This window comes from Mustela erminea, chromosome 20 (assembly GCF_009829155.1).
Source record: "Mustela erminea isolate mMusErm1 chromosome 20, mMusErm1.Pri, whole genome shotgun sequence".
Taxonomy (NCBI): Eukaryota; Metazoa; Chordata; class Mammalia; order Carnivora; family Mustelidae; genus Mustela; species Mustela erminea.
In genome coordinates, this window is record NC_045633.1 from 891,070 (window position 1) to 952,017 (window position 60,948).

General features: G+C 55.7%; 5 protein-coding genes across 14 annotated transcripts in view; 3 read left to right on the top strand and 2 right to left on the bottom strand.

Moving 5' to 3' along the window:
- LOC116581427 (zinc finger protein 688-like) overlaps positions 1 to 9,960 on the top strand; it is a 15,306-nt gene extending 5,346 nt beyond the window's left edge. The window contains exons 2-4 of one of the 7 annotated variants that reach the window (XM_032328603.1): positions 7,431 to 7,512; positions 7,668 to 7,781; positions 8,566 to 9,960. In XM_032328603.1, coding sequence (XP_032184494.1) covers positions 7,431 to 7,512; positions 7,668 to 7,781; positions 8,566 to 9,485 — 1,116 coding nt within the window. In that variant the 3' untranslated portion in view covers positions 9,486 to 9,960. Of the gene's footprint in view, positions 1 to 6,802; positions 6,887 to 7,326; positions 7,513 to 7,667 lie in introns of those variants that run through there. The other 6 variants (XM_032328604.1, XM_032328608.1, XM_032328609.1 and 3 more) reach the window with 6 other exon arrangements.
- Positions 3,785 to 7,364, bottom strand: LOC116581430 (collagen alpha-1(I) chain-like). 2 transcript variants are annotated; one of them, XM_032328613.1, is made up of 3 exons: positions 6,760 to 7,364; positions 5,952 to 6,018; positions 3,785 to 4,324 (listed from the first exon to the last, which is right to left on the bottom strand). In XM_032328613.1, exons 1-3 carry the CDS (start codon positions 7,343 to 7,345, stop codon positions 4,240 to 4,242), a joined length of 738 nt encoding a protein of 245 aa, XP_032184504.1. In that variant the 5' UTR covers positions 7,346 to 7,364; the 3' UTR covers positions 3,785 to 4,239. The 2 variants fall into 2 exon arrangements, 1 of the variants encoding a protein (XP_032184504.1); XR_004282060.1 differs by lacking the exons at positions 3,785 to 4,324; positions 6,760 to 7,364 and adding an exon at positions 6,231 to 6,264 and having other exon boundaries at positions 4,775 to 6,018.
- A 3,034-nt stretch (positions 9,961 to 12,994) lies between the features above and the next one.
- Positions 12,995 to 15,524, top strand: LOC116581433 (translation initiation factor IF-2-like). The gene is made up of 3 exons (XM_032328616.1): positions 12,995 to 13,051; positions 14,356 to 14,819; positions 15,147 to 15,524. The coding sequence occupies exons 1-3, from the start codon at positions 12,995 to 12,997 to the stop codon at positions 15,499 to 15,501; spliced, it is 876 nt and encodes a 291-aa protein (XP_032184507.1). The 3' UTR covers positions 15,502 to 15,524.
- ZNF768 (zinc finger protein 768) lies at positions 15,401 to 17,819 on the top strand. The gene is made up of 2 exons (XM_032328600.1): positions 15,401 to 15,869; positions 16,163 to 17,819. Exons 1-2 carry the CDS (start codon positions 15,782 to 15,784, stop codon positions 17,737 to 17,739), a joined length of 1,665 nt encoding a protein of 554 aa, XP_032184491.1. The 5' UTR covers positions 15,401 to 15,781; the 3' UTR covers positions 17,740 to 17,819.
- Positions 17,820 to 22,883: 5,064 nt separating this feature from the next.
- On the bottom strand, positions 22,884 to 60,682 carry ITGAL (integrin subunit alpha L). 3 transcript variants are annotated; one of them, XM_032327382.1, is made up of 31 exons: positions 60,476 to 60,682; positions 59,350 to 59,452; positions 58,392 to 58,486; positions 58,212 to 58,279; positions 56,905 to 57,022; positions 56,649 to 56,779; positions 55,536 to 55,681; positions 50,633 to 50,765; positions 50,342 to 50,492; positions 47,517 to 47,590; positions 47,297 to 47,429; positions 43,632 to 43,783; positions 43,372 to 43,509; positions 42,745 to 42,942; positions 42,493 to 42,623; positions 41,666 to 41,826; positions 41,424 to 41,575; positions 39,584 to 39,673; positions 36,892 to 36,945; positions 36,730 to 36,800; positions 36,262 to 36,403; positions 34,373 to 34,483; positions 34,131 to 34,210; positions 33,927 to 34,013; positions 32,443 to 32,518; positions 27,905 to 28,018; positions 27,585 to 27,641; positions 27,390 to 27,488; positions 26,896 to 26,991; positions 26,053 to 26,163; positions 22,884 to 24,240 (listed from the first exon to the last, which is right to left on the bottom strand). In XM_032327382.1, exons 1-31 carry the CDS (start codon positions 60,528 to 60,530, stop codon positions 24,067 to 24,069), a joined length of 3,501 nt encoding a protein of 1,166 aa, XP_032183273.1. In that variant the 5' UTR covers positions 60,531 to 60,682; the 3' UTR covers positions 22,884 to 24,066. The 3 variants fall into 3 exon arrangements, with proteins under 3 accessions (XP_032183273.1, XP_032183272.1, XP_032183274.1); XM_032327381.1 differs by having other exon boundaries at positions 36,892 to 36,948; XM_032327383.1 differs by lacking the exons at positions 58,212 to 58,279; positions 58,392 to 58,486; positions 59,350 to 59,452; positions 60,476 to 60,682 and having other exon boundaries at positions 36,892 to 36,948; positions 56,886 to 56,955.
- Positions 60,683 to 60,948: the final 266 nt, after the last annotated feature.

Genomic DNA, 60,948 nt, shown 5'->3' on the forward strand with positions numbered 1-60,948 from the left:
GACCTCGGAGGGGAAAGGCAGCGGGTTATAGAACTCTGGTTTGCCATGGTGCCAAATCTAGATTTGATTCTAAACATATTGGAAAACCACCGGATTGTGTTTGTTTTTGCCTTGTGGTAAAATACAGCAAAATTTGCCATTTTATATATACATACATATATATATACATATATATATATAAAAAATATATATATATATGTTTTTTAAAAAAAAAGATTTTATTTATTTGACAGGCAGAGATCACAAGCAGGCAGAGGGAGAAGGGGGGAAGCAGGCTCACTGCCAAGCAGAGAGCCCGATGCAGGGCTCCATCCCAGGACCATGAGACCATGAACTGAGCCGAAGGCAGAGGTTTTAACCCACCGAGCCACCCAGGTGCCCCTAAATATATATATATATATATATATATATATATATATATATACACACACATATATGTATGTATACATATATGTATACATACATATATGTGTATATATATATATATATATATAAAAGATTTTATTTATTTATCTGACAGAGATCACAGGTAGGCAGAGAGGCAGGCAGAGAGAGAGAGGGAAGCAGGCTCCCCGCTGAGCAGAGAGCCCGATGCAGGGCTTGATCCCAGGACCCGGGGATCATGACCTGAGCCGAAGGCGGAGGCTTTAACCCACTGAGCCACCCAGGTGTCCCCCAATATTTTATTTTTTAAGATTTTCTTTACTTGACAGAGAGACAGACAGTGAGAGAGGAAATACAAGCAGAGAGAGTGGCAGAGGGAGAAGCAGCCTTCTCACCAAGGAGGGAGCCTGATGTGGGGCTGGATCCCAGGACCCTGGGATCATGACCCGAGCTGAAGGCAGATGCTCAATGACTTTGCCACCCAGGCGCCCCTCAAATATTTTTAAGTATACAGTTTAGTGGCATTAAGTACGTGTGCGCACCCATCACCAGCAGCCCCCTCTAGAACGTTTCCATCTTCCCCAGCTGAAACCTGTCCCCGTTAAACGCTATGTCCCCACCCCTCCCCACGACGCTATTCCATTTTCTCTTCCTCCGAGTCTGACTCTTCTAGGACCTCACGGGTAATGTGACTTGCAAACCCACTCCGGCCACTCTGGGAATGGACTGCAGTGGGGCAAGCAGAACGGAGATGGGGAGTCGCAGCAGGTCGGAGGGACACACTGGGAGCGGAGGGGACAGGACCTTCCTGTGCGCTGGACGTGGGGGCTGAGAGCATCACGTAAGCCAGGAACGATGCTAAGAGTTTTGGGGCGCCCGGGTGGCTCAGTGGGTTAAGCCGCTGCCTTCGGCTCAGGTCATGATCTCAGGGTCCTGGGATCGAGTCCCACATGGGGCTCCCTGCTTGGCAGGGAGCCTGCTTCCTCCTCTCTCTCTCTCTGCCTGCCTTTCCAACTACTTGTGATTTCTCTCTGTCAAATAAATAAAATAAAATCTTTAAAAAAAAAAAAAAGAGTTTTGGCTGAGTGAGGAGGCGGAGGGAGGGCCCGTTCCTGGGGTGACCCGGGGTGGCGAGGTGAGGACAGGGAGGCCGCGGCACTGCGGGACCGGAAGGGAGCTCCGGGGGCTGCCGGGTTCGAAGGCTGAAGCAGGTTTAGGAAGCTGTGGGTGGAACAGGTTTCCTGGCTGAGGAGAGCCTCGGGGGGCCATGGGGAAGAAGGCTCGGTCCTTCCCACGGACTTGCGGGGAAGTACTGCTGCACAGAGCCCGCTCTGAGAAGGGCTGCGGCCCCGAGACGGGAGGACCTTACCTAAGATCGCACAGTGCAAGTCCCCGGATTCGCAGGGCGCGCTCTGGCTCTTTTCACTGAGCCCGGCTGCGGCGCTGCCGGATGGGAAGGCCAAGAGCAGGAGGCCCGCAGACCAGCCGGGCGACCCTGGGGTCCCAGCAAGGGTCGGAGCGAGAGGAGCCGCGGGTGAGAGCCGCAGCAGGGCACCTGCGGTGAAGCCGGTCACCCCCCGCCCCGGGCAATTTCACAAACCGCCTCAGCACCCGAATGACTTTTTTTTTTTTGCCCTGACACGACCCCTAAATACAAGCCTTTTACTTACTTTCAATACTTAGCACAGCCCATCATTTCAGGGTTTTTCCCTCTGTGCATGTACATAACGGCGCGGAGTTGCAGAGGCGGCCGAGCCGCGCTCCCGGCCTCCCAGGCCGCTGCCCACAGGCCACTCCGCATTTCGACTGCGTCCTGGGGCCCTCGCTCTGTGGCTGCGGAGCCTGTGCCTTGAATTATTCGAGGCACGACAGCGCGGGGTTCTGGAGTCAGCCTGGCTGGGTCTGAATCCTGGCTCGCGAGCTGGGGGGCCTGGGGCAAGGTCACCCGTCTGAGCTCCGGTTTCGGGCCGAGGGACGGGCGGCTCGGGGAGGGAACAGGCGCGAGCGCTTCCGACGGCTCCACGGAGCGATCGAGTGCGCTGAACGCCCCCGACCGACGTCTGCGCCCGGGCGCGGAGCCCACTGCCGCCCTGCGCGGCCGGCCCCGGGGAGAGAGCTCGCGGGGCACCGTCGGGTGTGGCAGCGAATGGGCCGGGTCACGCCTCTACGTCCCACACCACCGTCCCTTCCGCGGGGGACGCGGCTCGGCGCGAGGCCTGCGGTTGCTCTCCTGGAACAGGCCTGGCGCCGGCGGTGCGCGGCGGCGGAAAGGCTCCCACGGGGCGTCCAGCCGCTCCGGAACGGACGCGCCGCCCGGCCTGGGCAGCCGCCCGACGGCCGTTTCCTCTTCGGTCACAGCCCAAGTCCGAGGCCTTCCGAGGCCTGCGGCCCAGTGTCCTGGGCGAGGGAGCAAACGTGTGGAGATAGGCTGTGTGGACGGAGGGCGTGGGGGCGCCCCAGAATATTGCGACGGAAGAGTGGAGACACGAACGAGCTTGCCAAAAAGACCAGGTCACTGAATGGGCGTTCTGAAGGGGACTGGGAGAGAGTCGCCAGGTCGAGGCCCCTGAATCCTGGCCCCTGGTCCCCCCCTTTCGGACCTCCAGCCGCCGGCGGCCGTCACGCTCCGGAGCCGCCTCCCGTCTCCCCGGAGCACCGGAGCCGAGACGCCGAAGCGGCCGCGGCCATCTTTACTGTGGGCGAGTGGCGCTCCCGAGGGCCTTGCGGAGCGGAAGACAGCCCGAGAGCGTCACTAACCGGGTCATCAATGCCAGGCCCCCAGTGACTCCGCTAAATGCTTCCCTAAAACTGACAAAGCCCTGGGATGCCGCCTTCTTTTCTGAGGGCGCCTTCATTTTGTCCGCCGTGGGACCACCGAGTTCGCGGAACCGACCGCTTCTAGCTGTCCTAGAGCGGCCACAGCCGCGGTCACTTCCGGTCGCCCCGCTCGCCGGAGGCCGGATCCTGGGTCCCCCGCCCCGCGCGGGGCGGCTGTTGGGGAGCGCGTGTGGGTCCCTGGCCTCGCTCCCGGCTTCGTGCCGAGGCGCCGCGGAGGCCGGGCGGGAGGGAGGAGGGGGGCATGCCCGGGGCCGTGAGCTTCGGGGAGGCGGCCGCGGATTTCCTTCCCGAGGAAGGGGGTGTCTCCGGCCCGCGCGGAGGCCTGCGTGCCTAGACGAGCTGCGGCCGCTCGCTGAGGTCCGGCCGTGCGGGTCTCTGAAAACCGAGAGGGTCGGACGGGATGCGGAGGGCTGAGTGCCGGGCCGGGCCCCACGCCGCCTCTCGGAGGGCTTCGTTTCCCGTGACCCCCGCCACATCGGCCCGACTGAAATCCACGAGTGAGCGGCTCTGGCTCTTCGTGGTTCCCCGGGACGTCTGCAGAAAGTCCAGAACCTGCAGACCGCAGTGTGAAGGCCCGTGCGTGGCTTGCTAACCTCCAGTTCAAGCCCAGCCTCTCCCTACAGCCTAATGATTCCGTTGGCTCTCGCTACAAGGAACCTTTGGGGGCTTTGGACACACGCCTGGCTTAAGGAGCACAAGCTAACATCTTTCAGTACCCGTTTCAAATGTGGTCTCTAAGAAATTCCTCTTGGAGCCCTTCTGCCCCAAGCAGGAGGTCTCAGATGCAGCTCCTTGTCTAGCTCAACCGCCTGAAGGTCTCTTACCTTTGTCCCCATAGCTCTTAGGCGGCATCTCTCCGTTAGTGTAAACTTAGAGCAGGGACATTATCTTGGTTCACCAATGCCCCCCAGCACCGAGAACGCCTGGAACAAAGCCTGCCACACAAACGATGCCCAGTATGTTGTCATTAGATGAATGAATTGTTTCTTGAGTGATGAGGGTTCTTCTCCAGGATTCTCAGACCCCAAACCAGCCCTCATCTCCTGGCAGAGCAGATGGCCCAGCTGTGGAGTGTAGATGCTCAGGATCCCCAGGTGGATGTTTGAGAGTAAGAAAGATGAAAACGGGGGGTTATGCTCCAGGTCCAGCTGGAAGGGAAGATGTTTTATTGAACAAGAAATACCATGTAGGGGTGCCTGGGTGGCTCAGCTAATCCCTTTGGTTTGGGTCATGATCTCCAGGTCCTGGGATTGAGCCCCGCATTGGGCTCCCTGCTTAGAGCGGGGGGGGGGGGGGGGTCTGGTTCTCCCTCTCCATCTGCTTCTCCCCTTACCCTCCGCTCATGAGCTCTCTCTCTCTCTTACATAAACAAATAAAATCTTAAGAAAGAAAGAGAGGGGCACCTGGGTGGTTCAGTGGGCTAAAACCTCTGCCTTCGGCTCATTTATGATCTCAGGGTCCTGGGATCGAGCCCCGCATCTCTCTGCTCAGCAGGGAGCCCGCTTCCCTTCCTCTCTCTGCCTGCATCTCTGCCTACTTGTGATCTCTGTCAAATAAGTAAAATCTTTTAAAAAGAGAAAAGAACAAAAGAAAAAGAAAGACCATCTGTATGTCCCTTACTGTGTTCTGCTGGCTTGAATTTATGATACCCACTGGAGACTAGAATCTTGACCTTCTCTTTTTCACTAATTGACTGAGGCATCCAGGATTCCCAAGGTCAGGTCACACTACACAAATTATCCAATCTCTAGGTCAGTGGCAGTGTATGAATTAAAGTTTACGTTGGAAGCAGTTCACCTTTCTGTCTCTTAAGTGGCTGTGCCTTGTAACAGCTGTTCCTCTGGTTGATGGTATCTCCTTGGGTTGGTCCTGAAGTGGGAATGTCCTTGACTTCCTGTGACCCCCTCAATTGGTCAACACAATCTAGGTGGGTGCTTCCAGGGGCTAAGCACCCATCTGCACTTGTGAAAGTTGATTCTGTCACCTGAACATTTAGTTGAGTTTGACTGAACTGGACCAAAATTAAATTTTGAATCTCCTGTGTTTCAAAGGGCCACTCAGAAAAAGTGATGTATTTGGAAGAAACCAGCAGAAGGAGTCTATTGGGGAGTTGTTGTGAGCCTCCAGGGACACTAGCTTAGTGTCTGAGCCTGGGGTCAAAGCATCCAGGTGGACAGGCCTTTCCCAAGCCCCAACTGTAGACCCAGCCTCAGTGACTTGTACTCACACAGCACCTGCCCGAGAGCAGGCACACTCTGCCATGACCTTTCACCTGACTCAGTGCATTCTGGAGACAAGCCTTTGTCCGTGCCCAGTGTGGCACCTGTTTCTGCCACAGCTAGCACCTCTCATGCTACCTGCTGACTCACACAGGTGAGCTGTCTTATTCCTGTCCACAGTGTGGAAGGTGCCTCAGGCAGAGGACCACCAGTAGACCCCAGTGCCAGCCTGGTGCCGTGGACCTCAAGGGCTGACACACAGGTGTGAACTCTGCCCTGGGCTCTTTCTCAGGAGCGTCCGGACCCACCTGTGAGTTTCCAGCACCAACCAGACCTCTTCTGGGCCTGTGTGTGAGAGGCATCACCGTGAAGGGTGGGCACTGACATGATAAAATGCCATTACTCTTACTGAAATTTTGTGGTTTTGTTTTTCTCCTTGTGTCCTTCAGGGACCTGAGGCTAGGGGCAACTAGGGCTCAGTCAAGTCCCTGGGCAAATCTGCATCCTTACCTTTTCCCAGGGTTTTTGTCTTTCCCTTTTCCCCTTTCTGCTTTGATCCCCTCTACTTGCCCAGCTCCTCTAGTGTGGGGAGAAGCATCCACCAGATACAATGCGTTAGGCAGAAGCCTCAGGAAGACCTCTGGGAGAAGGCAAGCAGAGAGAAGATCCAGTCTAGACCCCAGACCTGGTGAGGGGAGGTGCATTTCCAAGAGGTATGTGAAATGCAGTGATTTAGGCAGCCAAAGGAAAATTATCAAGTCTTCTTAAGGTAAAGTATTTATGGGGCACCTGGATGGCTCAGTGGGTTAAGCCTCTGCCTTCCACTCAGGTCATGATCTCAGGGTCCTGGGGTGGGGTGCTCCCCCCTCCCCCGTTTCTCTGCCTACTTGTGATCTCTGTCAAATAAAGAAAAAAAATTTTTAAGAAAAAAGGTAGAGTATTTACGAGGGCATGTGGGGACACAGAGACCGCCATCATAAATGTGGAGTGCGAGAGGGAGGCTGGAGGTAGAAGGGGTAGGGAGCGTTGATGGCATTAGCTCGTAAGGACCCCAGGAGGCGCAGGCAGGGAGAAGGAGATGATGAGCTCAGCGGGAGCCCTGCCTAGTGCGAGGTGCTGGGGTGCGGTGGGGGGTGGCTCCGCGATCAGAGCTTGGGAGCGAGGCCTGAGCCAGAGGCAAACAGATGTTTGCGAGGCCTCCCGCAGGGCGCGTGCGGAGGAAGGAAGCCTGCAGAACGCGGGTCTTTCTTTGCCAGACCTTACCCTACCCCCCGCCCCCGCCGCCCCCACGATCTCCTGAGACAGAAGCTCCGAGAACCTCGGGCTCGAAGAAGCTTCCGGCAGAGGCGGTTCTCTACGGCCCGCTCCGCTCCCCTCCTCTCCGCGCTGGGAAAAGCGCGCTGTCGCCCGAGGACAGGCCCAGAGCCGGAAACCCGCGTAGGAAGGTCCCCGCGACCACCCGTCGCGTGGAATTCCCAAGGGCGGAGGGGCGGGGTCGGCCCGCACCGGCCGCCGCGCGCGTCCCGCCTCCGGACCGCGGCGGGGCTGAGGCCGCACCTCCCAGCGCGGCGGGCGGTGCGGGCCCTCGCGGGCCAAGGGGGGGCCCAAGGCCGCGCTCCCGCCCTGGTCGCCGTCGCGGCCATTTTGGCTGAGGGCCGGAGGACAAAGCTGGGGACCCCGGGGAGGCGCCATCGGGGCTCGGCTGCGTCGCAGCGACGTTCGCGCGCCGCGTGGCCGCCATTCCCGGCCGCCGCTCTGTGCCCCTGCGCCCGCGGCTCTCGGTCTTTCCCGGGGGGCCCTCGGGGGGTCGGCTGCTGCGGCTTCGGCCCGGCGGGTCCACGGGCCCCGGCCCGGCCCCACGGGCCCCGGCCCGGCCCCACGGACCCCGGCCCGGCCCCGGCCATGTCGCCGCTGCGGACCCCGCTCCCCGCGTGGGAACCGGTCGGCGCCGTGAGCTTCGCGGACGTGGCCGTGTACTTCTCCCCGGAGGAGTGGGGCTGCCTGCGGCCCGCGCAGAGGGCCCTGTACCGGGACGTGATGCGGGAGACCTACGGCCACCTGGGCGCGCTCGGTGAGGCCCCGCCCCCTCGCCCCGGCCCCGCCCCCGCCCCCTCCCCCGCCCAGCCTCCCGGGCGGGCGCCGGCTGCGGGAGGCCCGAGGGCCCGGGATCCCGGGGCGCGGGGGGCGGCCTCCCGGCAGCGTGGGGTTTGCGTTCTCCTCCTCCAGGCTTCCGAGGCGCCAAGCCAGCTCTCATCTCCTGGGTGGAGGAAGAGGCCGACCTGTGGGGCCCGGCGGCCCGGGATCCGGAGGCGGGAGCGTGTCCGCCAGCAGCGGACGCAGGTGACGTGTTGGGGACTGCGTTCCCGGGGACCGCCTCTGGGCCAGAGCCGTCCAGCTGCCCTCGGCCAACACCCTCCCTGCGCCTCCTGTTCTTCCCTGAGTTGCTTTCCCCGCTGAGGTTTCCCTGCCGGCCCCGGCCTCCCTGCAGGGTTCGGCCCCGAAAGGGGCTGGGAGGGTGGCCCCCGCCTCTGCTCGCGCGCAGCACCTAGCGCACCTGCCTCTCCCGCGCGTCTGCGCCCCTCTCCTCTTGTGGAAGCTCTGTGGGGCGTCCCCTCGTGCAGCTCCCCTGCACTCCAGCTGCTCTGCCACCTCTTGGGTTTCCGGACCCTTTCGTTCCGTTGCCGTTTTGCGGGCGCCTCCTTCCTCTTGGGTCCCACTGTTTACTTCCTCGTTTGTCCTGGCACTGTCACCCTCCCTTGAACTTGTCAGTGCCGGCCACCTTCCTGCCTCTCCTCCACTGATCCTGCTGCCCGGAGTGTCCTGAGACCTCCACTCATCCTCCGTGACCCGGCGGAGATGTCCCCTCTGCTCCGATTTCCCCAGCTCCGAGGCAGAAGGTATGGTGCCTCTTCCTTCCTTCCTTCCTTCGTCTCCGGGTCTCTTCGTCCTCTGCAGCCCAGGAGAAGGTGCCACGCCGAGCTTCCCTGCCTGTCCCCAGCCGAGTCCCAGAGGCTGCAGTGGGTCCAGAAGGTGGCTGTGTCTAGAAGGCTTTTCTGTCACCATTTGAGGTTTGGCCTTAAGGACCAGGATAAGCCAGGGTCTGAGCTCTCCCCTTACCTCCCAGCAGGTTCCAGAAACAAAGAAGAGAAAAGGCAAGGAGAAGGGACTGAGGCCCTGGAGAAGAGCCTTTCTGTGGAAGCCGGGCCTCCTGGATTGAAGGCTCTAATGCACAGGTCTTCTGCCGGGCTCCCTTATAGCGTGGAGCAGCCATCCAAGGCACCTCGCCGGGGTCGCCCCCGACTCTGTGCCCACGCCCCTGTCCCAAGAGCCGACCAGCGTCATGGCTGCTCCATGTGTGGGAAGAGTTTTGCCTGGCGCTCTACGCTGGTGGAGCACCAGTACACGCACACGGGTGAAAAGCCCTTCCGCTGCCCGGACTGTGGCAAGGGCTTCAGCCAGGCCTCCTCTCTGAGCAAGCACCGGGCCATCCACCGCGGGGAGCGGCCCCACCGCTGCCGGGACTGTGGCCGGGCCTTCACCCAGCGCTCTGCCCTCACCACTCACCTTCGGGTCCACACGGGCGAGAAGCCCTACTGCTGTGCCGACTGCGGCCGCTGCTTTAGCCAGAGCTCTGCCCTCTACCAGCACCAGCGGGTCCACAGTGGCGAGACTCCCTTCCCCTGCCCAGACTGTGGCCGCGCCTTTGCACATGCGTCAGACCTTCGGCGCCACATTCGCACGCACACAGGCGAGAAGCCCTACCCGTGCCCGGACTGTGGGCGCTGTTTCCGGCAGAGCTCCGAAATGGCAGCCCATCGGCGTACCCACAGCGGTGAACGCCCCTACCCCTGTCCCCAGTGCGGCCGGTGCTTCGGCCAGAAGTCAGCCATGGCCAAGCACCAGTGGGTCCACAGGCCCGGCGCCGGGGGGCACAGGGGCCGGGGTGCCAGTGTGTTGCCTGTGCCTCTGGCCTCCAGCCAAGAGGACCTGGACCCACCTGTCAGCTTCCAGCACTACCCAGAAATATTCCAGGAGTGTGGGTGATGGTCTCAAAGATGTCCAGGCAAAGGGTGACGATCTAGACATTGCCTGAGCCCCAGGTTGGGCTCAGGGGCCTGAACTTCTGTGGCAGCTCTAAGGAGGTCCCAGAATTCCAGGCAAAAGGTGGACCTGGGGAATGAGGACCCTTTTCTCTTAGGCCTTCACAAGCTTGATCAGCCGCCACCTTGCTCCCTGTGGTCCCAGACCCTAGACACCCCTCTGTTCCGTGAGGGCTGAGCTAAGCACATGCACAAGACCTCCGCTGTGGGGAAGGAAAAGCTGGTTTCCCACTTAGACACGTTAAGAGGATTGAGGGAGAAGGGACGTTTGCTGTATCCGTTGTCTTACTGCCGGAGTGAAAAACTGATGGCCACGAATCTGGCTTGTAGCAACCTTTCACAAACTCTTTTGGGTCCAACCAACATTTAAAAATGTTACAGATCATGCTTAAGACTTAAAAGGATATTTCACACAAAAATTCAGGTTTCTGGCCTCTTTGGAAAAAGCCAAGGATTTGGCAACTTGACCCGAGCTCCCACAAAAGCACAGTTGGCAGGAGGTACCGGGCAGCTGCTTGGCCTTGCCCACTAGCCCTTCCCGGCTTGCAGCCAGCGTCAGCTGGCCCTCGTCCCCGCTTGTCCTTGTCCTGGTACAGCAGGCCCTCTCCGCTGGCCATTTTCCCCTTGTTTTCCTGACCCGTTGGGCTCCTGTAGTCATTTGAGTTTACAGACTGGTGGACAGCATTCATGTTCTCCTGACCCAGGGATTCTGGGCGACAGTGCCTGTGTGAAAGCGCGGTTGGAGAGAAGGAAAAGCAGGCTTTACTTCAGATGTTTGCTTGTATCACGTTCTCTGGTTTACAAAGTCTTGTCCATCAGTTCATTTTGCCCTTGTAACTGCCCGAGGAGGGAACCGTGTAGCTGGGAAAGGACAGCCCAGTCAGGAAGAAGCTCCCGGGGCTCTCTTGTTTTGCGCCAAACCGAGAGGTGTCTCTGCCACACCACGGTAGGACTCTGGGCTGACGGGCAGTTCCTAGTTTTGAAGACGAAGGCTCTCAGTATGCCCTCCAGTCCTCCTTGGGCCTCCCTGGGACAGCCCTAGCGCTCAGGCCTTAGCCACCCTCCGCCCAGCCAGAAGGGACTCCTCACAGTTTGGAACTGGAGGAGATCTTAGCTTTTCTATCCTTTTGCATCTGAGGACTCTGAGACTGAGGAAGGCAAACAACTCGTTCAAGGTCACATGCAGAGTGAAACTCCAGGGTTCTTGGTTTACTGCGGTCTTTGCCACACTACTCCTGAGTCCCTTGCCCGTGTCTCAGCCAGGGTTCTGGAGGCATCTGCTCCCTCCCTGCAATGGCTCCCAAGCAATGAACCTGGACTAGGGACAGAGCAACCCAATGCCAGTGAAGCCCAGTTCCGAGATGACAGAACAGCCACATAGTAAAGCAAGGCAGGGGAGCAACCAGCCTGAGTTGAGAGTTCCAGGGCAAATAGAAGCAGAGCTGCCCTCTTCTCTTTTTACGTATCTCCTCGTGAACAAGGAGGGACAAGGCCAGGAACACTTGGGTTTAGTAGCCAAGGGAACGGCTCATCTGTATTCCCAAGCCGGGTCCCTTGTGACTCCATTATTCATCAGCACCCAGTTCCGCTGTGGTCAGAGTCCAGCCCTGACCCGCTGACGAAGCAGCAAGCCACAGGTACACTCGTTCCTGCCTCCCTCACCCCCTCAAGGAGGGGCTTATGTCTTCTGCGGGTCTGTGTGCACCTGCCTTCACCCAGCTGTACCCCATATCCTGTCTGGCTTACCCTAGGAAGAAACCAGATTTGTCAACCCAGAGAAGCTTCTAAAGGAAGAGGTAGAAAATTGGGGGGAAAAGACACTGTTCAGGTCAAATGACCAACTGAATTGATAACAATTTAATCTTCAAACCTGACTCCACCAGGACCCGGCTTACCCTAACATTTACTGGGAGGGTTGGCTCAGGTGCTATCTTGTCACAAGGGAGACATGCAGTGAAAAGAAGCACCTTGGCAACAGGAACTACCTTTGTGCCAGCTTTTAACTCCCTAAAGAGAAGCCAGGGTGCCCTTCCCTTGCCTCACTCTCAGCCCTGCCGGGGGAAAGCCCAGCCTGTAACACCAGCTGTCGAATTCAAAGCCATATCTGGATCCTGCCCTCAGCTCGCCAATTAAAGTTACCATAATTACTACTTTTCTCCAAGTGCTTTGAAGTTTTCAAGGCTCGTTTAGGACCCCCAAACCAGGCCGAGCTCCTCTGCTTCCTGTCCATCTTTCTGCCATTTAATGGATTTTTGAGTGTCAAAATCATGAAATGCTTCATGAAACTCACTTAATCGTGAAATTAAGTGAAATGCTTAAGCCTCAGCCTCACTCCATTCTCAGCTCATTTCCTGGCATGGACACGCCCACCAGAGATGGGGCTCCCTCTTCTCTCTGCTACCATAGGTCTTTAAAGGCTAAGACCCCAAAGCACTTTAAGCCAGGAGAGGGTTTTCCTACTGTTCCCTTGGTGCATCAAGAGAAATGCTTGTCTGAAAAAAAAAAAAAAAAAAAAAAAAAGATTCTGCATAAAGCTCTTGTTGCTGCCAAAAAAAAAAAAAAAAAGAAAGAAATGCCTGTGTGAACCGTACCAAATGAGCCCCATCCACATGGCCAGATTGAAAGGTCAAAGTCATGACCACATGACCCATTCCTAACTAGTCTAAGCCATGTAAAATAAGGGCAAGTGTTGATTTGAGCTTTTAAAGACCCCTAAACATTTTTTTAAAGGATTTTATTTATTTGAGAGAAAGCACAAGGGGGAGGGTTGGGTGGCAGGGAAGGAGGGAGAACCAGGCTCCGCACTGGGCAGGAAGTTTGATACGGGATGTGGGGCTCCATCCCAGGACCCTGAGATCATGACCCGAGCCAAAGGCAGATGCTTAACCGACTGAGCCATCCAAGCACCCCAAGACTCCTAAACATTTTAAAATATTTATGTGTCTCTCCAAGAACAGAATGTATAAAGATGTTTATGACCCAAAGAAGCAAAAGCCTGCTCTAGGCCAGTATTTTTCTTTTTTAAAGATTTTATAAGAAAGGGAGCACAAGCAGTGTAGGAAGGGGCAGAGGGAGAGGGAGAAGCAGACTCCCTACTGAGCGGGGAGCCCAATGTGGGGCTTGATCCTGGGACCTCAGGATCATGACCTGAGCTGAAAGCAGGTGCTTAACTGACTGAGCCACCCAGGTGCCCTTAGGCAAGTGTTTTTCAAAGTGAGGCCTTTCTGCCACAGAATCCCATTCAGTAACTTTAAAAACATCGCCAGCTCCCTGGGGTCTATCTCTGGACTATTAAATCAGAATCTCCAAGGATGGACTCTCATACCTGGTAATGATGCTCTGAACAAAATGTTACACCTCAGCTGCTTTTAGTTTTGCAAATGCCTGAGGTTGGAAGATGAGCCATATACAAAGACTCCCATTTTCTTTGTTCTTCTCAGAGGGGCCTGTGCCATGGCTGAGCTCTTGCTGGGTACCTCAGATCTTCTTGACTATACTGGGGTGTCTCATGTAGCATCTGACAGAAGGTCCATTAGAGGGCTTGTCTGCATACAGGGAAAGAGCTGTTCACGCAGGAGTCCCCCTCCCACCGAGGACCTTCGTTCAAGTGTCAGTCCATTTGGCCAGACCAGAAGTCTTGTCTGCACATTGAACACCTCGGCCTCAGTGCCGCCGCACACCAGGAATAATGCGGCGGACAAAGTGGCTGCCCAACTGAGCTTTTCCTCACCAGGACACGTGGTAGAATAAGGTCAGTGGACTCTTGCCTTGAATTAGCTGGTGCTGGCTCAAGCTGGAGCCTACATCAGAGGATTCCCTGGTCTTGAGCCTCTCATTGCAATGGGTGAGTGGCTGGCAGGCCGGTTGTTTCTCCAACCCACTGCGTGGATAGTGCTGGAGGAGGCTGCCCGAAGTCAGTGACTCGTCTGCTCTGGGCACTGGGAAGACTGGTTTTCCACATGGCAATGTGGGTGCCAAAGCAGCCTGCAGCCTTGGCCTGACCTCCACTACATGTGGGCCTCATGGAGAGGGCTGCAGGCAACAGGACAGGGGTCAGAGCTGTGGCTGGAGGCCTTGCCACACACTGCGCTCTCCTGTGTAAATCTTCTAGTGGGTTAGCAGGTTGGAGGTCAGAGAAGAGAGTCTCATGAGATTTTTGCTTCTCATTTGTGTGAATGCTTTGGGAATGACCAAAGGGTGCTCCAGGCCCTGCTTCTTCCGTAGTCCGTGCCCTTGTGGTGCCTCTAGTGCTGGACGGTGTGAACCATTCTTCACAGAAGTCTTTAGGACAGACAGGGAGTGGGAGACAGGCCTGGAGCTGGAAGCTGTTCCTCTGCAGGGGAGGAAAGTGCTCCTGCTTTATTTGTAGGAAGGTAATTGTGATTCTATGTGTAAGCCTGTTTTCTCTGAGCTCCTACTACTTGCAATTCTCCAGATTCTTGTTATCTCTTTTCAGGAGAGTGGAAGGTGCCATCTTTCCTCCTAAACCAGTTTCTTTCCTTCATTTGTCTGAGAAGGCAACGAGAAAACAGTCCTGGCCTCTGCATCACGCACACAGCGAGAACTTGGCTCATCAGTGGTCAAAGATCGCTGCCAAAATACCTTCAGCAGCAAGGGTAAAAACCGGGATGAGCATTGTTTTTCCAGAATCACTTTCCCCCGATTCACAGCTGCACCGAGGGCAGTGTTCCTGAGCTGTCCTCCTCCAAGCTCCTGTTCCAGCCGGGACTGGAGGGTGCTTAGCTCCCGCAACGGCCAGAAGTTTCTCTGCTTCTCCTGAGCTTCACCCCCTCACCTGGAAGTAAGTCCCATAGGATCCCTGCCTCTCCGGGAGAAAACCCAGGAACCGGGGACTAAGGCTCTCATCGGGGAAGGTGGGAGGGACAGGCGAGTCACGGAAAAGCCAGCCGCCTCCCCGGCGGATCGGCCCCCGCGGCACCGGGAACCGCGCGAGAAAGGAAAGGGCTGGCAAAGGACGCGCGCGGGAGCCCGGGGGGGTGTCCCCCTCCAGACCCCTGGGAGGTCAGACATCAGGACAGGTAAACGGGGCCGGAGAAGGTGTGAAAGCCCCGGGCCGCCCGCGGGAAGGGAGACCCGGGAACCCCCCGCTCAGCCTTCCCGCAGGCCGCGCCGACCGCCGGGTAGGCGGAGCCGGCCCGCCCTCCCCCGCATCCAATCAGAACGGCGCCTCGTGTTCCCCGGCGGGCCGCCGGTGTAGGGGAGGAGGCCGGACGACGAGAGGACGAGCTCCCCGGCCAATCGCCGTGCGGACTGGGAGGGAGGGGCGGTGCCTCCGGGAAGCGGAGGCGGAGCTGTTTCCTTGGCAACGATCCCAGCCCTCCCGGAGGGGGCGGGGGGAGCTTAGGAGGAGCGGGGGGGAGGGGCCAGGGGAGTGGGGGGTGGGCGCGCGGGTGAGGAGCGGTGGAGTTCGGGTCCCCGATTCCGGAGCTCCAGGCTGGGGTACGGCCGGGTTCCCGAGGCGCGGCCGGAGCTCGCCCCAGGCCCGGGAGGGGAGGGGAGCGAGACGCCGCCCCCGCTGGCGCCGGGCAGCGTCGCTCCTTCTCGCTGACCTTGGTCTCGCCTGTCGCCTCGCCCTTGGCCATAGGCGCGGACGGACGCAGGGCCCGGGACGGACAGATGGGCTCCTGGGCGGACGGAGACCCGGGGCACAGGACACCAACCACGCCAGCTTTTCCCGCCGGCTCCAGGGCTCCGCGCCATTCCCCACCTCCCAGCCGGGGCCATCCAGCCCAGGGTTAATGCCAACGAGTTTCCACCTCCAGCCGCTCCTAGAGAGGCCGGGCGCGAGCCGGCGGGGGAAACTGGCCCCGGACGGACACTTCCTGTGCGGGGGGAAGGGGGGAGGGGGTCGGACAGCCGCAGCCCAGCCGGGGCCCGGGGGCCAGACGGCGGGGTCGCGGGCGGGGAGCGGCGTTCGGGGGCGGCAGGGCGAGTCGTGAAGACCCTCGCCACCGAGGCCGCGACGCACGGGGGCCTTGGAGGGCCCCGGGGCAAGGCGAGACCTTGGGGGTGGGGGCGGGGCCGCGGGTAGGGGAGGGGCCCGGCCGGCCAGAGAGGCCCAGGGTCAAGACGTCCGGCCTCGGGGGCCCGGGCTGGGCAGCGGGGTCCCCTGGGCGGCGCTGAGCGGGCGAGCGGCGAGGGCCCGGGTCTCAGGGGACTCCGGCCCGATCGCAGGATCGTCCGCCATCGCCGCCGCCGCCGCACTGGGAGCCGGCGGGGATGGAACGGGAAGCGTCGCCGTGGGGCCTCGAGCCCGGGGATGTGCAAAGCCCCGACGAAGTGGGGAGCCGCGAAGGGTCCCTCAAAGGTGAGGGAGGGAGCGCCTTCCGAGGAGCGTGCCTGGGAGCGGGAGCGGAGCGGGGGCTGTGGGCCGTCGGGGCGGGGGAGAGGGGGGCTTGGGCACCTGGGGCCGGGAGGAAGCGAGGGCGGGGACTGCACGTCCTGGGTCCGCGGAGGGGGAGGTGGGAGTTTCAGCACCTGCTCTGGGGCCAGCGACCCTGCTGCGGGAGGAGGGAGTCGTCCGCGGCAACTAGTGGTGGGACCGAGTGACCTTCCAGGCCCCACACTACCTGGATTTTCTGTAATTCTCTGATCCTGCAGGCAACGTGAGTGAGAATGAGGAAGAAGAAGTGTCTCAACAGGAAGGCAGTGGGGACTATGAGGTGGAAGAGATACCCTTTGGGCTTGAACCCCAGAGCCCTGGGTTTGAGCCACAAAGCCCTGAGTTTGAACCCCAGAGCCCCAGGTTTGAGCCCGAAAGCCCAGGTTTTGAGTCCCGAAGCCCTGGGTTTGTGCCCCCAAGCCCTGAATTTGCACCCAGAAGCCCTGAATCAGGGTCTCAGAGCCCTGAGTTTGAAACCCAAAGTCCTAGGTATGAGCCTCAAAGCCCTGGGTATGACCCCAAAAGTCCTGGATATGAACCCCGGAGCCCTGGGTATGAACCCAAGAGCCCTGGATATGAACCCCAGAGCCCCGGGTATGAATCCCAGAGCCCGGGATTTGAGCCCCAGAATCCCGAGCTCAAAACCCAAAGCCCTGAATTTGAAGCTCAAAGTTCCAAATTCCAGGAAGGTGCAGAGGTGCTTCTGAATCCCGAGGAAAAGAACCCCTTGAGCATCCCCTTGGGAGTCCACCCCTTGGACTCCTTCACCCAGGGGTTTGGGGAGCAGCCCACAGGGGGCCTACCCCTAGGGCCACCTTTTGAGATGCCCACAGGGACCCTGCTGGCCACGCCACAGTTTGAGATGCTCCAGAATCCCCTGGGCCTGACAGGGTCCCTTCGGGGTCCAGGCCGGCGGGGTGGCCGGGCCAGGGGTGGGCAGGGCCCTCGGCCTAATATCTGTGGCATCTGCGGGAAGAGTTTCGGGCGGGGCTCCACCCTGATCCAACACCAGCGCATCCATACGGGTGAGAAGCCCTACAAATGTGAGGTCTGTAGCAAGGCCTTCTCCCAGAGCTCTGACCTCATCAAACACCAGCGCACCCACACGGGCGAGCGGCCCTACAAGTGTCCCCGTTGTGGCAAGGCCTTCGCCGACAGCTCTTACCTGCTTCGCCACCAGCGCACCCACTCTGGTCAGAAGCCCTACAAGTGCCCGCACTGTGGCAAGGCCTTCGGCGACAGCTCCTACCTCCTGCGGCACCAGCGCACCCACAGCCACGAGCGGCCCTACAGCTGCCCCGAGTGCGGCAAGTGCTACAGCCAGAACTCTTCCCTGCGTAGTCACCAGAGGGTGCACACAGGGCAAAGGCCCTTCAGCTGTGGCATCTGCGGCAAGAGCTTCTCCCAGCGCTCCGCTCTCATCCCCCACGCCCGCAGCCACGCCCGTGAGAAGCCCTTCAAGTGCCCGGAGTGCGGCAAGCGCTTTGGCCAGAGCTCGGTGCTGGCCATCCACGCCCGCACCCACCTGCCGGGCCGCACCTACAGCTGCCCCGACTGCGGCAAGACCTTCAACCGCTCGTCCACGCTGATTCAGCACCAGCGCTCCCACACGGGCGAGCGGCCCTACAGGTGCGCCGTGTGCGGCAAGGGCTTTTGCCGCTCGTCCACGCTGCTCCAGCACCACCGGGTCCACAGCGGGGAGCGGCCCTACAAGTGCGATGACTGTGGCAAGGCCTTCTCGCAGAGCTCCGACCTCATCCGCCACCAGCGCACCCACGCGGCCGGCCGCCGCTGACCTGGGGCCCTGCCGGGGGTGGGGTGGGGAGGCGGCGGAGAAGGGGCCGGGGAGCTGGAGAAAGGAAGACGGAATACTGGAAAGGCCCGGGGAGGCCGGCGGAGCGAGGCAGGGGTGGGGGAAGGTGCGTGCCCTGAAGACTTCTGGCAGATGGGCTCTGAAGAGGGGCTGGAGAGGGGCCAAGCAGGCAGTGGGAGGTTCTGGGAGAGATCCAGAAAAGAGGTCAGCAGAGATCTGGCCTTCGGCAGCAGCATGGCCCTTGGTAGGTGCCTGGCTTGGCAAAGCGCTGGGCGGGGGTGGGAGGGGGGGAGGGTTACCTAATTAGAGTGGGGTAGCTTAGATGGGTAGTACCGAGACCCTCATTGAGTCAGGAAGGGGTGAGGGTAGGTGGGGCGGGAAGAGGGGCCCTGGGGGGGGGGGCTCCTGCCTCAGCCAAACCCCAGCTCCCTTGTCTTCCTCAGGCTTTGGAGCCCCTGAATTTGAGTTCAATAAAAACCTTTATGTGATAAAAGAGACTTGTCCTTAAAGTGTGTACATGGGCAGTGCCCTGGGCAGCGGGAGACACTCAGTGATAGCTACACAGAGCCGGTGAGGCCATAGGGACCTGTCTGGGAAGGGCTTGTATGCTCCAGGTTTCCCTTGAATTTTAAATCTGATGCTCAGGAGACACGGCCTGCCCGTACATCCCCAACTTTTGTCTCCTGCTTTGAAGCCGGCACAGACACAGAGGAAGGTCAGTGTAGGAGGTGTGAGAAAGCTTTTGACTTTGTGGGATATCCCTTTCACCAAACACAAAGGGTGTGTCCTGGTCCAGAGGACAGAGCCTGTTCTCAGGCAGGCATCGAGCCTGGGCTCCATCTCTTGGGCTCTCTCTCCATCACTCGCGCTCCCGGCACCTAGCCAGAACCTCGAGTCCTCCCGGCATGCAGACCCTGAATGACCAGAACCACAGAGAGCGCCTGGAGTCCCGGCCCCACCTGTAGGGGGCACTCAGGGGACCAGGTGAGAGGATCCGAGGACTCGAGCCTTTAAGACCCACCCACCAAGCTGGGCCTGATTTGCCACACCTCTGCCTCTTTTTTAGGACCCCTGGGCCTACGGGCATCTCCCTGTCCCACCCCACCTTTATCCTGATTTTCTTTCCTATATGAGTCTCATCCTCCTGATTCGTGGCCCTCAGGAAGGAACGGAGAGTTGGAACCTGCAGTGAATCTGTGGGATCCTGGGGTGTGGCCTGCCTTGACCTTGCTTGAGTAGGACAGGCCACACCTTGGGGAATCACCCAGCTGCCGGGAGCATCCTCAGATGAAGGCCTACAAGGGCCCAACGGCCCTGCAAAGATTGTTTCATACCATTTCAGGGATAACTGACCTGCTTAAAGTCACTCCGTGGACAGAAGGCAGGTGAGACGTTCTGACCACATCTGCCCGGCTCCATCAGTCCCAGCGACTCGGCCACACAGGCAGAGGCGAATCAGGCCTCTACGAGGGCTCTCGGGCCTCAAAACCTCGAGTCACCCCCAGGCCCACACCATCCTCAGGGCCTTATACCCGGCCAAGAGCAAATAACTTCTCTAAGGATGCTTCTTGCTTGCTTGCTTGCTTGCTTTTTTTTTTTTTTTTAAAGATTTTATTTATTTGACAGAGATCACAAGTAGGCAGAGAGGCAGGTAGAGAGAGAGAGGGAAGCAGGCTCCCTGCTGAGCAGAGAGCCCGATGCAGGGCTCGATCCCAGGACCCTGAGATCATGACCTGAGCTGAAAGCAGAGGCTTTAACCCACTGAGCCACCCAGGCGCCCCTCTAAGGACGTTTCTGTCCGGCCTCTTACGTTCTGCAAGCTCTGAAAGGAGCCTTAGAAATCACATAGTCTGGGGCGCCCGGGCGGCTCTGTCAGTTAAGGGTCTGCCTTCGGCTCAGGTCATGATCTCAGGGTCCCCGGATCAAGTCCTCATCGGGCTCTCTGCTCAGCTGGGAGTCTGCTTCTCCCTCTGTCTGCCACAGAGAGAGTGCTTGTGTGCACTTTCTCTGTCAAATAAATAAAATCTTGAAAAAAAAAAAAAGAAATCATGCAGTTCAACACAGTTTGGTTGTGTCTGGTAGTGCTTTTTTTTTTTTTTTAAGATTTTATTTATTTGACAGAGAGATCACAGGTAGGCAGAGAGGCAGGCAGAGAGGAAGGGAAGCAGACTCCCTGCTGAGCAGAGAGCCCGATGTGGGGCTCGATCCCAGGACCCTGAGATCATGACCTGAGCTGCAGGCAGAGGCTTAAACCACTGAGCCACCCGGGCGCCCTGTGTTTGGTGGGTATTTTTTTTTGTTTTGTTTTAATTATTTTTGGAAGTAGAACATTATTTTTCAAGTAAAATTTCTTGGTCTTTTAAAGATCCGTGTAAACTTTATGCACATTCTCGTATAGGTACCCTACTGCATGTAATTTCAAATATTAAAATACTCCACATTTAATATAGTTCATGTATGGAACTACAAATGTTAAATAGAAATGCATTTGACTACCAACATATTACATTTCCTTTAACATTTATTTCAATTATACAATTTAATTTTCATAGTTTGGAGGTGATTTTTTTTTCCCAGCTCCCAAACTTTTTTGAAGGCCACTGAAAGCCGGAAGACCCCCTGGGCACAACCTAGAGTGCTTCATTGATGAAGTTGCCTGTTTGCTACTTAGGAACCTTGGTTTTAAAGCAGGTTGCAGGGGGGCAGGGTGAGGGGCGGTGCTCAGCTGCTCAACTGACACTCCCCTCTTCCACATAACGGCACCTGAGGTCCTCCAGATCCCAGGTGGAGCTAGCCCAAGAAGGGCACACATCTTTCTCAAGGTCAAGCCCAAGAAGGGCACACATCTTTCTCAAGGTCACAGTGAAAAACCAGTGCCAGCTCTTTTGACTTGCAGTCTGATGTGCTGCTTTGACAACACTGTCCTGCCCAACTAAACTATTTTTTCAAAAAATTAATAAATAAAATAAAAATATAAATGATAATAAAATAAATAAATACAATAGAAATAAATAAATAATAAATACTTTTGTTTATTTGTCAGAGAGAGATAGAGATATCACAAGCAGGGGGAGCAGCAGGCAGAGGGAGAAGCAGGCACCCCACTGAGCAAGGAGCCCGATGCCGGGGCTCAATCCCAGGACCCTGAACCGAAGGCAGATGCTCAACCGAGCCACCTAGACATCCCCACAATAAACCACTCCTATTCCTCACTTTTTTTTTTTTTCCTATTCCTCACCTTTATCAAGCACAAGTGTGCTTCCAAAAGTTCTAGACCTTTCGCAAGTGTTACATCATGTTCAGGACAGCTGTGAGCGATATACAATTATTATTCCCATTTTACAGATAAAGAAAAGAGTCCCAGAGAGGGTAAGTGACAGCCCCATAGGGCACAGCTTCGAACCAGCAGAGCCTGGACTCCAGCCGGCGGACTAGTTTTGACTATTTCCCAGCGATACTAAGATGTTCCTTTTTTACTTTGTGCCACGGGGACGGTGTTTCTAGAGGCTACATGGCCTGTGAGAACATACGTCATCTTTCTGACTGCTTGCGGATCATGTGGGTTTGGGGGTTCGTATGTTTTACATTTTCCTCCATTTTAATTTCGAATTGGATAAACACCAAGAGGTATAACCCATATAAACAAAAACTCTGGAGATCTTTAATCTTTCAGAGTGTAAAGGGGTCCTAAACCCAAAGCATGTGAAGGCCACCAAATCAAACACTTATTTGGACATCTTCTCTGTTGCCAGCCCTGAGGAGGGGCCAGTGTTGGTAACACAAGTGAGCAAAGACTGAATCCTGCCTTCGAGAACCTCCCAGTCTCGAGAGAAGAGCCCACACAGTCAGTGTCCTGTGTTCTGACGGGGTATTCAGTGAAGACGAAATGGGTCATTTTGTCTAGGAGCCAAAGGGATGAGAAAAGCTTGGGAGGGGTTTGAAGTAGGAAGACTTTTAAGGACAGAAGCGGGTGGTGGAACTGGACAGGTGGAAAGGGGTCGAGCGTTTGCGAAGACACAGGCGGGGAAGGATACATAGGTATTTGCGGTCGAGGGCTGTTAAGCGAGTCGGGATATAGACTCCTGGGCAGGATCAGGGCAGGTTCCCGAAACGAACCTCCCAGATTTTCTGTGCTGTTGTGCTCCCACCCGTGATGAAAATATTCCCACTTTGTGTGTGCGTCACAGAGCAGCACAGGTGTGAGAGGCCCCCCCCACCCTCTCCAACCTGCTCTCTCGCTTTACCCTCTTCACAGCCTCCTCGACACCCGGAATCCCATTTCTACCTTTTCACTCTGCTTTCCCACTGGGGTGATGCTTCCCGGGGCAGGGACTTGTCTGTCATGTTCATTACCCTGCCCTCGGGACACAGAACAGGCCCTGACACGATCTTTCAGGAAATACTGCATGAATCCACAGGAGCCAACAGAATTCGGAAACCTACAGATAACTGCGTACTTTTAGCATTTCTGTGCTATTCCTGCCCTTTAGAACATTCTTTCCCCTTCTCTCTGGGAAAACGGGCCTCACTTCTTCATTCCTGAGGTCTTCCTTAAGAGCCAGCCCCATGGTTCCCTGGCTGCTGGACCAGAAGGGGGTTGATGAGGTCGAAGAGGCCAGCAGGCTTTGAAATACCGTTCTGGGCCTTGTGTGCCAGGCTTGAGAACGTTCGTTTACTCCCCTGTAGGCAGAAGGCAGCCATCAAAGGTCACCGCGTGGGAGACCATAGGTTGCTTCTCAGCGTCCAGTGCGGGACCCACAGAGCCGGGCTGAGAATTACCCCATTTCTGCCCCTAAAAACCACCCCCTTCCTGGGGGTTCTACTGACCGCAAGAGGGCAGCATCGAGGAGCGGGACCCACCCCTTCTTAAAGGTGGGGGCCTCAGGATCAAGCCCCACCAATTGTTATTGTTGTTTTTTAAAAAGACCAGGAAGGGTGTGCTCTCGCACCTTGAGGAGTTGTCAGTGCCTCTGCAGATCAGTCTCTGAGCGTTGTCATAACAAGAAAAGAAAAAAAAAGAGGAAAAAAGAGCTGTTTGGGTCCCACTTAGAGAAAAGGTTGAGAAGGAAATATTCATTTCCTTGATCCAGGCTGAAATGGGGCACCAGCACAAAAACATCACAGAATTGGATGGATTTTCACATTTATTGGGTAAACAGAGGCAGGCACTGTGCTTGGTGCCGGGAGCCGGGTGGACAGACTCCGCCTGCGCCTTGAGCTCATAGCCTCCCAGTGGGGGCCGAGAGGGGTCACGAGGCATCGGGGTGGGGGTGGGGGGGTCGGAGCAAGGGGACAGAAGCCCGGGGAAGACCGAGCCTGGACGTGGGGGGAGGGGTCAGAGCTCCCCCAAACGTTTCCTCAGGCCTCTCACAGGCACCCTCACTGGTCGCTGAAACTGCGGCAGCCGCCTGCTGGGTCTGGCTCTGTGGCATCTCCAAGGTGAACGTGACCGGTGTGGCCCTGACCCCCACGGAGTCCACGGTTGGGTTTGCGGGAAGAACATTAAGTAGCAAACCGAGCTGCGCGATGAGGGGGAGTGCAGGCGGAAGGAAGCTTGTGGAACAGGAAAGGAGAAGCCCCTGGGGGGTGCGGGGCAGGGGGCTGCCCGGAGGCCATCCTCCCTGCAGGGACAGGGCCCGGGAGGAATGTTCCAGGCAGAAGGAGCAGTCTGGGTGAAGGCAAGGAGCTTGGCTCCCGAGAAGGCCGGTGTAACTGGAGCTCAGGAGGGGAGGCGGGGAGTCTCGGAGGAGGCGGGGAAGGCAACCCTGGCACGTTCGGGATATTCTGCGGGCTCTGGAAGGCGTGGGAAGGACGCCGGTGTCCAGCCCCAGAGCCAGGGGTCTGCAGAAGCCCTGTAGTGACTCGGATCAGGTTTGCTCTCTGGCAGCAGACGGAAAGCTGACTGGAGTCCGGGCAGGAAACTGCAGGTTCTGGGAGTCTGAGGCCTCTGGGGACATCCAAGAGCAGGGGGGTGCGAGGGCCGGTCGCTAGGTCCTGAGATGACAGTTCTTCCAGACGTAGATCGGATATCCTCTTCCGGGGAGGGTACTAAGAAGGACCGGGGGAAGCCAGAGCCAGCTGCCCGGGACAAGGCCTGCCCTCTGTGGCCTGCCCGGCCGTCGCTCATGAACCCTGACCAGGAGCCCGCAGAGCAGGCAGCCAGGAGGGAGCTCTGTGTTCAGGACAGCGACACCGAGGCCTGGGTGGGGGCAGTGACTTGCCCGGAGACACACAGCGAGACACAGGTCGAGGCAGAGGGACCCCAGTCTTCCGAGTCCGGTCCTGGGCGCTCTGCGTCGGGCCTGGGCCTCAGTCTTTGCCACCTCCGTCCTGGGCTTCCTCCTCGTGGAGGGGCTCCAGGCAGCCCGGGTCCCCAGCCTCGTCCATGGACTCTGGCTGGTCAGAGGCTTCTCCAGGGATTCCGCTGGAAGCTTCCGCAGTAGCCTCCATCTTTTCCTTCAGACTGCGTTTGAAGAAGCCAAACTGCAGGAAAACAAAACCAGAGTGAGCACAAGGGCCATGGAACACTCTGGACCCGTCGGCCTCGCAAAACATGAAAGGGCGCCCATGGTTGTGAGTCACGCGTGGTACCCGCTCCAGGGCTGGGGCGAGGCGTCTGCCACACCGGCTTCCTGGCAACATGCCGAAAAGCTGAACGCTCAACAGTTCATTCTTCAGGCTCGTCAAAGTGTCCTGGACCAATATTTGGGGCGGGCGGGCTGACAATATCCAGTGACACTAACAGAAGGGCCTGCGCTGCCGTAGCGCTTAGTGCGGGCCCCGTACTCTCTGTTGAAAGCTCAGAACATACACATTCTTCTTTTTTCCCCAAAACATGTATGTTCTTTGGCTCAGTCATTCCAGCCCCAGAAACTAATTCTAAAGAGCTTTTGGACAAGTACGCAAAGATGTGGGAGCCAAGAGCCTTTTTCAGTCACTGTTTAAAACAGGTAGATATTAGGGGCGCCTGCTGGCTCAGTCCATGAAGCGTCTGACTCGGGGCATGATCCCGGGGTTGTGGGATGTAGCCCCGTGGGATGGAGCCCCGGGGTCGTGGGATGGGGGTGTCCCTGCTCAGCGGGTGTCTGCTTCTCCCTCGCCCTCTGCCCCTTGCCCCCTGCTTGTGCTCTCCCTCGTCCGGCTCGCTCTCAAGTAAATAAATGAATGATCTTTAAAGAAATAGGTAGAGATTACAAATAATCAACATGTTGATCAGTGGGGATCTCATCAAAGAACAGGCGGGGCATCTGGACAGCGGCAAAGCAGCGCAGGTTACAGAGCAAGAGGTGGATGTGAGCGTGCTTGCGCAGAGGGACAGCAGCGCAATACTCCGCGGGAAACCCAAGCCCCCGAGCAGTTTATATGGGATCCTTCCGTTTCTGTTTTCTTTTCTTTTCCTTAGATTTTATTTAGTTATTTGAGACAGAGAGAGAGCGCACAAGCAGGGGAGCAACAGCAGAGGGAGAGAGAAGCAGCAGACTCCCCGCTGAGCACGGAGTCCAACGCCGGGGCTGGATCCCAGGACCTCGGGATCATGACTTGAGCCAGAGGCAGAGGCTTAACTGACTGGGCCACCCAGGCGCCCCTCTTTTATGTTTTCTACCTATATACACAGACGCTGACTTTCCCTCCGCCTCCCTCACGCTCACACGTACACGCACATTCAAACAACAAATTAGAACCTGGAAGAACAGAAACCAGACGGTCGTTCATGACGACCCTGGCGGAATGCAACAAGAAGAAACTGGTTTTCTGTGCTTTTCTGGAGGATTTGAGGGTTTCGTACGGAACATCCGTCCTCCGGCATTCTTCATCTGACGACTCCTTCAAATCCCAACTCAAACGCCTCCTCTCCTGGGAGGCCTTCCCGGACTCCCCCCGCCTAAGTGAAGTTCCAGCATACAGGCCTTTGAGTGGAGCCCTTATCATGTGTGCGCCTGTCTCTGCCATTACACTGGGAGCCCCCCCAAGTGCGCCCGTCTCCACCATTAGACTGTGAGACCCCCCAAAGGCAGGGACCATGTCTGTGGTATGTCTCTCTGTGTCCCAGGGCCCGGCCCTTGAGTCGTGGGCGCCCCCTCCTTCCCTGGGTACCGAGTCCTGGTGGAGGGACTGGGGGGAGTCTCGTTTGCTCGTGGGGCCTCAGAAGCCTTAGCTGTGGAAGGAGGGAGTGGGCCGAGGCCTCCTTGATCTTTAGCGGTCCTGGACCTTGACAGTCTCTGCCCTGACTCCTGCGAACCCCCTTCCCCCAGGCTGGCTGTCTAAGGCAGGCCCGCGGCTCCCAGAAGCTCCCACCTTATAGAGGACGGCGAAGATCAGCAGCAGCACCAAGAGCCCTCCGATGCCGCTCAGCACGTAGACGTAGAGCATTTCCTTCTCATAGACGATGTCCACCTTCATGAGGACCTGCAGGCGGAGAGCTGAGGCACGAGAAGGCTCTCCCACCTCTGACATGCTTGTGAATGGCTAGGTCTTCGCGGCGCTGGCCGGGGCTGCTGCCCCACACTGCCAGGCTGGCCTGGATGCCTCCCTCCAGGGAACCCCCACCCCCACCCCACCCCATGCAGCCCCCGGAGCCAGCGGGCAAACATGCGCATGACCCAGCGGAAGCCCCGATGTGGCTGTCTTGAGGCCAGAATGAAATGTCAGAATCTCGGCCCAGCATGCCAAACCTTCCAGAACCTGGCTGAGGCTTACCTAATGAGGGGCAGCTTCCCTTCCCCTGCTCCGAGCTTCCTGCTCTGCAAACCGCCTTGCCACCCTCTCGCCTGGGCGGCCTGAGCCCCCATGCTCGCTGCTCGTTCTGCTTCGAGCGCTTTCCTGCCACGCTCCGAGTGGGCACGGGGTGGGTACCCTCTGCTGAGCTGCCATCACACGGATCTCTGCCTGACGCATCTCATCAGACCGGTGACCTCACAGCCTGACTGCGTGCCCACCGGTGGTGGCAGGGAGCCCATGGGACCGCCCTCCACGGCCCTCGCCAAGACCAACCGCTCTGACTGCCTGGAAGCTCTTCCTTCTGGGCCCAGCCGGGGACCTCTGGCTTCTGCTCTAGCTCCTCCAGCTCTGCGCCCCCGGGGCTCTGCAGAGCCCTCCACCCACCTCTGTTCCTGGGCTTCTGAGAAGCTAGAGCCCTACCTGGGCCAGGGAGGCGTTGCTGCCGTAGAGGTGGAAATGCTTGCTGCTGTTGAAGGAGACGGAGAGGGAGCTGCAGAGGCTGAACATGGAGGAGGCCTGTGGAGGGCCGGGGGAGACGTCAGGCCGGGGAAAACAAGGACCAGAACCTGCTGACTTCTGCACCCCACCTGACTCCGGGGGAGAAGCTGAGGACAACGGGCCCCGGTGGGGAGGGCCACGGGGCTGACTTCTCCACTGGAGCGTCCTAAGGGGCCACGCCCCGCTGCTGGAAGGAAACTTTCCCTACAAAGAACCCAGAAGAAACACCCATAGGCCCAGGAAAGCCGCCTGGCAAATTTCAAGCAAATCACGGATGTCTTTCATCGGCCGCTGTGAAAGGATCAGGGCTTCGCATCCGGTCGTAAAGAAAAATGTAGGAAGCCCATCTGGTGGGGAGCCCGCTGCTTCTCCCTCAAGCCCCCCGACCCGCTGCACCTGTTGCAGCAGCTGCTAACCTCGATCTCCCCCACCAGCTCCACAGTCCCGGTCACTTGGACGAGGATCTCCTCCTTGAAGTCAAGTGGACAGTGGAACTTGGCTCTGGGCAAACAAGGCTGCCGAGAAGGAAGACAGCGGGGGTCAGAGAGGCCCGTCTTCCCACCTGCACTCGGCCGGCCCCCACCCCAACTTCTGAGCCCCCAGGCCCGGACCTCAGCCTCGCTGGGCAGCCTCTCCAGATCCTCACGATAGCAGGTCACAGGAGGGTCCTAGGAGTGATGAGATGGGGTCCTCGCTTAGTCCAGAGCACAGAGGGGGGACGCTGGCCCCTTAAGGCCAGAACGTGGCCTCCCCCTCCGTTCCTCAGATCCGGGGGATCCCAGTTCACCCCCTGGCTCTTGGCAGGTTCCGAAATCACTGAGCCCAACAGGACGCATCCTCCTCACTCCCTTCCCACACGTCTGTACCCGCCTTCGGAGCTCACTCCCACCATCCCGAGGGTCCCTCCTTCCCCTGGGCCCCGGCTACTTACCATCTGCACAGTCCACTCATGTGTGATGGGCCCCTCGCTGTGAGGCCCCGGCACCCCAACCACGGCCTCCAGGGTGGGCACGTTGTGGTCGTAGACAGAGGGCTGAATCCTCACCTAGGACAGAGGACATGGGACAGCAGAGCCCTAAATGCCGGCCACCCCTCCAGAGGCAACGCTCACTGGCTGAGGCCTGAGGGCCTGCTCTTTGCCAGGCGGCGGGAAAGGACAGCTCGTCCTCGAAGCTTGCCCCTGAGGGCTGCATGTGCCTCTCTGCCTTCTCCGAGGGCAAACCTTCGAGGCGATCGGCTGACTCCCCAAGGAGAGGGCAGCGCCCCCCCATCCCCACTGCTTGTTCCCACAGAGCTCTGCGTCCCCAGCAGGACGGGGTCTGTCTGTCCAGGGGCTACATGCTCCATGAGGGCAGCAGCTGTGGCTCCTTTGGCCGACGACTCCCTGCTGCCTGACGCACTATCTAGCACACAGCGGGCTTCCAGAAAAGTCAGTGTTCGAATGCGTGCCAGAAGGAGGGGCATGTACCAAGCACAGATGCGACAGTTGTTTGCACAATGCAGGTTGGGAAGGACTTGCTCTGGGCGTTGGACTGATTGAAGAAACAAGGCCTGAGTGCCCTTTAGATGAGAGGGCCAGCTTGGGCGAGGGCTGGAAGATCCAGAAGCCGGGAAGGAGTAACTCAGGAGCAGCACCACGGAACAGCTCAGGGAGGCCGAGCAGGGAGTCTCAGAGCCAGTCTGAAAGGTTCTACCACGGGTCACTTGGCAAACATTTGCGGACGCTTGAAAAAGATCAGGTCCATTAAATTAAAAAGGCCTGCGTCAGAGTGGCCTTTGAACTTCACCGTAGAAGACTGAGGGGAGGGGACAGAGGAAGGTGGGGGAGGCCCCCCGGGAGCAAAAATGCGGGGAGTCAGGACAGCACCAGGCGGGTGAGACCCGGAGGGAGGTTGGGGGCCTGGGACAGAGAGGTCGGACACACGTCTGGAAAGGAAGCTTGAGGCGAGACTGTGTGCCCCGAAGGCCTAAGACCAGAAATCAGGGGACCCTCAACTAGGCAATGGTGAGTCACGGAAGTTAGCTGAGGAGGGCCGGCTCCGGGGGGCTCCCTCATAGCAGGCCCAGAACGGAACCAAGTGGGGACAGCAGGCCGAGGTCCAAGCCGGCAGCCTGTGCCAACAGCCGCAAGAAGATGAGGGGCCAGAGTCGGAGCAGTCGTGGGGGCCAAGGAGACAAGAGAACACGGACTGGAAGTTGAGGCCGGGGCCACGCATAGAGGAAGGACAAACTCACCCAGACTCGGAAGTTTTACTTGAGGGAAAGGGTGGCTTTGAGCACCCCTGAGGTGGTGTTGGCTTAGGGGAAAGCGACACACTTGGTTTAGAACACACTGAGACAAAGCCTCAGGAGAAAGAATTGCACTCTTAGGTATATACCCAAGAGAAAGAAAACCTGTCAACACTGAAGTCTGGGCAGGAACATTCAAGCAACACGGTCTATAAAAGCCAGAAAGTGGAAAGCACCGAGGTGTCCACCAGCAGACGAGCAGACAAATCTAGCGCGGCCTACCTCACAGTGGAATATTATCTGGCAAGAAAAAAGAGCATAGCACGGGCCTGGGCTACAGCGCGGATGACCCCGAAACCACCCTGGGAACCCACAGAAGCCTGTCACAAAAGACCCGGTACTGTAGGATTCCTCCCCTACGTGAAGGTTCTTTCTGGAATAAAGAAAATCTTCTAAAATTAGATTGTGGTGATGGTCATACGACTTTGCAAATATGAGTCACTGAAATGCACACTATTTTTTTTTAAGATTTTAGACGGACAAAGAGAGCACAAGCCAGAAGATGGGCAGCGGGAGAGGGAGGGACAAGCAGACTCCCCACTGAGCGGGGGCCCCAATACTGAACCCAGACCCTGAGATCAGTACCTGAACGGAAGTCAGACCCTTAAGGGACTGAGCCACCCAGGTGCCCCGGATCCGCACGCTTTAAAAGCGGGTAAATCAGGGGCGCCCGGGTGGCTCAGTCAATGGAGCCCCTGCCTTCCTGCTCAGGTCGTGATCTCAGGGTCCTAGGATCGAGCCCTGCATCTGGCTCCCTGCTCAGCTGGGCATCTGCTTCTCCCTCTCCTTCTGCCCCTCCCCCTCATTCGTGTGGTCTCTCTCTCTCTGAAATAAATAAATAAAATCTTTTTTTAAGAAGCAGGTAAATCATACGGACTGTGACTTGTATCTCATTCTATCATGACAAAAAAAAAAAAAAGGTGTTTGAAGTCATCCTGGTGGAGAGCAGTGACAGGCTGCAGGGGACAGAGGAGCCGGAGGGTCACAGTGTGGACTTGGGAGCCGCAGGGGGACTCAGACTGCAGGGTGGGCAGTGGTGCGAGCGTGCGGGCCCCCGCGGTGGTCGCTGAATGCTGGATCTAGGCCCGGGCAGCGCTGTCACCCCTGCGTCACCGAGGGGATGGCTGAGGTTCAGGGAGACTGGTTTGTCTGAAGTGATCGGGGAGCAGAGCTGGCATCTGAGCCCCAGCTGGGCCTCCCGAGACCGGGACGATGGTGTTCCATCACCTTCCTCAGATGAGGGTGAGAACAAGCCTCAAAGCAGCCACCGCTCTGCTGGCTGACGTGTCGAGTGCGAAGCAGGAACACTTCACATGCATCGTCCTGGTTTTTCCTCTTAACAACCCCATAAAGTAGGTGCAATTATTACCCCCATTTTACTGACTGAGAAACTGATGCCCAGAGAGGCTAAGCAAACCGCCCAAGGCCACACAGCTTGAAATGGCAGAGCTTCAAAAAGCTTTCGGCTCTGGCTGAAGCTTATGTGTCCGACCTGGCCAGGGGAAGAGCAGAGGGAGGAAAGGGAGGAAGCAGACCCTGCTCGCACGGGACTACCCAGCCTGTCGAGCTCACAAGAGACCCCAGGTGACCTCCCTGTGGCAAAAAAAAAAAAAAAAAAAAGAGCCTAACAGGAGCGCTTCTGGCAAGACAGAAAGATCACCAGTGTCCCACGCTGAGCGGGGTTTAGCTAAAACAGAGATCATTAGGGTCTTTAGCAAGAGTGGCCAAGCAGTGGGCCAGGCAGCCAAAGGCAGAGCTCGAGATGCTGGAGGGTGCCGAGTGGCCGGAGGAGCTGGAGGCATCTGGCCAGGCTGACTTGAGAGAGAGAGAGAGAAATGGGGTGTGGGGGGTAGCGCAGAGGGTTTGCGTCGGTTCCCAGAGGAGCAGGGCAAGGAGGGAAGCAGGCGTCCACAGTCGCTGCGGAATCTGCAGCCGCACAACACCTGCCCAGCCATTAACCACCCCCACTTCCCAGGCACTGGGCCAAGCACCCCATGTGGAGTAAGTGAGCCACTTCACCCTCACGACCGACCCCTGCAAGTTCTTCCAAACGCCATGAGTCACAGCAGGGAACCGAGGCATGGACAGTGAAGCCCTTGGCCCAAGATCACACAGAGATCGAAGGGTAGAGTTGGGGCTTGCATCCACGCCTGCCCAAATCTTCCCCACTGCTCTGCTGGTAAAAGGACTAGTCTGCCAACCTCCTTGGGGAACCCGGAGGCATCCCCGTGACCAGCACTAGAAACCAAGCCTAGTGGCCATTCTCTGTGCAAATGGACACCTGACCTCCCCAGGGGGGAGGTCATCGTATCCCAGTGAGATGGCTCCGGCCTCGGTTCTTGTTCTACCCGGCTGGGGTCCCTTTCTTGGGGGGCCCTGCCCCAGTCTGCCCTGATGCCAGTGTGGCCTTGGGCAAAGAGAGTTTCTCTGTGGGGACTCAGTTCCTTCCACTGGAAAACGAGAATGTCCTTGGGGGAGTCGGTACCTACCTCCGTCTCAGAGGTTACCTCGAAAGAAGCCTTAGACCCCCCGAGCTTTAGACCCGGGGGCGGCCTCTGTCTTCTCCCCTCCCATAATGAAGATTGCTGTTATAGCCCCGAGCATATGGCATTGAGAAGCGACAGATCGTTAACTCAGAGGTTAAACTCATGAATTCTGGTATTTCGGTAAGTGCTGGAATCTGACCTTTCCCCTTTAGTAGCTGTGTAACCTGGCAGGTCGCTGGACCCCTCTGTGCTGTGCATGTCTCAGCTGTACGCGGGGAATGGCTACGCCTCTGCCTTCTGCGGCTCTCACGGGTTGGGGGAGAATCCTAAGTGGGGGTGGGGGTCACACAGATAAAGCTCCAGCACAGAACTTGGGTCGGGTGAGGGGTCAGGGTCCCTGACTTACATAACTGCTGCCCCAGCCGCTAGCCAAGTGCCCGGACTAGAGCAGTGGCTCATTAAATGTGTGCGTGAAAATCTAGGTTCTCTCTCACCCACAGACAAAGTATCCGGTGCTGGAGAAAGGGGCCAGGGAAGGTCCGCAGAGGCTGTGAGGGGCTCTAGGAAGGATGGCGGGGTGAGGTGGAGGCCACTGGATTCGCCGAGGACAGGGCTGGGTCTCTGCAGCCTCGGTCCTCAGGATGGGGCTGAAAATTGTGTGACCCCCAAGGCCCTGTCACACAGAGGCTCATACCTGGTAGAAGTGGTTGACGGCGCGGCTCCTGGGACCCTTGGGAGTGAAGCTGACATACAGTGTGGAGTTTTCCTTGCTGTGGAGAGAGGGAAGAGCAGAGGTAGAAAGGACCGCATCTCCAGCAGAGCAGGGACCAGGGGCCGGGGCAGCCTCCGAGGGCCTCCCCAGGGATCACGCAGGCAGGCTTTCCTGTTACCCAGCGCTCTGCTGTTTCCCTCTGGGAAGTGAGGCTCGTGGAGGGGGTCCGTCTGCTGCCCGGCATCCTGCCGCGGGGGCCAGGGCTGGAACCCAGGTGAGTGTGCTTTGGAGCTGTGTGCTCCCCACCACACAAGGTCCCCCTCGCCCCATGAGGGTCTCCGCTGTCCTCTGGGTCCTTTATCTCCTGCACAACGGCACCAGCCTCTAGTTTCCTCGCCATCTCATCCTTCCAGTGACCTTCCTAATGTCGCCGTCTGATCCTGCCGTCTACCTACTCGGGATCCGCTGGCAGCCCTGCTGCCCGCCAGGGTCAGGCCCACAGCATCCTCCACGCCCAGGCCGCCCGCTGCACACCCCACGCCCATTGTCCCCGCGCCCGCACACTCCCTGTTCCCCAAACCCACCCCACCGTCTGCGGCTTCCGTTCACCTACGCTTGTCTCCACTGCGACAATGTGCTTCCTCTTTCCTGGCCCTTCCCTGAGCCCCTTCATTCTCCAGACCCCAGCCCAAGCCCCTACATCTCCATGAATCCATCTCTCTTCCAACTCTCCTGGCTCTAATTTCATACCACACTTCAGACTACATCATTGTGCTTGGCATTCGCGTTCAAAAGTACCGGAGACCTTGGCTCAGTCACTGTCCCCGACCCCCTCCCCCTGAGCCCACTGGAGAGAGCTACTCTGCTTTTTGGGCTTCATCGCCTTTTCTGTAAATGAGAAAACCCCACTGGTGATCCCCACGGTCCGTCCTGCCTTAACCTTGTGAGACTCTCTTGTTCTGTGCCCACGTGACCTCGGCCTCTCCCCCCTGAGTAGGAGCTCTCTGTTGACAGGAGCCGTTGTGAGGAGTTTCTCCTGCCTTCCAGGTCCCTCCAGGAAGGGGCTGCGTCTAGCATGCGGTTTGGGGGTCATTTAGACCCAAATTCGGACACCAGCAGCCGTGCTGCTTAGCTGTACGCCTCTGGGGGAGAGTCCCCCTTCTCTGAGCCTGCCTGTCCTCCCGTCACGGAGAGAGCACAGCTGCCCCACAAGGGGTGGATAAGCTCCAGCCTCCATGCGCTTCCTCCTCCATCAGCAAACCGCTGATTTCAGAACTCTTAAAGGGCCTCCGCCCATCTGGGTGTTGAAGACTCTTGGGCTTGCGGTTGGCAGCAGCTCTGATTACCCCGGGGGGCCGAGGAAAGGGGAGGCTCTGAAGGCGAGCCCCGGGTGGGGAGGCCGAGCCCCGGGTGGGGAGGCGGAGGTGGAAAAGAAGGGCGGTGGGGCTGCTCAGCCCTCAACTTACTCCTCGGTGAGGATGTTGATGGGGTACAGGACGGGGATGCTGGTGGTGGCCAAGTTGTTCTCCAAGACTTCCGAGTCCTCATTGTCACTGCGCGGGGGCAAGGCAGAGGGCAGTGTTGGGAGAAGCGCGTGGCCAGGCCCCTGGGGCCGTCTGCGAGCGAGCGGGTCAGCGGGGCCCCTGGGGGCTGCCTGGGGACCTGCTCACCAGCTCACATTGGCGTGCAGCTCGACCAAGTCCCCCCAGGAGCTGTTCAGCAGCGTATGAAACATCACGTGGAGGGCAACCTGGCAGGGCAGAAGAGGGGAGTGAGGAAGGAGGCATCTCGGGGCGCCCAAGCCCTGACTCCAAAGTTCAAGCTGTCATTCCCTTTGGGGTGGGGGGGGCTTCCTTACCCATTACCTGCTCCCTCCGGCCCCACCTCAGCCCGGCCCCTCGGAGACACTCACCACACTGTCTGCTTTAAAGATGGGGGAGCTCACATTGCAGGAAAGGATCCTGGTCAGAAGCTTGGACACCTCAGGGAGCTCCTCACAGCTCACAGGTATGTGGCTGTGGGGCTGGGGGGCGAGAAGAGGAGGAACACACCGCTTAGTGGGCAAGGCCAAGGTCCCGGAGGCCACCAACCCTCAGGGCCCACACCCCCCTGCTCTGTCCCTGTGGGGGCACATTCTCGGGGCTGGGGGTGGGGCAGAGAATCAGGGGCACAGACAGAGGCTTCATTCAAAGATGTTCACTGCAGTGCCGTGTATCACTGTGAAAATCCAGAAGGGATCCAGCAGTTCAAGGAGCTAGGGATGGTTCGGCGCCAGGCGCGGACGCAGTGAGATCTACACAGTCAGCAACTGTTCTAAAAATGAGCTCGAGGGGCGCCTGGGCGGCTCAGTCATGAAGCGTCTGCCTTCCGCTCAGGTCGTGATCCCAGGGTGCTGGGACCGAGTCCCGCATCGGGTTCCCTGCCTGGCAGGAGTCTGCTTCTCCCTCTCCTGCTCCCCCTCCTTGTGTTCCCTTTCTGGCTGTTTCTCTCTGTCGAATAAATAAATAAAACCTTAAAAAAAAAAGAGCTTGAGCCCTGATGCCGGGCTAAGCAGCACAGAACCTTTCATCTTCTTCATGATCTGTGAGGACAGATCTCCGTCTCAAATTGGGGAGGGAACCGGATAAGGAGACAGAGGCACCCAAGCCCTGAAGTCGAGTGACTTCTCCAGGTCCCACCTCTGGGTCACCCGGCAGGGATCTGGTAGGAATGGGAACAGGGGTCTGTCTGACTCCAGATCTCCAGTTTCTCATCACTCTACTAGACGCCCCGTGAGGAAGCGCTTAATGCTCCTGGGCGAGAATAATTCAAATGTCCGCAGACAGATGACTGGATAAACAAAATGGGGTCTATCCATACAATGGATATATTATTTAGCCTTAAAAAAGGAAGCAACTTCGCCCAAGCCACCTCACAAGCCCCACACTAATTGGAGAAGACAGACACAAGAGGACAATATCATATGATTCCACTTCTGTGAAAAATCGAGAGCAGCAAATTCATAGAGAGAGAAAGTACATGAGAGAGGGCCGGGGGCTGAGGGAGTTGTCGCTTTTAATGGATGGGAAGTTTGTGTTTGAGACGACGTAGACCGATGCTGGTGGCACAGCACTGGACATGTTCTCAATGCCACCGAAGTGTGTGCTTGAAAAGGATTAAAATGGTAAATTTTCTATTATGTATATTTTACCACAATAACCATTTGTTTTAAAAAATAAGGAGGAAAAATAAGCAAATGAGAACAAAATGCCAGTCAGTTAAAACAGGTATAGAATGAAGGAAGATGCAATGTAATTTATAATGCACCTGCGTAGACACACAGCAGGATAAACACCAAAACGTTAAAAGCAGTAACTGCTGGTTTTAAGAATACGGGGCGATAGTCTTCTCTAAGCTTCTCTGGGATTTCCAACTTTCTGGGGGTGATCATGCATTACTTCTGGGCTAATAATTAACAGAGTAAACGTTGTATCTAAAACAACCTAGGCCACTCCGCAAAAACACGTTGGTCGCCTTTCAGAGGGAGGGAGCCGGAGCTCACGAAATCTGTGTCACAGTCTCCACTCCAGGGGACCCTCTCACGAGCCCTGCAGGTGCCCCCAGCCTCCCGGGTGGCGGGATCCGCGACCCACAGAGGGAGGGGGTAGCCGTCGGCGTGAGAACCCGGTTGTGGACCTAAGGCTTCAGCACGCCAGCTGCTGCCCACAGCTTCAGGCTGTCCTGTCTGCCCGAGGTTCTGCCAGGGGAGCAGAAGCTGTGGGGACAAGGGTGGCCTCAGGCAGGCCATGCCCTGGTGCTCACCTTGCGCATTTCCACCTTGCGGAAGGAGAGTCCCTGGGGGAAGCTCAGGTTGAGGCGGACCCAGTAAGCGTCTTCTTGTAAGTTACTCAGCGTCAGCGACACGGAGAGGCTGGCAGACGGGGTCAGACGCAGGACTCCTGATCTGCGGGCAAGACCCGGCAAAAGTCACAAGGGCCCAGGTGCGGGAGGCAGGCTCAGAACGGAGGGATCGGCCGGGTTAGAAGAAACAGATCCACCGAAATCAGCTCCCGGGCTCAGGCTTTGAGAGACTCGACCTCATCGAATCCTGACAGGGGGGCCCAAGGGCCTGGAATTTCTCAGAGGGGGAAACTAAGGCCCACAGGACACGTGTAGTGAGTGCAGAGGCGGGTGTTCTGTCTCGAAGCCCCCTGTTCTCTCCCACACCCGGGAGCTACCTCAGGGAAACACCAAGTGGGACAAAAGAGCCCACGGGATTCCAGGCCTTACCCTGGAGCGAACGATACCCCCAGGTCCGCCTCACACTTCTTGTCCTCTCCGCAGTTCTTCTCGAAAGGGATCTGAAAGGCCAAGGAGAAAGCCTAGGAGGCCCAGGCCCCAGAAGCACGAGTGACGGACCCTGGCCTCTCCAGCTGTCCCCTGCCCCCTTACCTCCTTGGTCTCTGCGTGGAGTGAGGGCCTCAGGATGGGCCGTACGTTCTTGCCCTGCTGAGCACAGAATGGGGGGGGGGGCAGGAAACAAGATGGTTAAGTTGAGGCAGCGGAACTGTCGAAAGAGGGTTGAGGAGCTCAGAGCTTGGGGCCCGGCTGGGCCGGCTTGGGGGGCCCCTCAGGAGCTCCAGGCAGCACCTCATCCTCCTGACCCCGCCCCAAGGCCACCTGCGCAGCTCCTTAAGGGACGCTGAAGCTCAGGGTGTCCACTGGACAGGAGAACCTGGCCTTGACAAAGGAGCTCCAAAGCTCCGCGCAGCCCATCTTCCTTGGGCTCCCCCGCCCGTGACTGGTTTCGCTGTGGTCCCCGCTGTGGTCCCCGCTGTGGTCCCGGCAGACCCCGCCCGGAGCAGCTCTCCTGCTCTCCTCGGCTCAAGGCCAGTTTTCCCAACATCTCCGGGGTTTCTGCTCCAGGTCAAGCCCTGTGCTGAGCGCTGGTTGCACACCAGAGAAACACACAGCCCGTGCCCCAGTCTGGGGGGAGAAATGACCAGCATCTTCGAGAGTTTGATGGGACAGTACAGGGTACATCCAGAGCCTGCAGAAGGGAATCCTGCCCCCGACCTGGGGGTCAGGGAGGCTTCCTGAAGGAATGGATCTCAACTGAATTCTAAACCACGAGCAGGAGAGAGCCCGGCGAAGAGAACGGAGAGGGAGGAAGAAAGGACACGAGGCAAGAGAGATGGCGTCTGTGGGAGCATCAGGAAGATGCTCGGACCCCTGCAGAGCTTATGTGGGGGAGGCGGCGTGGGGGGGCGGGAGCCCGCAGCAGGGTCCAGGTTCCCCTGGGCCCTGAAGCCACATTAGGCAGCTGGGATTTTATCCTGAGGGTAATGGCGTCATAGAAGCATCCTGTGAGTTATTAGCTGAATGTTCTAGAAAGGCTCCAACCTCCTCCACTTCCAGGCCACCTGCCAAAGAGCCTCCAGACCCTTCCCCCCAGGGCAGGGTTTCTGGGGGCCTCTGCTGACGGCTCCCACTCACTAGATGGGATTCCTGCCACTCACTAGACCACATGGATTTGGTGGTTTCCTGCCACTCACTAGACCACAGCCAGCCCCCAAGTGGACATCAGGGTCCCTGTCTTGCTCAGGTGTCCTTCCAGAAGCTAAGCCCACCTCCTCATTTCCCTTGAATGTACCACCAGAGCTTTCCTTTTGCCTCAATCTACCTACCCAACGTCGACTCGTTTTGCAAGACCCAGAACCAGAGCCACTTCCCCCAGGAAGACTTTCTGGACAACTGGGAGCCTAAGTCTCTTTTTACCCTGAGTTTCTACTCCACACTGCCTGGCTTAAAAAAAAGGAAAAAGAAAAAAAAAATAGTGCCAATGGCAGAGGCCGCTGATTGTTTCCACATATCGTCCCTCCCCGCCTGCTTTTAAAACAGACCCTCCCCTTTTTATCGGGTTATGGGGTTGGTGGAAAGGGGGTGCTGGACAGGAGGCTGCGCTTCCCAGGCTCTCAGGCGTGGCCATGTGACCAAGTTCTGACCAATGAGATGTAAGGGTGTGCATCAGTCTCAAAGGGAAGGGGGTGCCCGTCCAACCCTCTCCCCCGCCGGCTGCGTGGGGTTCTGCCGTCTTCGTTGTCTGCGTTCACACTCTGCCTCCTTTCTGAATGTCCACCTGCTCTGCTCTACCTGGGGACTGCAAGGGTCGCATCTTCCCATGCCTGTCCTAACTGCCTGTTGACTCCTCTGACTCCCAGAGCAGGCTGGGAGCCCCTTCCGGGGAGGGACCATGTTTTACGTGCTTCCGTGGAGCCAGTGCCCAGAACAGGGCTTTGCACAGGCAGGGGCTCCATCAACTTCCCTTAAGCCCTCGATGAGCTTTTGGTGGGCTGGGGCTTTCATGTCTGGGGAGCGCGCCACTGTTCCCTGCAGACCCCAGGAGAGTGAGCATGCACCGGGGAGCCTCAGTGGGTGCTGCCAGAAGCCACGAGAAAGAGTGCGCTTAGCAGTCCCCTGCTCCAGCTCTGCGAGATGCATTTGATGGACGGGGACACAGTCCGAGAGATGGATGGAACCTGCTCAGATGTTCATGCCAGGAAAAAGGAAATCCACATCTTTGGGCGGGAAGGCTCGGGCTCTTTCCACCAGATTCTGCTGCCTTGAAGCCAAACCGCTAGCTGAGCATCAAGGACTTGAGGAGAGGAAATCTGGCCTTGGCCCCAGGTGGGGAGTGTGTGGTCCAGCAGATGAGGAAAGGTATACTTTCCTCTCGTTTTACATCATGACGGGCCCCCAATTCAGCTTTGAGGAAACTACCTGTTCACAACTAAATACGCTTCGGTGAGAAGGCTGACCAGGGTGCCCTGGCCTCCCTGGAACTTGCAGCCTGAGCAGTGTTGGCTCCTGCGGAGGTCTGAAGCTGGTGCTGGGCAGGGACATTCACTGAGGGGGCTGCGTCCTAAAGAGTCCACCCGTTATCCCCTCCCCTTAAGGGCCCCCAGCGCCTCCACTGATTTTCCTTCCCACTCCTGCTTTGCCAAATACAAGCTCCCATGCGTTCCTTTCCTGCTGTATTTGGTTTCTATTGCTTAAAACCAAAGACTCCTCGATAATACAGTCCTGCTAAACTGAAATTCTACTCTCCCGTTTCCTATCAATTCCCCAGGTGAACGCTTCTTACCGCCTGTTGGTCCCTCGGTGTCCCTTCCTCCTCCGGGAGAGAGAAATTTAGGGAGATGTTGATGGGAGAGATGAGGTCTTGAATGCACACCTGGAGGTGATGGGAATGGCACGGGTGTTGTGAGTTTAATCTTCCAGTTAAATGCTCACCTGGCTTGTACTTTACAAATGGTGAGATTCTAGCATCAGGTGATTACTATGCTTGGGGTCCCTTCTCAGCACAAGTCAGCTCCCTCAGCCCCAACTCCCATGGCAGACATTGCTGATCAACCACCCCACCTTTCCCACTGAGTCCTGACCAAAACCCCTGAATCTCTGTCAAACCACTCTAGGCAGCCATTACCGAGGTTTGCACAAGAAAAGAATATTCTAGAATAACTAGAATATCCTAGTTCCTTGAGAACAGGGATGGGTCTAGGCCTTTTAACATAAAAGGGACTACAAAACTGGCACCACCCAAATCATCTTCCCCTGAACTCCTTCACCAACCCTAAGAGGCAGGCATTATTATCCCCACGTTAGAGAGGAGGAACATAAGGTCAACATATCCCCACATTAGAGAGGAGGAACATAAGGTAACCCAAGTTTCCTAAGGCTTAGAGCTAGGAGGTGAGCCCAAATCCATCCAATCCCCAAGTCCAAGGTCTTCCCATCATGACACACTACCTTTTCTCTGGCAAATTTATGTCGAAAATCTCCAAATCTTATGGGGGGTAGGGGTGAGTGCAGGCAAGCAGAGGGGCACGGAGTGCAGGTATGAATGACTAGGAGAGTGAGCTCAGAACTGTTAACACTGTGATGGCTATTTGGGGGTTCACGCTATTTTTTCTGCTTTTATATATTTGAAATTTCTCCATAACAAAAAATTTAAAATGAACCTCAGGATCTCTTTGTTTTTGTCGGGAGGATGAGGGACAGAGGGAGAGGGAGAGAGAGAGAGAGAGAATCTCAAGCAGACTCCATGCTGAGTGTGGAGCCCGACCCGGGGCTTGATCTCACAACCCCAAGATCATGATCTGAGCTGAAATCAAGAGTTGGACGCTTAACCAACTGAGCCATCCAGGTGCCCCCAAACTTTAAGTTCTTATACACCAGTCCCACACCCAATCTCTTATTAAATATTTAAGGGATCAGAATAATTTACCATCAACCCTATTTTACACAGGACTGTTAGAAGCAAACTGAATTTGGGTGTCTCGGCAGTAGCCCAAATTGATATTAAGAAAATCTTTTTTGGGACGCCTGGGTGGCTCAGTTGGTTAAGCGGCTGCCTTCGGCTCAGGTCATGATCCCAGCGTCCTGGGATCGAGTCCCACATCGGGCTCCTTGCTCGGCAGGGAGCCTGCTTCTCCCTCTGCCTCTGCCTGCCATTCTGTCTACCTGTGCTCGCTCTCTCTCCCTCTCTCTGACAAATAAATAAAAATCTTAAAAAAAAAAAAGAAAATCTTTTTCTGCAATGGATGTTAATAATAAATGACTATGGGTACCTGGCAAACCAGGATGCGCGCCATAACTGTATATTCTGTAGCTATTCAAATACTTATCAAAAACTGGGTAGCAGCATAAATATATGATGTGTGGAAAAATTAGGGGAAAAAATGGGAAGTACTTTCTAATGGTAACAATGTTAAAACGCCTACGTCCATAGATTAAGAACTAGAGGAAATATGCTAATGGTATTATTACCACTATTACATGAGGAAATGGTGGTGTCAAGAGACCCAAGGGCCTTGTGACCCAGCCAGATGGTGACCGAGCTGAGCCTTGCACCGCTGCTGCCCGTCACCGTGGTCAGCTCCACCACACCCGCACTTCCTAGGGCAGCCCCCACGGCTCCTTACTGGGAAGTGGAACCAGAACTTGGTGCAGGATGGGTGTCCAGTGACCAGTGTATAGCCACTGAGTTCATGTCTCCCTCCCAGGAACAGTCCCCGGCTTCTGCTCCGATGGCCATCCAGCTGCAGAGTGTAAGTGAGGTTGGCAACCAGGAGTCCTGGGCAGGGAGAAAAGTCAGAAGTTGAAGGGGCAGGGTTGGGGGGGTGCCCTGGGGCCATAAGCAGCTGCTCTGGGAAACGACACTGACCTTGAAATTGGAGGGTGAGAGGCTTGACCTGGAAGCAGACTGTGATGTTAACTCCTTCTTTCTTCCTGTTACTGGGTGAATAGGAGCATTCCACTTCGTGTACCGGGATCTCCGCCGGGGAGAAGGTGATCTGAGTGAGGATGTCCACCACGGGCCGGGAGCTGCGGAGTGGAAAGCAACGCTCTCCCTGGGCCTCGGCTGTACTCCCAGTCCGACCTGGGGCTCCTTCTACAAGCTTCCAGAGGACTCTAATCCCCGAAAGCAGACCTCAACAGCCCTGTCTCCTCGAAACAGTAATAATAATGGTAATTCATTAGGGCTTCCCGTTTCCTTCTAGACGCCCTCTGACCCATTTTCCATATGGAAGAATGCGCTTTGGGGAAGTGAGGGGTAGCAAGGAGGGAGGGACAGAGAACCCCACGCAGGCTCCACGCCCGGGGCGGAGACCACCACAGGGCTCCCTCGCCCGACTCAGCTCAGGACCCGAACGCAAACCAAGAGTCAGACGCTCAATGGTCTGAGCCCCCAGCTAAGTGACTGGGGTAAGGCCACCCAAGGAGTAAGTGGCAGAGCTCTGACCCGCATCTGGGTGACCAGCTTCTAGAGCGGTCCCCGGCTGCTGCTTCTCTAGCGGGTTGTAATGTCAGCCTGGCCTGGGTTCCACCCCCAGTGTGGCACTGAACTGCAGCCGTTTGAAGCAGAGTAAGGCGTGAAGGCTGTGCGGGAGGAGGCCCTCTCTGCCGGGGCTGGGGAAAGACCGGAGGAGCCGCACTACGCGGGGAGCTGCTCGACGGCCGAGAGCGCGGTCGTCCTCAGCCCCGTCTTACCTGAGCACAACCACCAGCCCCTCGGCCCCCACAGCCACATCCGTCAGGCCGTCTCCTCCGAGGTCTTTCACCCCATGGATGGAGCGTCCAAACCATCGAATTCCCGGGGACACCTGGGTCCCTTTGATCCGCTGAGACCAAGAGAAAAATTCCTGTAAGCTAGGGAGAGGACGGCCGAGGAGCGGGGTCTGGGTTTGCAGGCTTCTGGCTGCCTGCGAATGGGTTTGGGGGGCCAGGCAGGGCTCTTCTCACCTGGCTTGGCCGGGGGCTCAGCGCCCCGTGCTGCCCGTTGAAGATGTACACAGCCCCCTGCTCCTCCAGGGGGGCCCCTACGGCCACGTCCACCAGCCCATCCCCGTTGATGTCCGTCAGGGCTGCGATGGCTGCTCCAAACCGCCCAAGCGGGTAGCCAGGGTCCCCCTGCAGCTCTGAGACCACTTGGAACCCCAGCTAGGAAGGAGCAGAGTGACGGGCCCCACCTCAGTCACTTGGCCAGCCTTTGCAGGGGGCGGCCCTGAAGGAGGGTCGGGTGGGGTCTCTCACAGAACCGGCCCAGTGCGGCAGACTGACCTGGGCTCGGGTCCCAGCTCCACCCCTGGTTGTCTGGGTGACCTTGGGGCTTTGGAAGGTGACCCAGGAAAAGCTCAGGGTTTCCCAGAAGGTGACTCTGTGAGGACCACCCAAGGTGTCCTGTAGATAAAAGGTTTGGCCCTGGGCCTGGCCCACAGCCTACCCTCCCTGGGCACAAAGGCTCAGCTCCCGTGGTTCTAAAGGTCCGATCCACCGTGACCCAACAAGGAAAGCCTTTCAGGATACTTGGGACCTGGGTGGGCTGGGAATCTGTTTCTCCTCCCAACTCCTGGCGCTCCGGGTCCCCACCTGTTTTTTCTGGTAGATAAACACCCGGCCTCCTCTCTGCTCCCCATAGAACAAGGGGGCTCCGATCAGCAGCAGCTCTGTCTCCCCATCTTGGTCCATGTCAACGCCACACAGCTCACCACCGAAGTAAGAGCCAATCTGTCGGGAGAGGAAGAGGACCGAGGGAACCTCGTGAGTGGGTGCGTGCTTGCAGACAGCGGGGAGCATGACCGGCGCCCTACCGGTCCCGGACCTGCGGAAGACCCCGGGGCCATGCTCACCTGGCTGCCGTCTATTTCCTGGATTTGGTTCCAGTGTGCTCTGTCCTCTGACTCCCGGAACAGCAGCACCCGCCCCACGTGCTGGTAGCGGGGGGCTCCAGTGGCCAGCAGCAAAGTGAGCCTTTGGGAGGGCAGCAAGGTCACTGTGTAACCTGAGCGGGGTGAGGGGAAGAGAGAGAGAAAGAGAGAAAGAATGGGCAAGAGGGCTTGGAATCAGGAGCACAGTGGCGGCTGGAAGAAGGTAAAACCCGGGACAAAAAAGAGCAGAAACTCTGGGAAACTGGGTTCGAAGCAAAGATGCTGTGAAACAGTCGGAGGACCTTCCCCAGAGAAAAGCAGCCATGAGCTCCGAGGGGCACACATCCCGCCATCTTGGTCCGAAACTGCATTTCTCAAACTATGCTCAACGCACAGGCCCAGGAAAAAGCAGCCAGGAAACCTGGAGCATCTTCCTGAGCCTCAGCTGACCAGAAGGTTGGGAAAGGAGACTACACTATTTTAAAATAATCACATAACGGGGCCCCTGGGTGGCTCAGTCGGTTGGGCATCTGCTTTCAGCTTGGGTCATGACCCCCGGCTGGGCTTCCTACTCAGTGGGGAGTCTGCTTCTCCTTCTCCCTCTGCCCCTTCCCCCTGTGTGTGCTCTCTCTCTCAAATACATAAAATCTTTTAAAAAATAAAGTGAGATATAGTCATAAGATGAATGAAAAATCTGCATGAATATTCAAAATAAGGCAGGAGACTTGAGCACATTTTGTTTGGCGGTGTAGAGACACCCAACTAGGTGTAGAGACACCCAACTCGTCCACAGCTTGTATGGGCAGCGAGGTTTCTCCCTGTGAGCACGTTGCTGGGGCGGCTGAGGAACGGCTGCCTGAAACCGGACCAGGGACCGAGCCAGCACCCATCCATTAGGGACGCTCTGATTCAGGAAGACGACTAACTGACCCAATTTCGTCTTCTCTGCTTAGAGGAGTGCAAAGGAGCGACACCAACAGAACCATCCAAGACGCCACCGCGCAGGAGAGGAAGGTCAAGAGAGGCTGAGCCCCTTCCCCTCCGTTTGTGCACGTTCTTGGAGTGCCGGCGTTGGGAACTTGCGGTGGAAATCAGGGGCGAGGTTGTATTCTCAGTGCCTACGCCTCCCAGCTGTGAGATCTTGCATAATTACACTGTGCCCTGAGGCTCAGTTTTCTCAACCGAAACACGGGGTAGGACCACCCTCAACAGGGTGGTTTTGAGGATTCAAGACCACCACGAATAGAAAACGCTTAGCGCTATGCTAGCAACATCTAAACCAAGATCTGGAGGAGGGTAGCACCAGGGCGTCCAAGATCATATTTTTATTTATTTATTTATTTATTTATTTATTTATGTGAGCAGGAATTGAAATTTTTTTTTCTTTTTTCTCTTTTTCTTTAATCATGTCCATATATACACAATATATGCAGTGTGTGTGTGTGTGTCTAGTGGGACCGGTGCCTAACTAGAGGGTAAAATAGGGATTATTTTTTCTTGAACGAGCAACATTGCTGGCTGGCTCGCAGAACACTGTAGGACACAAAGCTCCCCGAAGGTGATAGTGTAGGAGCTAAGTGTAATAGGGCCGCCTGGGGCTGGGGTCAGTCAGTTGAACAACCAACTTTTGATTTCAGCTCAGATCATGATCTGGGGTCCTGGAATCAAGCCCCGCGTCAGGCTCCGTGCTCAATGGGGAGTCACCTCCGGGATTCTCTCGCTCCCTCTGCCCCTCCCCCCTGGCTTGTCCGCTCTGGAATGCACGTGCTCTCTGTCTCTAACAAAAAAATAGAAATTATTTTTTATATTTTATTATATTTTAATTATATGAAAAAATAAATAGTGTACATAATAAAGATACCAACTAGCAGGGTTATAGTAAGAATAAAATGAGATGAAATTTGTCAATACATGCCATGTGCTTAGACCAGGGCCTGACACGTAATACTCAGTAAGGAACGTCGAAAGGGAGAGAGTGAGAAAGTCAGAGAGGGCGGCTTTGCTTAGAAGAGCGGACGCAAGATGAAGAGCACTGATTCTCCCAAGGAAATCATGTAATAAAGTCTTTATTTCTGGGAGTTTATTTTTTAAATTTTTTATAAAGCATAGATATATTTTTAAGATTTTATGTATTTATTTGTCATTTGTCATCTTATTTATTATTTGTCATCTTATTTATTATTTGCAGAGAGAGAGAGTGAGCACAAGCAGGGGGAGTGGCAGGCAGAGGAAGAAGCGGGCTCCCTGGCCGGCAGGGAGTCTGATGCGGGGCTCCATCCCAGGACCCCAAGATCATGATCTGAGCTGAAGGCAGATGCCCAACCGACTGAACCACCCAGGTGTCCCTGTTCTGCGAGTTTAATAAAGGCGTGGCCTGCCCTATACACTCATGGATGAGGCAGGGTGAGAGGGTTTCTAGGTAGAGCCTGGAAGCAGTCCTATCCCAGGGCTCTTGAAGCCAGTCTGTGCCTTGACACAGGTTGACTACAGGAGCATGAACCAGAAGAGCTATAACCTCTGTTCACAAGAGGAGGGCCTCTGTGTCTGAGACGGGTACCCCTTGGGTTGACCAGCAGCCCCAGAACTGTGCAGGACAAGCTCCCGACAGGGATACCATGAAGCAGAGAGAAGCAGCTGCAACTGTGGGCTGACCAGGTGCCTTTGTTCTGCCCTTGGCATCGGAAGAACTCTTGAGGTGAATCAACCTTGGAGTTCGTGGGCAATTCTAGAGGAGGAAGCCACAAGAAGGACCTTCTGGTCCCCTTACTAATGAGGCAGGCTGCTGTAAAATGGACCCAGAATTTAATTTATGGGTAAGACCCAGAGAGGTGGCTAAGTAGGCAAGCTTGAGCAAGCTTTGGATGGGACAGTTTCAACAACGCTGGCTGGCACTGGTCTACCAAGGGTGGTCCTTAGCTAACTAGAGAGTCAGGTCGGAGGGAATACTGGCTTGGTGTGTGGAAGTTGGGTAAAGAAGGTGGCTGGGGATACGGGCTCAGGGTTGGCTGGCTGGCAAACTGCTCACAGGCCCCTTGTTCACGATCTGTAGGAGTTAGCTAGCCCTGGGAGGGGTAGTGTCTCTGAGACTCACAAGGCCTCAAGATGTCCAAGCATCATAAAATGCAGAAAACAAAAACATGACTACGACACGGCGGAGGAGATATTAAGGGGAAAATTAAGAACATTATAGCCCTGAGGCACCTGGGTGGCTCAGTGGGTTAAGTCTCTGCCTTCGGCTCAGGTCATGATCTCAGGGTCCTGGGATTGAGCCCCACATCGGGCTCTCTGCTCAGCGGGGAGCTTGCTTCTCCCTCTCTCTCTCTCTGCCTCTCTGCCTACTTGTGATCTCTCGCTCTCAAATAAATAAATAAAATCTTAAAAAAAGGAGGGGGAGCTCCAGGGTGGCTCAGAGCCCTGATGCGGGGCTCTCTGCTCAGCAGGGAGCCTGCTTCCTCCTCTCTCTCTGCCTGCCTCTCTGCCTACTTGTGATAAATAAAATCTTAAAAAAAAATAAAGAACATTACAGCCCTATTTAAACTCTGAGTTTTTTCATGCTGGTTGCTTAACTGCCTTCATTACGGTTTTAAAAGTTGTTCTGAGTGACCCTGGCCCCTCAGACCAAAAGAAAGCACCAGAAAAGTACTCACCCAAATAGCCTGATCTCGCTTCCGGTGTCAGTGGCTCATTCCCAACAAAACTGTCATCCTGCAGGTCTGCCGTCAGGTCTAGGAAGCCCCCAGCCCAGTCCTTGGCTCCAACCGCCCCCACGACGCCATGGCCCTGCCCAGGGAGGAGACGAGCAGGCTTAGCCTGGTGCCCACAGCATCCTTCAGCCCGCCCCACCCCTGCTTCAGGCCGGCCGCTCACGTGGCCGAGGTCAGCGCTGATCCCGCTGGAGGACAGCTCCATGTTGAAGGATGTCAGGTCCTGTTTGCTGGTGCCTAGGGACGAGGTGAAGAGAAAGGGCGGACACTCGAGGAAGGACCGAGAAAGCAGCGCTGCCCCGGCCTTTGGGCAAGGTAGAAGCCGCCTGCACGGCCGTCGGACTGGCCAGCGACGTGGGCTGAGCTCAGCGTGAAGCCGGGCAAACGAGAAGCTCCGTGCTCTGCTCCCACTCGGGCTTCCCCACCACGTCACCAGATCGGGATGGTTCTACGTTCACAGAGCGTCTGCGGCCTTCTCTGAGGAGCGTGCCGGCCCACACAGGGCCCAGCCATCCTCGCCTTTGGCCTGACGACTGTCCTGCTTACCCAGTCAGTCCCTGACTTGGTTCTTCCTCTTGTCGTGTCTTTTTTCTGCAGAGCAAGCCGGAGTCATCTTTTGCAAAAATGTCTATCAGACCACATGTTTCCGTTTCTCAAAAACCCTTCATCCCCTGCCGTCGCCGTTGGGATCAAACCCCAGCGGCTTACAAGGAACTGGAAGGCCTGGCCTCTCTCGACCTCGTTGTCTCCCCGGCTCATCGGCTCCCGTCACGCGGACCTTTTTTCTGTCCCTCCGGCTTGCCTGCCCTTCCCCACCTCTGGGCCCCACGCTGGCTCTTCTCCGACTTCAGCGCCCTTTGCCCGCATTCCTCACGTGGCTGTTCGAGTCCCATCTTCCGTGTCTCGGTTCGAATGTCATCTCAGAGGCAATTCTACCTCCTTTGAAAAATAAAGCATCTAGAAAGGCCTTTTGAAAAGCCCATCTCGCGTGGCTTCCCCCAGCGAAATCTTTCTGTCCAGTTTATCAATTTCCTTTACAGCCTCTACATCATCTCTAATCGCCCTGTCCTTTTGTCTTCTGCCTTTCCTTATCCAACCTGAATATGAGCCCCACGTTGACAATATCCCTGAGTGTATTTTTTTTTTGGATCTTATTTATTTATTTGACGGAGAGATAGCACAAGTAAGCAGAGCATCAGACAGAGGGAGAGGGAGAAGCAGGCTCTCCACCGAGCAGGGAGCCCGAAATGGGGCTCCATCCCAGGGATCATGACCTGAGCGGAAGGCCGCCGCCCAACTGACTGAGCCACCCAGGTGCCCCTGAATGTCTTATTCCCAGTACCTGGTTAGTGCAAGCTTGAATTAATAAAATGAAAATCATCCCACCAGCCTTACAAAGCTTCTGAGAGGAAGGAATTAAATGATATAGAAAAAGTGCCTGTTACCTTGCAAAGCTTTCAAGAAACACAGCAATTACCATGATTTTGTTCGTTGTTCGTTCACTGCATAATAATACTGCACATAATGGGGAGGCTCTGAGAGGGAGCATACAGCCCTTAACAGTGGCACCCGGAAAGAAGCCCTCAGCCTAGACTCGGGCTCGGGGAAAACGTATCAGAGGAAGTGACATCTAAGATACCATCTGAAGCATGTGTCAGGGCAGGTCAGGATAGGCGATCAGAGCCAGAGATAACCAGCTCTGCGATTTACAGAGGGCCTGAGAGGTACCGAGCACTCTGCTAAGCTGGGGTTGGGGCTTGAATTGCGTTGTCTAAAAAAAAAAAAAAAAAAAAAGTTATTTTCACGACCTAAGCCCTAGTACGTGAGAATATGACCTTGTTTGGAAATAGGGTCTTTACAGTGCAATCGAGTTAAAATAAGGTCACTGGGATAGGCCTCGATCCAACAGGATCCAATATTTTACAGTGTCGCTATGAAAGAGTGAAGTGTGGACACAGAGAGACAGACACGCACAGACAGGAGGACGTGAGGACAGACATGCAGGGGCTTGTAGACACTCAGATGACAGAAGTGATGCAGCCACAAGCCAAGGGATGCCAGGGGCTGCTGCGGATGCCAGAAGTTAGAGGAGGCAAGAAGTGTTCTCTCCGAGACCTGTCAGAAAGAGCCCGCCCCCGCCCGCCCCTTGACCTCCGACTTCCGGCCTCCTGAAGTACAAGACAATAAATTCCTGTTGGTTTAAGCCTCTCGGTTTTGGGTACTTTGTTACAACAGCCTTAGGAAACTAGTACAACAGTCAAACCTCCCAAAGCTGTGAGATTGGTATTATTAGCCCCAGTTCGCGGAGAACTCAGCAAGCCTCAGAGAGAGAAAGTAACCTGGCTGAGGTCACACAGCACAGGCAGAGCGCCTTCCTGAGCGGTGCGCCCAGTCCCATTATATACACCACTTGCTTCTTCAACCGAACCAAACCCAAAGCCCGTGTCCTAGCACAGGGGCCTTCCCAGAGGGAATCCCGTAGCTTTCAGCAGACCAGGACTCCTGGGAAAACACCCCCACCCAGAGCAAGACCTCCATCCCGAGACTGCAGTCCAAACCTTCTCTTACTGCAGACCAAGAGGGCCTGAGGGCTCCCTGCACTTGGTCCCCAGCCCACTGGTCCCCCTTAAGTAAGTGGAGACAAGGGAAAATGAGGGAGCTGAGTGGGGTGGGGAGAGTGGGAGATTCTACTTCTTCCACAGGCCTCGGTTAACAACAGCAAGCTAGAGGTCAGTTCGGGGCCTCACCCTGGCCCCAGCTGACTTTTAGGAGCAAGATGGAATTTCAGGGGGGAGGCAGAGGCTGCTCCTCAAGGGGCCGGCCCCCCAAACTCCCGTCTGAGGCCCTTTTCCCGGAGAGCCCGTTGCACAGCCTCGGACGCTCCGAGCTCCCGTCACCATCACCAGCACGTGGCTAGTCTGGTCGTCCCTGATGAGCTTCCGTAAGCGACTTCCCCTCTCTGCCCCCCACCCCGGGTTTGCCACTCACCCTCAATGACATAGATCTTCTTTTGCAGCTCAGTGAACAGATCTTTAAGCTTCTCAAATGTGTCCAGGATCTTTACAAAATCCTTCGCAGGTTTTGAGGCAAATTCATGGAGCCTTTCCTGACTTTCCTTGGTCTCAAAATGCTTCCCGATCTGTGAGAGGGGGAAGACCGGAGAGTCGGCGTCCCCGGATTCGCAGGTACGGCCCTGGCCCCTGAGGAGAAAGGGGGGGTGGGGATCGGGAACAGGAGGGGCAGGATAGGACTTGGGAAGTGGCCAGCACCCGGCCATACCCCGATGATGTAGCGGGTGATGTCTTTGGCTGAGTCAATGTTGGCGTGGTCAGTGGCTTCCCCATCAGTGATGATGATAAGCACTTTGGTGGCATCTGGCCGGGCCCCCAGGTCTTGCCGGAACACCTCTGTCCTGTGTCCCAGAAGAGGCACATGTGAGAGACTCCCCCACATCATGAGGGCTCCCCCGACTCACGCAGCTCATTAAGTCACTGTCCTGTTGGTTATGCAAAAGCCCTTCTCCCATCCCCCAGGCAGGCAGGTGTTCCCAGACTTCCAAGTTCTCTTCTGAACTTCCTACCTCACCTCGGCTGCCACCCCACTCCTTCCAGACTGGCAGTCTTCGATGGAACTCTGGGTTGCCAGAGGTTGTCCTGGAGCCCATGGACAGTGACGGGGAGGCTTTGTGAGGAGAGACCCTGGGCTTCCTACTCTCCAGTTCAACCACACAACAACTACCCTTTTATTGGGTAGACATGTTGGGGATCCAGGTGCAATTTCAATGCAGAAAACGGGCTCCACGGCTAGAGAAAACTGGGGAGTCATGCTTCCAGAACGAGCTCATCTGGCAGCGCCCCACCATTGATGGCCAGGCTGCCTGTAGGTGTCTCTGCTACAGCACGTCTCCAGGGAATGGAAGTCACGTATTTCCTTTCAGTTTTCCCCAGATCATGAGCTCCCCCGGGGGAGGAACGTGTCGGATTTGCTCCTGTGTCTCTGGCTCCTGACACAGGGCAGGTGCTCAGCGCATATGACAGGAAGGGAGAAGGGAGTCCTGAACACTGGACAGGCCCGTGCTCCAAAGTCGCACCTGCCCACGGTCTCCTTCTGGAGCAAGACAGGGTGCCCCGTTTCTGTTAGGACAGCAGTGCTCCCTGTGCCATCTGATCCTGCCTCCCCACCCCACAGCTCACTAGAGACGGACAATTAATCCAAGAGCAGCCAGTCTACACAGACTATAGCCCTTGACTTATGACAGGACCTAGCTTGGGAGCAGAAGCTGAGAGTCACACAGCAGGGTTGGGGGTGGGTGGGGAGTGACAGGTGGAGAAGCTCTGATGGGGCAGGGCCAAGGCCTCTGTTCCATCTTGGGTGCAAACTGTTTCCCCAGCCTCTGTCCAGACAGACATGGCCTCTCATGGCTCCTGTTCACGGATTTCTACCCTGGTTTAAACCGCCGTCACTGCTCATCTCTATTTTTAGCCTTCTACCTGGCCTTCCTGCCCCACCCCGTCCCCTCCACAGCTTAACAGCCCTGCAACCAGAGGGATAAATATGTATTTATACATAGATGTATAAATATACATACATTTATAAATATGTATTTAATATATATTTATATTTAAATATATTTAATTTATTTATTTGAGAGAGAGCACGAACGGGGGGAGGCAGAGGGAGAAGCAGGCTCCCACTGAGCAGCGAGCCCGAAATAGGGCTCGATCCTAGGATCCCGGGATCATGACCTGAGCGGAAGGCAGACGCTTAACCCACGGAGCCCCCCAGGCGCCCCAGAGGGATCCTTTTAAAACCGTAAATCCGATGATCACCCTCTGCTCAAAACCTCCAGTGGTTTCTCATCTCACTCTGAGGAAAAGCCCAAGTCCTCCCTATGGCCTCAAAGGCCCTAAGTGCTCTGGCCTCCCATGGTCTCTCCGACCTCATCTCCTACTACTTTCCCCCTTCACTTACTTCTCTCCAGTCACACTGGTGTCCTGGTTCTCCTTGGCACATCCCAAGCACTTACTATTCCCTCTGCCTGGAATGGTCTTCCCAGGTATTGGCATAGCTTCTTCCTCACCTCCAACCAGTCTTTGTGCAAATGTAACCTTCGCTCATCTTCCTACTGCCTACTGCTTTCTCTCTCTTTAGAAAACTCCCATCTTCGGGCGCCTGGGTGGCTCCGTGGGTTAAGCCGCTGCCTTCGGCTCAGGTCATGATCTCAGGGTCCTGGGATCAAGCGCCGCATCGGGCTCTCTGCTCAGCGGGGAGCCTGCTTCCTCCTCTCTCTCTGCCTGCCTCTCTGCCTACTTGTGATCTCTCTCTCTCTGTCAAATAAATAAATAAAAATATAAAATATATATATTAAAAAAAAACAAAAACTTCCATCTTCTCCTACATTATCTAATTTACACACTGATCCTGTCTATTGCGTTTCTCTCCCCTAATATAATGTTAAACCGTCAAGAGAGTAGAGATTTTTGTTTCATTCGCTGCTATATTCCCAGAACATAGAACATGGCAAACAACCCACAGGCCAAAGCCAGCCCACAGCTTGCTTCTGTGTATGGTCCATGAGCTAAAAATGGTATTTACATTTCTGGGACCCCAGAATCCATGTCTGAGCCATGTGACTTGATGCCTAAGGCAGAGCTGAGTGGACCTGTAGACACCCAGCCTCGGCCAATCAGATTTTCTCTCCTGGAAGCTGGAATTCAGATTGTTTTCCTAGACTGAGGAACCAAGGCTGTCATTTTTTTTTCCCCCAGTGGAAATGGCTTGCCATGTACGCACCAAAGCTGGCTACAAAAAGAAGAATAAAGTGGACAAGTGAGCCTCAGAAGAAAAGGGCTGGGAACACTTGTGTAGAGCCTTGAGAAGATTCATCCCATGCATATTTAACTTATGCAAATCCAGCTGTACATGCTTGGGGAAGAAACCAGAATCAGAAAAATAAGTGTCATGGCCCAGGAATTCCTTCCTGCTCTTTGACTCAAGTTTTGTGTATGCCCAGGGGCAGCATGAGAAGGAAAGATACAATTCTTTTGTTTCCCAAATCATTTTCAGGTTCTCTGGCCACTTTAATGTGTAAAGACAGGTATTTCTATTTTTAAAATTTTTGTTACTATTATTACTACTATTATTATTTTAAGTAGGCTTCTTGCCCAGCATGGAGCCCAGAGTGGGGCTTGGAGACCTAAGCTGAGATCAAGAGTTAGACACTTAACCTACAGAGCCACCCAGGTGCCCCATAGGTATTTTTAAAAAATATATAATATGGGCTCCTGGGAGTTGTAGTTTAGTCCACTGGCACTGCTGTGGCTCGATGCTGGCCTCTGTCTGTGGCATGTGCCACCGTGGGACTCAAGAACAGCCCATGGACGAATTCTATGAAGAGGTGGAGATTAGGGTCATACGGCAGGCGTGGCCGTGTTTGGATTTCCAACAGCCACTCTGCGGGACTCTCATGGAAGGTAGGCCCAGAGTGTAGTATTTCTCAGTGACCGTGATGACAGAAGCCCAATGCAAATATGATCACTCTGAGGCCATGGGATCCTCCAGCTGGGATTTCCAGAATTCCTTTGAAGGGAGAAACTGGAACAAAAATCCCCAGATTCTAAGACACCACAGGAAGATTCACCTGGAGACAGAGGGTCTATGAGTGTCAGGAACATGCAAAATCCTTCAGGACAAAAAGGCAGTCTAACCTTGCACTAGTCCGAAGTCTTTTGAGTGTATCTGTTGGGGAAACAGCTTCGGGGCCAAGGGCAATCTTGTTACGTATCAGCAAATACACACAGGAGAGAAGCCAATCAGTGCAAGGAGTGCTAGAAAAACTCTAGTCAATGGGGTAGTCTGGCCATTAGTGAGAGAACCCACACTGGACAGAAACCCTATGAGTAGGCTATTTGTCAGAGAAGCTTCAGAAATCAAACCTTGCTGTTCATACAAGAGTCCATAGTGGTGAAAAGCCCTATAGATATGGCCAGTGTGGAAAAGCCTTCAGTCAGAAAGGAAGGTGAATTGGTCACATCAGAGTCCACACAGGCCTGAAACTCTATGCCTGTATGAAGCGTAAGGAGAGTTTCCACACCAGGGAGCATCTGTCTCCTGCAAGGCAAAATTCACACAAGAGAGACACCCCAGTTGTGTGTCCCATGTGGGAAAAGCTTCACTCAGAGAGGGAGTGTGGCTGTGCACCAGAGAAGCTACTCAAAAGACTCACCCTTCGATCACTTTCTTCAAAGGAGGTTCTCTTTATGAATTAAAAGTACAAAATCCTCAGATCAAGCAACCCATCCAATTCTACAGAATGAATGGAGACTCTTTCAGAAAGACCATCACTGAGTTGGGCAAACTGATTTTTCTCCTTTCCCCCAAACGAGTATGAAAAGTAAATGTCTTGTTTATAATCATTAACCCCCCAAAAATCAAATAAAATATACAATATGGCCCTTCAGCACAATCCTACTGCATTCATCCAGGTCTCAATTGAAACACAGCCACCTGGTCTACCTCCGGGAAGGAAGACCTTCTAGAGTAGATTTAGGAAATCAGGATATGCTAGCTTTCAATGAGGGACTCGAGTATATTGAATTTTATGAATTATTCAAGGAATTACTCAAGAACATTCACTAGGAGAGATTTTTGTTCACCCGATGACTTCCAGAGCTGATCCCCTACTCATGAGACCCAACCATGGCTGTCATGTTCACGATCACTTTCCAAGTTCTCAGCACTAGATCCTCGTGAGGTTTGGCATTACTCCCTGTCCCAAAGGCTCATGATCTACCCCTGCGTCCTCCCAAGAATTGCCGTTGGGGATTTAGTTAGTATGAAGTAGATTCCTGGACTAGGGGAGCCTGGGAGACTCAGTCCGTTAAGCATCAGGTCATGATCCCTGGGTTCTGGGATTGAGTCCCGCAATTAGGCTCCCTGCTCAGCAGGGATCCTGCTTCTCCCCACCCCCGCTGCCTATCCCCCTGCTCATGCTTTCTCCTTCTCTTAAGTAAATAAATAAAATGCTTTTAAAAAATGAAAGAACCTGGACTTAAATTGCTCCGCTTGAATTCCTACAATAGCCTGCCCCTTTCTAAGCCCATCTGTTGAGTTCCTATACCCTGCAACCTGAGGGGGTCAGTGCAACTGACACGTGGGCTGTGTCCCACAAATGGAGACTCACGCGACATAGTTGATGGCACTAAAGGTGTTGGTCAGTTGGCGCATGTGTTTTACTTTGCCCAGCAGAACATCAGGGTTCTTCGTCTTATCATAATCCAAGAAATTAAATTCTGTTTTGTGGTCCGTGGAAAACTGAACGGCAGCAAACTAGAAAAAGAAGGAAGAAATGAAATATCGCTTCCTATCCCTTCCTATTTGTCTGCTCCGATCTATTTCTTTGTTTTTTTTTTCCTTTTAAAAAGATTTTATTTATTTATTTGACAGACAGAGATCACAAGTAGGCCGAGAGGCAGACAGAGAGAGAGGAGGAAGCAGGCTCCCCGCTGAGCAGAGAGCCCGATGCGGGGCTCGATCCCAGGACCCGGAGATCACGACCTGAGCCGAAGGCAGAGGCTTTAACCCACTGAGCCACCCAGGCGCCCCCCACTTTATTTTTAAGTAGTCTCTAGGGGCTCAAACTCATAACCCCCTTGCCCTTCCAACTGTGCCAGCCAGGGGCCCCTTCTAGTCAATTTCTTATCTGGGACCTAGTAACCCAACCCCACATTCCTGCCTCAGAGCATTTTTTTTTTTGAAAATGAAGTAATATATACACAAACACAGAAATAAAATTAACTAAACCCCTGATCCCTTATGTAGTGCCATCTGCTAAACTCCTATCCTCTGGGGATGGTTCTGCTGAGGGACCCCGCTAAGCTGGACACAGCTGGTTGGGCCACACACGCCACTCAGCGGAGGCTAGGCCGGTGAGAATCTATTCTCCAGGAGTTTGAAATTTGCAAAGGGAGGGGTTGGTGGAGAGGACGAGAAAACCCTCCTGAAAATTTAACTTGCGAGCTTAGGAGCTTTCCACAGGCCCATGTGATCCAAAGAAGCGGAGGGGGTCCGTGTGTGGCGAGAGAGGAGGGAAGCAAAAGCCAGAACGAAACAGAAATGAGAACTAACGAGAATCCCAGACACTTTCCACTTCCTAGTTTCTTGTCTCTTCCAGAAGTCCAGTCCAACTACGCCTTTAGGTTCTGAAGACACCTCATAGTAAATTTTTTCTTTTATGCCTTAAGTTAGCTCAAGCAGGCATCTATTGCCTACGATCAGAACTAATTAATCTATTTACCTGGTAGGAAGAGTTGCTGAGTTTCTTCATCACATCCTTCATGAAGTCCACAATTTTCTGAAATTCATCTGTCTGCAAGCTCATTGAGCCATCAAACAGGAACACCAAGTCCACGTTGCCCTTTATACATTCTAGAGAGGCCAGACACAAAGGGACTCGGTGAAGTGTCTCCATGGGTTGGCGGGTCCATGCTGTTTCCATTATACGGGCAGCTACGTGGGAGAGATTTTTACTCACTGAATCCCCAGCTCCTTACCCTGATAACCAGGGCGCCCTTGCAGCACAGGACCCTTCAGATTCTGGTGGAAAATGTAACACAAGCCACTTAGGTAGACATTCTGGTCGCACGTCCGAGATAGCCCAGGATCACATGCCTGAAAGAAGCAAATGTTCAAACAAAGGGCTGGGGTGGGTCTTCCTCTGTGTCTTCTGGGCCCCTCAGCCAAGAACAACAACCTGCAGAGTCACCACCCCCGACCTCACTCCCTACAACCAACAGGTGACCAAGGCAAGGTCTTAGAGCTGCCTCTCCAGCCCTACTACCAAAGCTGTGTGCCAGGGGAGGCTCACTGCCTACAGGATAGAGTCTAAGCTCCTGAGCTGGGCATTCATACTGTTTACAGTTGGACTCTCTCCTACATGTCCAGGCCTATCCCCTTCCATTCCCAATCACATCTTGTTTTTAAGGCAAATCACCCACTATTTCCAGAATATACAATATTATTTCTTTCATTTATGACGATCTTTCCTGCCAGACTGCAATTTCTCGAAAGTCCGGGCTCATGTTATCTTTATCACTCGCTTGTCTGACCCTGTAGGAGCCTAGCACGTTGGCTGGCATGTAAAAGTAGCTAAGTAAACAAGTCTCAGTCGATGCTAGCTACGTGCTTCACTTAGCCAGCCGTCTGTCTCTCATCCACCTCTGTCAGGAGACGCTGCTGGGGTGAACGGTCAAAACCAGTGGGCTTGGAACCAAAGGGAAACTCAATTCTCATCCTGGCTCTACCTCTTTAAAACCATGTGACCTTGGTCAAGCCTCTTAAGCCCTTGGGTCTCGTTTCCTTGTGTGTAAAATGTGTATAAGGATCCCTGATCCTTCCCGAGTGACTGAAGGTTAAAAAAGAGAACTTTAGGCATTTGCGCATCACTTCCCAATTTCTGGGCATATGATGCAGACTAGTATTTATTTAATGCTTTATTTACTTCAAAATTTTTTAAAATTTAAATCGTAGCCTCGTCTCAAGAAATCTGATCCAAGACATCATTTATTTGATGTGTCGTATATTTTTCCCAACAAACTATTAAATAAAAATATAATTATAAAACGTGAAAAGTCTGTGTACCACCAAAATTCATCTCTGTATGTCAATGGCCACAGTTCATATTTGGAAAAAGAACGACATATGTAAGGTCTCAAAAACAGCTGGCTCACACTTGGGTTTTTAATGAACGTGGATTGAATGGGAATCTTCTGATGCCTGTAATCTTCTGTAGGATCTTTACTCAACTTTCCCATCTGTCTTTCTTAGCATTGACTGATACCACACTACCCAAGATTCTTACCAAAAGCTTTCCGCTTGTGAAGTCTGTCGCCAAGGTCATTCCCAAGTACTTGGAGGTATAACTGGAACCTGTAGGCAGCGGGAGGTGGGTCTGGAGGAGCTTAGGTAATCCAGGTGTGGTGGGATCAGCCTCAGCTTCACTGGGACACCATTCCTCCCAGGCCCCTGACCAGTTACTCACCACTCAGGCTTACTGGTAGGCAGTGGCCAGAGTCAGGATGGCACTGATAGAGGCTTCCTGTGCTGTTCCCCTCACCTGGAGCTCCCACGACAACCCTGATGAGAAATCTCACCGGTGAGATGGGAATCATTCCGTCCTCACCCACCCACTCCTACCCATTAGGGGTTTCAGATCCACAAATATCTCAGAACATTGCAGCTAGTCCCTTTCAGGGAGGCTCCTCAGCCCCTACCTCTTCCCTATCGAATACATCAAACTTCTAGAAAGGTAAGAATCTTTTTCATTCATAGTCTAGAAAAACAGGACCAGAGACTGATGTGCCAGAAGGTCAAATTATGAGTTCATTCAATGAGTCATCAATTCAAAAGTCATTTCTGGGGGAGCGCCTGGGTGGCTTAGCCCGTTAAATGGTTAAGCATTTGCCTTCAGCTCAGGACATGGTCCCAGGGTCCTGGGTTAAGCCCTGCGTTGGGCTCCCTGCTCACTGGGGAGCCTGCTTCTCCCTCTCCCTCGGCCCTTCCTCTCTGCCAGTGATCTCACTGTCTCTCTCAAATAAATAAATAAAATCTTTCTAAAAAATCATTCATGTCATACTGACTACTTGCTAGGCTGGGGCATGTACTAGGGATGAGGGAGAAAAAGAAAGACCCCAAATCCCCGCCATCAAGGCGCTCTCTGTCTAGTCAGAGCCCCCATGGGGAATCTGGAAGGGTTGCGAAGCCTTTTAGGGGCGTGATAGCTCCCCTTTTATCAGGCACCTGTGTGGGGATTTAACGCCGACGGTCCTGTTCTTGTCTGGGAGGCCTCGCTGCTGTTGCTGAGAGATCCCACCGTGACTTCCACCCAGGAAGACCCTGGGCCCTCCCAGTTCCCCGGATCTGGCCCACCTCGGGTGCTGGCGTCCTGGTGCCCCGTCCTGGCTCTGCGGGGCCAGGGAGGGCCTGGGGCCACAGCTCACCCGTCTCCAGCCTGCAGGACGCGGTACCCGAAATGCCTCCCGGCGCGTGGGAAGGAGAAGTTTTGCACGTGCCGCACTTCCAGATTGTAGCCGGAGGCCCTGGCTGAGGGGGACCAGGGGCTGCGGTCACCGCTTCCGGCCGGCCAGTCCCCTGCACGTGCCCCCAGAGCCGCCAGTGCGGTCGGGCCGTGGCCACGTGTCCCCGGGGGGCGGCCGACCCGGGAAGACCTGGCTTCTTCCTCCGGGCGCGCCAGCCACGAGCTCTGCACCTCCCCCCTTGGGCTTCCCCTTTCAGGAACTTGACTCGGGGACACATCTGGGAGCAGCGACGCCTTCACCACCCCGAGCCCGCTCGGCCTCCCAGCAAAGAAGGCGGAGGTCCGTGGGACAGAGGCCGCGGGAAGGGGCCCCTCAGGCGATGGGGTTGCCCCTGGCAGGGCGCGTCTCCCCACACACCCACTTCTCCTTTGGGCCTGAGACCCGAGACACTGGCCTCAGGCTTCTGCCGCAGACTCATGGTTTCAGGATCCCCGATCTCCGTGGGGCTGCTTCTCGTCTAATGCTCCCTGCTGCCCGCGCCGCCACGCAGCGCTCTGCCTTCCGTCAGCTCTCAGACTCCCCCATGTCACCCCCGACCTGAAGCAGCCCAAGCATCGTCTACAGGTCCCCAACTGTCCCTTTGGGCTCCACTGTCCTTCCAGGCATCGGGCTTCCTTCCGCAGCATCCTGGATGGCAGAGCAGCCGCCCGGCCATTTGTTCCATCAAACAGACCGAGGCGCAGAAAGTGGAAAGGGCTGTGATGGTGGCCCGTGGTCGCCCCTCCGGCGGGACCAGACCCCAGCCACGGCTGCAGGTGCCCATTAGCCACTTGCCTCCCTTTAAGACAGCACTCCGCTTCTCTGTTGCCACCTGTGTCTCCCTCTCTGCCTCCGCCCAGAACGTGCCTCAACTGTGGACTCTGGACTTTCTTTCCTTTCCCTGTTCCCTCCAAGATGCCTGAGCCTCACCGTCACCTGCGGCCCGTCCCCCACGGCAGCTGCTCGTTTACTCCAGTTCCACAAAGCCCGGCTGTCTCTGGCCACACATACATGTCCCTTCCCTTCCCGGCCCCTTCCCCTTGCCTACCAAAGAGAAAAAGCCCACACAGCAGTAGCCTCATGACGGTGACGCAGGAGTTCATCTTTCCAGCGGCTGGAGGGACCTAATCCAACACTCTGGTTTCAGAGAGTCCTGGGGATTTGCTGGCAACCCAGACAGCGTGAAAGAAGGAAATGATGATGCCCCAGGGCCTCTTACAGTGGGACTTTCTCACACAGGCGACAGGCTGGTGACACTGGGTGGGGGTGAGCCTGCAGGGGTTGTGAAACCACAGGGGTTGAGAGGAAGTATAAGCAGGTTAGAGACACTTCCTGTGCCCGCCTGAGTTTTCACAGCATCCAGGAGCAGACAACCAGTAGGCAGACGTCTGCTTGCCCTGCCCAGGAGCTGCTGATCCCTGGTCTTTCACTAACACGCAAACTGAAGACTCTAAAGCTCAGCAGAAGACTCGCCGAAGAAGCCGTGGTACAATCATAAATGAATGCCACCAAAAAAAAAAA

What these genes read in the sequence shown, in the direction of transcription:
- LOC116581430 (XM_032328613.1), bottom strand. Translation starts at nt 7,345, where the DNA reads ATGGCCGGGGCCGGGCCGGGGTCCGTGGGGCCGGGCCGGGGCCCGTGG. An exon ending in GAAGCTTCTTCGAGCCCGAG is followed by an intron (nt 6,019 to 6,759) that starts GTTCTCGGAGCT and finishes CCCACACTAGAG; the next exon opens with GAGCTGGGCAAGTAGAGGGG. An exon ending in GACAAAAACCCTGGGAAAAG is followed by an intron (nt 4,325 to 5,951) that starts GTAAGGATGCAG and finishes TCTTACTCTCAA; the next exon opens with ACATCCACCTGGGGATCCTG.
- LOC116581433 (XM_032328616.1), top strand. Translation starts at nt 12,995, where the DNA reads ATGGCTGAGCTCTTGCTGGGTACCTCAGATCTTCTTGACTATACTGGG. An exon ending in ACTATACTGGGGTGTCTCAT is followed by an intron (nt 13,052 to 14,355) that starts GTAGCATCTGAC and finishes TAAGTCCCATAG; the next exon opens with GATCCCTGCCTCTCCGGGAG. An exon ending in ATCGCCGTGCGGACTGGGAG is followed by an intron (nt 14,820 to 15,146) that starts GGAGGGGCGGTG and finishes CCTTGGCCATAG; the next exon opens with GCGCGGACGGACGCAGGGCC.
- ZNF768 (XM_032328600.1), top strand. Translation starts at nt 15,782, where the DNA reads ATGGAACGGGAAGCGTCGCCGTGGGGCCTCGAGCCCGGGGATGTGCAA. An exon ending in CCGCGAAGGGTCCCTCAAAG is followed by an intron (nt 15,870 to 16,162) that starts GTGAGGGAGGGA and finishes CTGATCCTGCAG; the next exon opens with GCAACGTGAGTGAGAATGAG.
- ITGAL (XM_032327381.1), bottom strand. Translation starts at nt 60,530, where the DNA reads ATGAACTCCTGCGTCACCGTCATGAGGCTACTGCTGTGTGGGCTTTTT. An exon ending in GAAGATCTATGTCATTGAGG is followed by an intron (nt 47,591 to 50,341) that starts GTGAGTGGCAAA and finishes CCTCGTCCCTAG; the next exon opens with GCACCAGCAAACAGGACCTG. An exon ending in GGGCTGGTGGTTGTGCTCAG is followed by an intron (nt 41,827 to 42,492) that starts GTAAGACGGGGC and finishes TCCACTCCGCAG; the next exon opens with CTCCCGGCCCGTGGTGGACA.